A 70,370-nucleotide genomic window follows, 5' to 3' on the forward strand; every position below is an offset into this window, starting at 1 on the left:
GCGGGGGCTTTTATTGCAACTTGATTGAGCCAGAAGGAAGCAGGGAGGCGTCCTGACCTGCTGGCTTCGGAGCTTCAACGCTGTGTATGTTGGCTTGCCAAAAGCTTGCTCGGGAAGCTATCCTGCAGATGGGCTGCAAAGGCCGGCAGATGGCCTGGGGAACTCAGGAGCCAATGGGGGGAAAAAACCCCAAGCTTCTTTCCTTGGACCGGTTAGTCGGGTGAGCTGGGAGGTTCTATCTGAGTCTTGTATTGGCAGTTCTGTGTTGGCAAAAACTTCAGAAGAGAAGGATTTAGGGGTCGTGATTTCTGACAGTCTCAAAATGGGTGAACAGTGCAGTCAGGCGGTAGGGAAAGGGAGTAGAATGCTTGGCTGCATAGCTAGAGGTATAACAAGCAGGAAGAGGGAGATTGTGATCCCCTTATATAGAGCGCTGGTGAGACCACATTTGGAATAATACTGTGTCCAGTTCTGGAGACCTCACCTACAAAAAGATATTGACAAAATTGAACGGGTCCAAAGACGGGCTACAAGAATGGTGGAAGGTCTTAAGCATAAAACGTATCACGAAAGACTTCATGAACTCAATCTGTATAGTCTGGAGGACAGAAGGGAAATGGGGGGCATGATCAAAACATTTAAATATGTTAAAGGGTTAAATAAGGTTCAGGAGGGAAGTGTTTTTAATAGGAAAGTGAACACAAGAACAAGGGGGCACAATCTGAACTTAGTTGGGGGAAAGATCAAAAGCAACGTGAGAAAATATTATTTTACTGAAAGAGTAGTAGATCCTTGGAACAAACTTCCAGCAGACGTGGTTGGTAAATCCACAGTAACTGAATTTAAACATGCGATAAAATACAGGAAATGGTATAAGGGCAGACTCGATGGATCATGAGGTCTTTTTCTGCCGGCAGTCTTCTGTTTCTATGTTGTTGGTTTGAGCTCCGAGGTCGGCAGGATTTGCAAACATTTCGACGTCTTCGGTGCCTTTTGGATTGTGCAGCAGTGGCCTTTTAAGTAGCTTTCTCAGATCTGGTCTGGTTGTGTGAGGGTGACAGTATCAGGTTGCTACCCAGTATGTGCCACACTGCTCCACGTCGCCAATGCGCAGGCACATCCCAACGAGATTTTGCTTCTGCGCATGTGCAGAAAAGCAAAATATTGTGATGGGGCACACACACGCACGGTTTTAGTACCGTATTTTTCGGAGTATAAGAAGCACCGTAATATAAGACACACCTTAGTTTTGGGGGAGGAAAATAGGGGAAAGAATCTGCTTATCAGGTATTCATCTGGGTAGCATCCTTAGTCTGGTCAGCTTCTGTACATTATTTTATCCCCTGGTTAAGGGCTTAAAAAAAATTATTCTGAGAGAATAACAATGAAAGAGCTTGCAAGCCGGTAAATGCTGGGAACATCATAAGCACCTGGTTAGGGCTGGAAAAAATTTACTCAGAGCAAGTTAAAGTAATTAAAAAAAACTGAAAAGACGTAGGGCTTGGAAAACATTCTTCGCAGAGAGTAACAATGAAAGAGTCTGCAAAGTAAGAGCTGGGAAGATCGTTAGCAGCTAGTTAGGGATGGGGGGGGAATCTACATTCAGAGTATAAGACGCACACAAATTATCATTTAGGGAGGAAAAAGGTACGTCCTATACTCCAAAAAATACGGTAATTTATTTTTCTTGCTTCTGTGCATGCACCTCATGTCACTTTTCTTAGTGCTGTTGTAACTTTGAGCAAGTCCCTAAACGAACAATGGTAAGTTGAGGACTTACCTGTGTACCGATCTCGCTTCGGAACAGAGGGAGTTAAATCCATGAGTCTGCCATCACAGGTAACACTCTAGCAAAGTTGAATTTTATTTATTTTTTTAACAAACTGCCAGAGGAACATGCAGACTTGGACAATAATGTAGTTCATAAAGCCCTTCATGGCACCGGACCAGAATATCTCCGGGACCGCCTTCTGCCGCACGAATCCCAGCGACCAGTTAGGTCCCACAGTTGGCCTTCTCCGGGTCCCGTCAACTAAACAATGTCGTTTGGCGGGACCCAGGGGAAGAGCCTTCTCTGTGGCGGCCCCGACCCTTTGGAACCAACTCCCCCCAGATATGAGACTTGCCCCCACCCTCCTTGCCTTTCGTAAGCTCCTTAAAACTCACCTCTGTCGGGGAATTGAGACTTTCCCTCCCCCTAGGCTTATAAAATTTATGCATGGTATGTTAGTATGTATATTTGGTTTCTAAATTGGGGTTTTAAATTAACTTAAATATTAGATTTGTTTACATTGTATTATTATTGCTGTGAGCCGCCCCGAGTCTGCGGAGAGGGGCGGCATACCAATCTGATTAATAAATAAATAAATAATAAATACACCATACATAAATTATATAACCCTGGGGAAGATACTTCAATTCCCCCATGCCTGACGGCAGAGGTGGGTTTTGAAAAGTTTACGAAAGGCAAAGAGGGTGGGGGCAATTCTGATCTCTGGGGGGGAGTTGGTTCCAGAGGGCCGGGGCCGCCACAGAGAAGGCTCTTCCCCTGGGTCCCGCCAGCCAACATTGTCTGGTTGATGGGGCCCGGAGAAGGCCAACTCTGTGGGACCTAACCGGTCGCTGGGATTATATCTTTGCATACCACCGATACGTACATGACAAAACAAACAAATAAAAATTTACTAATGAATTAACAACCTGCAGTGATCCACAGCAACCCGTGGCAAGAACAGTTGCGGAAGAGGGATGAGGGTTCGCCACGGTCTCGCTTAGTGACGGACAGACAGACCGACAGAGACAGACAAACAAACAAACAAACAAACAAACAAACAAACAAATAGTGGGGATTCACCCTGTGTGTCCACTAGTCTGGATGGGATTGTCTTCTTCTGAATAACCACTATTAACACGCCAGGGTAAATTCTGGCCTCTTCCGTTTCAGGTGCATTTAATTTGTGTTTCTCCATCTCAGCAGTTTTAAGACGAATTCTGGGGAGTTGAAGTCTGCACATCTTAAAAGTTGCCGGAGTTGAGGAATATTGAGTTAAACAACTGGAAGAGACGGGAGGCGAGAAGATTTATGTTCTTGTCAATCAACTGAGAACATCAGGTGGTTTGGCCCTGTGGTCCTTCAAGAGATCCACAACACACAAACACACAAAATCACACACACACAATTCAGCCAGGTAAGGGTTCCCCGTCACCACTGCTACCAGAACAGTTCATGTGCTGCTCCATGTCCCCAACGCATGAGCACATATGCCCATGTGAGATTTGATTTCTGCGCATGCACAGGTAGCCAAATCTTGCACAAGGATGCTCGTGCACGTGAGATTTTGCCGATTTTCAGCGTATTTTTTCTTTCGCAAAGAAAAAACACCGAAAATCAGTGAAACATCTCGTGCACGAGCATCGTCATGTGAGATTTGGTTTCCTCCGTATGCGCAGAAAACAAATCTGACACAGGCAGGCACATGTATGAGTCAGAGCTACAGAGCTGCACACGCAGGCACCACCTTCACTACCGGGATGCTGCATTGCGCCGTACTGGCTGCAAACCAATACGGATTCAGCCCAGTATCAAGCCATGGTCTTTTTGATACTGGGCCCTGCAAGTGGCAGGCTAGATGCACACGCAGCTCAATTTGCACTGGGGATGCCTGCACATGTGTATGTGCACCAGCCCATTAGTCTTTATTATTATTATTTATTATTATTTATTAGATTTGTATGCCGCCCCTCTCCGTAGACTCAGGGCGGCTCACAACAATAACAAGAACAATGTAAAAAAACAAATCTAATAATTTAAAAAACACTAAAAACCCCATTATTAAAAGCAAACACACACACAAACATTCCATGTATAAACTGTGTAGGCCTGGGGGAGATGTGTCAATTCCCCCATGCCTGACGGCAGAGATGGGTCTTAAGAACTTTACGAAAGGCAAGGAGGGTGGGGGCAGTTCTAATCTCCGGGGGGAGCTGGTTCCAGAGGGTCGGGGCCACCACAGAGAAGGCTCTTCTCCTGGGTCCCGCTAAACGACATTGTTTAGTCGATGGGACCCGGAGAAGGCCAATTCTGTGGGACCTAACCGGTCGCTGGGATTCGTGCAGCAGAACGCGGTCCCAGAGGTATTCTGGTCCGATGCCATGAAGGGTGAGTGTGAGTTGAGCTGCCCTTGCACCCATGCACATCGGCCTGCCACTCACGCATCCCAGATTCTGAGCAGAGACAGGTTACAAGCGGTGTGCCACAAGGGTCTGTTCTGGGTCCTATTCTTTTTAATGTGTTTGTGAGTGACATAGGGGAAGGTCTGGTAGGGAAGGTTTACCTATTTGCTGATGACTATAAAGTGTGCAATAGGGTTGATATTCCTGGAGGTGTCTGTAATATGGTAAATGATTTAGCTTTACTAGATAAAGGGTCAAAGCAATGGAAACTGCAGTTTAACATTTCCAAATGTAAAATAATGCACTTGGGGAAAAGGAACCCTCAATCTGTGTATTGTATTGGCAGTTCTGTGTTAGCAAAAACTTCAGAAGAAAAGGATTTAGGGGCAGTGATTTCTGACAGTCTCAAAATGGGTGAGCAGGTAGGATAAGCAAGTAGGATGCTTGGCTGCATAGCTAGAAGCATAACAAGCAGGAAGAGGGAGATTGTGATCCCGCTATATAGAGCGCTGGTGAGACCACATTTGGAATACTGTGTTCAGTTCTGGAGACCTCACCTACAAAAAGATATTGACAAAATTGAACGGGTCCAAAGACGGGCTACAAGAATGGTGGAAGGTCTTAAGCATAAAACGTATCAGGAGAGACTTAATGAACTCCATCTGTATAGTCTGGAGGACAGAAGGAAAAGGGGGGACATGATCGAAACATTTAAATATGTTAAATGGTTAAATAAGGTTCAGGAGGGAAGTGTTTTTAATAGGAAAGTGAACACAAGAACAAGGGGACACAATCTGAAGTTAGTTCGGGGAAAGATCAAAAGCAACATAAGAAAATATGATTTTACTGAAAGAGTAGTAGATGCTTGGAACAAACTTCCAGCAGACGTGGTTGGTAAATCCACAGTCACTGAATTTAAACATGCCTGTGATAAACATATATCCATCCTAAGATAAAAATACAGGAAATAGTATAAGGGCAGACTAGATGGACCATGAGGTCTTTTTCTGCCATCAGTCTTCTATGTTTCTATGAGATCTTTTTCTGTCGTCAGTCTTCTATGTTTCTATCCCTTGGCTGGGCCGCCAAAAATACTTGAGAAAAGACATGGTACTGGTATCAGTACATGGTGGGTCACATTCAATTTGAGATTATGGATAAAAGGATGAATTTGGTTAATGAAACTGATTTGCGACAACTGATGGGACGATGAGACAAGGTAAGACGATATATGGCGAGTAGGATCCGAGACCAAGCTACAAGAAATAAATTGGAATCACTTTATAATATCTAAATAGATATTTTGCTCTTGGGTTAAAATTCTTTATACAAGAAACACCCCCCCGATTTGGTGGCGGGGTGTGAATGTTCGTCTGGTGGTGGGCACAAATCACAAAGCACTTGTTTTATGTCGTGTGCGTGTGTTTATATTCGGGGGGAAAAACACCAATCAAAATATTTAAATAAATTTTAAAAAGATTTTTAAAAAAGAGAGAAAAGTCATGCACTTGAGAGAAAGGACACACCGCTTTCTCAACCAACTCCATCTTGGGGAAGAAAGAAAATAAAGCTTTTTGCTTTTCTTTTGCCGGGAAAATTGATCGGTGGCGGTTCTTATCCAGTAGGACATCCCAGGTTTCATTCTGGACTGAAAAATGATTCTCTTCTCACAAGGGGCTGAGAAGGAGGCCTTCTTGCAATCCCACCAGTCTTTTTTTTCCTCCTCCCCAAAATTCAGTCGCTTTTACTGTCGTCGCTGTCTGAGTAAGCCCCCAGAAGGCAAAGGGAAGAGACCCCCGTGTTTGTGCTGGGCGGGGTCACTGTAGAAGCGCTGAGACTGCATTGCTCTCCGCCTCCTAGACAAAGAGGTGACAATTCAAGAGTTTGAAAAGACACTGGGATGAGCCAGGACACGGCACAGAGGTAACACAACCAGCTGGCAGTTCAAACCGGCCCTTTTTAGTGCTCTAAATCACCCCCAGACAACCTCAAGCAGCCTCTGGTCACAATTAAACCATCAAGTGCTGTTTGCGCCAGGCTGCATGACAATAAATCCCAAATTTATCTAGCAAAAGAAGTAATACCTACCCATGCATCCATCCATATTTTATCTATTATTGTATCTAAACCTACTTACTATCTATCTGTTTGTCCATCCGATTGGCCATCATCAATCTTTATAATCTTTTATCCATCTTTTATCTACTGTCGTATCTTTCATCTATCTATCTATCTATCTATCTATCTATCTATCTATCTATCTATCTGTCTCTCTATCATATCTATCTACCTACCTACCTACCTACCTACCTATCATCTATCTATCTATCTATCTATCTATCTATCGTATCTATCTACCTACCTGCCTATCATCTATCTATCTATCTATCTATCTATCTATCTATCTATCTATCTATCTATCATCTATCTATCATCTATCTATCTATCTATCTATCTATCTATCGTATCTATCTACCTACCTATCATTTATCTATCTATCTATCTATCTATCTATCTATCTATCTATCTATCTATCGTATCTATCTACCTACCTACCTATCATCTATCTATCTATCTATCTATCTATCTATCTATCTATCATCTATCTATCATCTATCTATCTATCTATCTATCTATCTATCTATCTATCTATCTATCTATCTATCTATCTATTATACTGGCTAAGGAATTCTGGGAGTAAGTCCACCCATTTAAAAAGTTGTCAAGGGTGAGAAAAATTGGTCTGCAATCCATTTCTCATCCTTTGAAGCATCCCACTTCCTCTTTCATTTCAGAAATATTTCCAGGCTAAAAATTCGAGAGAGAGAGAGATGCCAAAAGAGGCAACACACATGCCTCGTTTATAGATCAATTGGAGCACAGGAAAAAAAATGGAAAACGAACTCTGGAGCACAGCTTAATTCCTGGTGGATTACAAGGCCCATCCACATTGTCCTGTTGGCAATACTCAAGCCTAGCGTTCAGGGATATCCTGGTACTTTTTACAGGATTTTTATTTATTCAGATTGATTGGAGGAAGTCCTCAACTTAGAGCCATTCATTTAGTGGCCGTTCGAAGTCGTGACTGCACTGAAAAGTACAATCCCAATTATTTTACACATTTTGACTAAATAGCTGCTGTTCTGCCCTCTGTTGGAACTGAAGCAGTTCACACCCTACAGGAAGTGCCTTCCTTTGAGGACCTGTAAACTGCACACAGAGTCAAAAAGAGCGCCGTGAAAATATTTACGGACCCCTCACATCCTGGACACAAACTGTTTCAACCTCTACACTCCAAACATCGCTACAGAGCACTGCACACCAAGACAACTAGACACGAGAACAGTTTAATGCTGAGCGCCATCACTCTGCTAAACAAATAATTCCCTTAACACTGTCAAACTATTTACTACTACTATTACTACTAGTTTTTTCTCATCATTCCTATCACCCATTTCCTCCCACTTATGACTGTTAACTTGCTGCTTGTATCCTTAAGATTTTTATTAATATTGATCGTTTCCTGATTGCTTTTTTGACCCCTATGACAATCATTAAGTGTTGTACCACATGATTCCTGACAAATGTCTCTTTTCTTTTATGTACCCTGAGAGCATCTGCACCAAAGACAAATTCCTTGTGTGTCCAATCACACTTGGCCAATAAAAATTCTATTCTATTCTGTTTTTTTTAAATGTTGGTCTCCATCCTTCCTCCCAGAGGCCCCTTGTCTCTTTCTCCCCTGTAGCCGCCTTGTGGTCCTCACCTGTTGCCTCTTGGCTTCGTGATCCATTGGCCGCCCCGGCAGTGGGCTTCTTCTTTGCCGTCACCAATCCCGACAGTTGTGTCGTCACCGAGAGCTTTCCTACACTCCGTTCCCAGCTTTCCAGCTTTGACTTTTTAGGTTGTGGCTCTGAATCCTGACAAGGAAGGAAATGACACACCAAAGGTTACTCCAAAATCCACTGTGCTCAAAGGACCCCTTCCCAGTTGTGACACCCAACAATGTCGGGTTGTAATTCCTGGTTTGTGTGTAGAAGGTCTGGATGTCCACTGAAACCGCCTGAATTTTTCAACTCTATCAGAATAAACAACCATTTGTCAAATTGTATAGGTCAGCGATGGCAAACCTATGGCCCGCATGCCGAAAGCGGCACATAGAGCCATCTCTCTGGGCACACCAGCCGTTGTCCATTGCTCTTTGGGGCAGGGTTTTTTCATTGCTCTAACTTGCTCTGAATAAGTTTCTTTCCAGCCCTAACCAGGTGCCAACAATGTTCCTAGCTCTTATCAGCCTGCAAGCTCTTTCATTGTTACTCTCAGCCAAGAATGTTTTCCAAACCCTAAGTCTTTGCAGGTTTTTCCCCCCACTGGTTTAACTTGCTTCAAATGTTTCTTTCCAGCCCTAACCAGGTGCTAATGATGTTCCCACCTCTTACCTGCTTGCAAGCTCTTTCATTGTTACTCACAGTAAGGAGTGTTTTCCAAACCCTGTCTTTGTAGCTTTTTCCTTAATTGCTCTCCTTGCTCAGACTGTTTCTTTCCAGATGCTAATGATGTTCCCAGCTCTTAGTGGCTTGCAAGCTCTTTCATTGATACTCTCTCACAATAAAAATGTTTTAAACACTTAACCAGGGGATAAAATAATGTGCTGAAGCTGACCAGATTAAAGATGCAAGCTAGATGAACATCTGGTAAGCAGATTCTTTTCCCTATTTTCCTCTCCAAAAACTAAGGTGAGTCTTATACTCCAGTGCGTCTTATACTCCAAAAATGCAGTGCTTTGGAGATCGCCCAGTCCAGCCCCACTGCTCAAGGCAGGAAGAGACCCTGCAAAGAGGGACAGTTTTTCTCCATGATGTCAGCCAACCCCTTGCGTAGGGGGAAGGGGCCAGGAGGACTCTTCTCAAACCTGTTGCAGGATGTCGGTGGGTTTCCCTTTCACAAGTTGTTTCGGACGAGCCAGAGGGAGATCTTCTTCTGAATCGGAGTCTTCCAGCAGCCTTCGGCTTTGGGCTTGATCCAGCATGGATCTGAGTGCGAAAGAAGCGGAGGGAGAGATTTATTTATTTGTTTGTTCGGTTTGTTCTTTTGGATTTATATACCGCCCAACTCCCAAGGGATTGTGGGTGGATCTCAACAAAACACACAGTGTAATATTAAAAACTTAATAAAAACTTAAAAACAATTTAAAACGATTCAAAACCAATAGCTGAAAACAATTAAAACAGTTATAGTCTGGAGGAGAGAAGGGAAAGGGGGGGACGTGATCGAAACATTTAAATATGTGAAAGGGTTAAATAAGGTTCAGGAGGGAAGTGTTTTTAATAGGAAAGTGAGCACAAGAACAAGGGGCCACATTCTGAGGTTAGTTGGGGGAAAGATCAGAAGCAACGTGAGAAAATATTATTTTGCCGAAAGAGTAGTAGATGCTTGGAACAAACTTTCAGCAGATGTGGTTGGTAAATTCACAGTCACTGAATTTAAACATGCCTGGGATAAACACATATCTGAGATAAAATACACGAAATAGCACGAGGGCAGACTAGATGGACCAGGAGGTCTTTTTCTGCCCTCAATCTTCTATATTTCTATGTTTCTAATGTTGTTCCATGGAAGAGCCAAGAAACTGTGATCTGTCTCAACAGACTTCCTATGCTGGATCTCTGCGCAGCAAAAAAACTTCTGCCTATGTTTTGAGTCATGAAAAAGAGGAATGTCTATGGAATGTGGTTTCACAAACTTCCAGTTTGCCCGTTGGGGCATCTTTCTTCACCTACCAGGCTTCAGAAAGGCCTGTGTGCTTGCGCGGGGGGGCAGCGCGGGAATTGGGTGCGCATGCATGGGGGCAGGGGAGGGGTGTGGGCATGTACACATATGCTACTACATTCACACACACCCCTTTTGGCACGTGAACCAAAAGAGGTCCAACCATCAATGTAAGAAGTCAGGAGTAGGCAAAGTTGGCTCTTCTATGACTTGTGGACTTCAACTCCCAGAATTCCTGAGCCAATCATGCTAGATAAGGATTTCTGGGAGTTGAAGTCCACAAGTCTTAAAGTTGCCAAGTTTGAAGACCTCTGAGCTAGGCCATGGGTAGACAAAGTTGGCTCTTCTATGACTTGTGGACTTCAACTCCCAGAATTCCTGAGCCAATCATGCTAGATAAGGAATTCTGGGAGTTGAAGTCCACAAGTCTTAAAGTTGAAGTCCATAAGTCTTAAAGTTGCCAGGTTTGAAGACCTCTGAGCTAGGCCAGGGGTAGACAAAGTTGGCTCTTCTATGACTTGTGGACTTCGACTCCCAGAATTCCTGAGCCAATCATGCTAGATAAGGAATTCTGGGAGTTGAAGTCCACAAGTCTTAAAGTTGAAGTCCATAAGTCTTAAAGTTGCCAGGTTTGAAGACCTCTGAGCTAGGCCAGGGGTAGACAAAGTTGGCTCTTCTATGACTTGTGGACTTCGACTCCCAGAATTCCTGAGCCAATCATGCTAGATAAGGAATTCTGGGAGTTGAAGTCCACAAGTCTTAAAGTTGAAGTCCATAAGTCTTAAAGTTGCCAGGTTTGAAGACCTCTGAGCTAAGCCAGGGGTAGACAAAGTTGGCTCTTCTATGACTTGTGGACTTCGACTCCCAGAATTCCTGAGCCAATCATGCTAGATAAGGAATTCTGGGAGTTGAAGTCCACAGGTCATAGAAGAGCCAACTTTGCCTACCCCTTGATCTAGTCCAACTGTGAAGCCTCTGGATTCTCCCTGGATTGGGAGAGCAGAAGTCCAATGAGTACCAGTTGCTGGTGGATACGAGTGGGAGACAGTCTTCGAGGACACATCAAAGATCCCAACAGAAAAAGAGAGCAAGGGCAGATCCCGGGACAAGATTCCCGAGGCTCACTTCATTTCCTGCTCGTCTTCCTCTATCTCCCGCTGTTTCTGCTGTTCCTCAAACTCTTTGTACTGGTGCAACATGGATTCAAAGTCCACGTTGGCCTGGCGCTGGTTCAGTTCTTTCAGCTCCTGCAAGTTTTCCAAAACTTCCATCTCTAGTTTGGAATCCTTAGTCCTGTTCTCCAAAACCTGGAAAGATTAAAAAAAAAAAAAAAAACAGAAAATGTGTTTATTTATTTATTTATTGGATTTGTATGCCGCCCCTCTCTGTAGACTCGGGGCAGCTAACAACAGTAATAAAAAACATCAAATACAAAGTGTAAAAAAGAAATTTATTATCTAATAATACATATATTGGTTGCGGCACGAATAGTATTTGCACAGAAATGGAAAGAAAATACAATACCAAAAGATACTGAAGTATTTTAAAAAATTATAGAATGTGCAGAATTAGATATGATGACTAAACGTTTAAATAATCAAACTGAAACAAAATATTATAAAATATGGGATAAAGTATACGATTGGTGGAATTTTAAAAATGGTATTAATAATTAACCACAATATAGAATAGTATTACTAATAACTTTCTTCTCTTGTTTTTTCTGTTTGTAGTTAGGATTTTTTACATTTTTGTATTAGTTAGACTTCTACGACAAGAGGAGCAATGGTAGCTCCTTAAATGTTTATTGTTGTATGTCCTTATTTGTCTTTTTTTAAAAATTCAATTAAAAAAATTGGAAAAAATAAAATAAAAAACATCATATAAATCCAATATTAAAACAACTAAAAACCCCTTATTGTAAAACTAAATATACATACAAACAAACATACCATGCGTAAATTGTGAAGGCCTAGGGGGAAAGAGTATCTCAGTTCCCCCATGCCTGACGGCAGAGGTGGGTTTTAAGGAGCTTACAAAAGGCAAGGACGGTGGGGGCAATTCTAATCTCCGGGGGGAGTTGGTACCCGGAGAAGGCCAACTCTGTGGGACCTAACCGGTCGCTGGGATTCATGCGGCAGAAGGCGGTCTCGTAGATACCCTGGTCCAGTGCCATGAAGGGCTTTATAGGTGATGACCAACACTTTGAATTAGTTAGTTACAACTAATAGTTATGATGAGAAGCAAAATCTTTCCAAAGAGGAAGAAAATCTTTCCAAAGAGGAAGAAAAATCTTTCCAAAGAGGAAGAAAAAATCCAGGAAAATCCAGTTGCCTTTGAGAAATCCACATTTGGGGTGAGAACAAGAGACAAAAAAATAAAAGCAAAGTGGGACAATTACTGTATTTTCTACAGTATGAGAGCCACCTTTTCCCCCCTAAAAGAGGTTGAAAATTCAGGTGCATCTTATACTCTGAATATAGCTATTTTCGAAGCTTTTTTTCCTGAGCCCTAACTAGGTGCTAACAATCTTCCCAGCTCTTACCTTGCAGGTTCTTTCATTGTTACTCTCTGCAAAGAATGTTTTCCAAGCTCTGAGTCTTTGCAGGGTTTTTTTCATCGCTCTAAATTGCTCCGAATGTTTCTTTCCAGACCTAACCAGGTGCTAATGATTTTTCCCAGCTCTTACTGGCTTGCAAGCTCTTTCATTGTTACTCTGTCTGAATAAGGTTTTTTTTAAAGTCCTAACTAGGGGATAAAATAATGTGCTGAAGCTGACCAGACTAAGGACGCTGGCCAGATGAATACCTTGTAAGCAGATTCTTTTCCCTATTTTCCTCCCCAAAAACTAAGGTGCTTCTTATACTCCGGTGAGTCTTATACTCTGAAAAATACACTACTTATTTTTGGTGTTTATTTTCCTCTTTTCTCCTGGTCTTGCTCTTTCAGAAAGGAGAATGAGAATCAGTAGTGGCCTATCACCAGGAGACGGTATTAGTACGATATAATTAACCAGTTGGGTTTTACAATATATAAGCTAAGCCAGCAATGTGTGATTAAAGGAATTAGCACACTACTGTTTTAAGAGCTGGTGCTTCAGACAGCAATAAGAGGAAGTCAGCAGCGTCTTTCTTTCTTGGAGCTTAGAGCCTCTTCCTGATATCTCTCTGGTTTTATGCTGGTTTGTTTTACATGACTATTCCATTGTAACAACCACTGTGTAAGGCAGAGGTCTTCAAACCTGGCCGCTTTTAAGACTTGTGGACTTCAACTCCCAGAATTCTCCAGCCAGCACAGCATAGCATAGCTGGCTGGAGAAACATAGAAGATTGATGGCAGAAAAAGACCTCATGGTCCATCTAGTCTGCCCTTATACTATTTCCTGTATTTTTATCTTAGGACGGATCTATGTTTATCCCAGGCATGTTCAAATTCAGTTACTGTGGGTTTACCAACCATGTCTGCTGGAAGTTTGTTCCAAGGATCTACTACTCTTTCAGTGAAATAATATTTTCTCATGTTGCTTTTGATCTTTCCCCCAACTAACTTCAAGATTGTGTCCCCTTGTTCTTGTGTTCACTTTCCTATTAAAAACACTTCCCTCCTGAACCTTATTTAACCCTTTGACATATTTAAATGTTTCGATCATGTCCCCCCTTTTCCTTCTGTCCTCCAGATTATACAGATTGAGTTCATGAAGTCTTTCCTGATACGTTTTATACTTAAGACCTTCCACCATTCTTATAGTCCATCTTCGGACCCGTTCAATTTTGTCAATATCTTTTTGTAGGTGAGGTCTCCAGAACTGAACACAGTATTCCAAATGTGGTCTCACCAGCGCTCTATACAGCGGGATCACAATCTCCCTCTTTCTGCTTGTTATATCTCTAGCTATGCAGCCAAGCATCCTACTTGCTTTTCCTACCACCCGACTACTATTTTACATTTGGAAACATTAAAATGCAGTTTCCATTGCTTTTACCATTTATCTAGTAAAGTTAAATCATTTACCATATTACAGACGCTTCCAGGAATATCAACCCTATTGCACACTTTAGAGTCATCGGCAAATAGGCAAACCTTCCCTACCAAACCTTCCCCTATGTCACTCACAAACATATTAAAAAGAATAGGACCCAGAACAGACCCTTGTGGCACACCGCTTGTAACCTGTCTCTGCTCACAGTACTCGCCATTAACAATAACTCTCTGATGTCTATGCTTCAGGCAGCTTGAAATCCACTGAACTATCCAGGGATTAAGTCCAATCTTCACTAATTTATCTATCAGCTCTTTATGTGGAACCGTATCAAAGGCTTTGCTGAAGTCCAGATAGGCAATACAGTGATCCCCCGCTCGTTGCGAGGGTTCCGTTCCAGGACCCCCCGCAACAAGCGGGTTTTCGCGAAGTAGCGCTGCGGAAGTAAAAACACCATCTGCGCATGTGCAGATGGTGTTTTAAACTTCCGCAGCGCTAGCGAGGAGCCGAAGATTGGGGGGCGGCGCGGCTCTTTTAAAACATCGCCGCCGACATTGGGGGCTCGCTAGCACCCCCCCGAACCCCCAACCCGGGGTTGGGGGGGTGCTAGCAAGCCCCCCATGTCAGCGGCGATGTTTTAAAAGAGCCGCGCCGCCCCCAATCTTCGGCTCCTCAGCGGCGAGCGAGCGAGCGAAGCCAAGCCGGCAGCAATGTCGCCGCCGCTGCAGCCAACGCGCGCTACGATCTTCCGGGCCAGCCAGTCTCAGTCACGGAAGGCAGCCGCTTGGCCCGGGATGCTGGGCCGAGAGGAGCCGGGCTTGATCCGCTGAGCCTGGCTGGCCCGGAAGATCGTAGCGCGCGTTGGCTGCAGCGGCGGCGACATTGCTGCCGGCTTGACTTCGCTCGCCGCTGCAGCCAACGCGCACTACGATCTTCCGGGCCAGCCAGGCTCAGTCACGGAAGGCAGCTGCTTGGCCCGGGATGCTGGGCCGAAAGGAGCCGGGCTTGAAGATCGCAGCGCGCGTTGGCTGCGGTGGCGAGGGCTTGCGATGGAGGGTGGAGGAAGCGGCCATGGGAGGGCGAGCTGCCTCAGGGAGGAGGATCGGGCAGGACCAGGTGGGGGCTGGAATTTCTCCGCCAGGGCGAAGGGCGGGCGAGCGGGTGCTGGGGAGGGCTTCTCGCCCTCCCGCCAGCAAGAGGGGGAGCGAACGGCGTGGGCAGGCGAAGGGCGGGCGAGCGGCAGCGAGGAGTTTGCGTGGGCGGTGGGGAAACTCCTCGCTGATGCCAGCAAGAGGGGGAAGACCCAGGGAAGCCGCCCAGCAGCTGATCTCCCGGTTGCCATCTACGCATGCGTGCCCATAGAAAAAAAGGGCACGCATGCGTAGATGGTATTTTGACTTCCGGGTTGAAAAATCGCGAATTACCCTGTTCGCAATGGTCGGGGACGCAATAACCGGGGGATCACTGTATCCACGGCACCACCTTCATCCAACACCTTTGTGACATAGTCAAAGAAATCAATGAGATTAGTCTGACATGATTTGCCCTCAGTAAAGCCATGCTGGTTTGGGTCCAATAAGTTATTGTTTTTTAGGTGCTGATTTATCCTCTTTTTGAGTAGAGTCTCCATCATTTTAACTACAACTACAGTCTATTTAGGGGGGGGAAAGTACAATAAATTGTTTTCCTTTCCAAGCAAAAGATCAGTTAACCCACCTTCATGGGATTATTCAACTCTTCGTCTTCTCTTTCCTTCTGCAGGCGTTTTTCTTCTTCTTCCAACAGTTTCTCGGCTTGGAAGTTTCGGGTGGCTCCGTGCTCCATGGCATAATCTGTGTTTTCAGGATCTGTCTGTAAAGAGACCAGGACAAAGAGAGAAACGGGTTGAAGGGACCAGTTGAGTCACAACGTTTACACCTGAGAGCAACAAACATCTTGCAAAAACATCCCTATGGGCCGTGCACAGAATAGCAGGCAGCTAGCTTGACTTTGGAGGTAACATGAGGTTACAGGCAATGTACCCTCTAATTTTTTTTCAATGTGGGCGGAAAAGTATAGTGTCTGAGCGACAGTCCCTTTGGGACTGGGCGGCATAGAATAATAAATAAATAAATAAACAAACAAACAAACAAACAAATAAATAAATAAATAAGAAAAAAATCCCTTCTTTTTTATTAAAAGAAATTAATAATTAAAAAAAACCAAAATCCATTACTATTAAAACTAAATCAACCAGCAAAACCAAAAACATAACTATTAATAAAAACAGGTGAGGGCTGGGGGGGTTTTCTCTGTTATTATTTAAGTGCTTTTACCATATGCTTTAAATCAAGAGTCACTTCTCTTTCTGTTTCTCTCTCTTTCCTGTCATTCTCTGCCTCAATCATTTTCTCATTTCTCTTTTCTCTCCTTTTTTCTATTATTTCTCTCTATCTCTTCCTTCCACTCTTCTCTCTCTCTTGTTTTCTCTGTCTCTCTCTTTCTTGCTTTCTTCCTCTCTCTCACTCTCTTCCTTCCTCTCTCATCTCTCTCTCTTTCTCTCTCTCTCCCCCTCTTTCTCTCTCTTCTTCTCACTTTCTCTCTGTTTTCTCTCTCTCTCTTGCTTTCTCTCTCTCTCACTCTTTCTCTCTTGTTTTCTTTCTCACTCTTTCTCTCTCTTGTTCTCTCTCTCTTGCTATCTCTTTGTCCCCCTTTTTCTCTCTCTCTCTTTCTCACTTTCTCTCTATCTTGCTGTCTGTTGCTCTCACTCACTCTCGTTCTCTCTCCGTTCTTTTCAGCGGTGACGCGCGCACGCCCTGCCTGTCTCACCTTTGCCGAGAGCACTTTCGTCCCGGGCTCTCAGCAAGGGGGTTGCAGGAGAGACGGGGCAGGCGTTCTCTCAGCGGAGGCCGGCAAAGGTGATATTCAATGTCGGGGGCGCGCGGGCGGTTGCGCGCGCTCCCTATCCCCCTGCTAGCCCACTCGGAATATTCAAAATAAGAAAAGCCTTTGCCGGCGAAGGTTTTTCTTATTTTGAATATTCCGAGTGGGCTAGCAGGGAGATAGGGAGCGCGCGCAACCGCCCGCGCGCCCCCGACATTGAATATCACCTTCGCCGGCCTCCGCTGAGAGAACGGCTGCCCCCCTTGCTGAGAGCCAGGGACAAAAGTGCTCTCGGCAAAGGTGAGATGGACATGGCGTGCGTTCCGGGTGTGGGAGGAGCTGCGCTGAAAGGCAGGAGGTGGCGGAGGAGCAGAGGGGGCAGATCGGGCGGGCAGTGGGCAGCGCGGAAAGGCCGAGGGGGCCGGAGGCACCGTGGGGAGGCAGGGGCAGCCGCGGCTCCCTTCCCTTCTGCTGCCGGCGCCTCGCCGCCCCCGCCCCCCCGCGGGATGGCAGGGGAATGGGGACTGCGCGCCCATGGAAAAGGGCGCACGGGGGGGTATTTTCGGGCGCGCGGGCGAGCAGCCGACAGGGAACGGTGATTACAGGTGTTCTGCTCAGCTGGATCAATTATCAGAAATAAAGACCCACACACACGTCGGTTCAAAAGCACCCCTGGGCAAACGTATACTAGTAACACAATTTCTGCAATACAAACATAGAAACATAGAAGACTGATGGCAGAAAAAGACCTCATGGTCCATCTAGTCTGCCTTTATACTATTTCCTGTATTTTATCTTAGGATGGATATATGTTTATCCCAGGCATGTTTAAATTCAGTTCCTGTGGATTTACCAACCACGTCTGCTGGAAGTTTGTTCCAAGGATCTACTACTCTTTCAGTAAAATAATATTTTCTCACGTTGCTTCTGATCTTTCCCCCAACTAACTTCAGATTGTGTCCCCTTGTTCTTGTCTTCACTTTCCTATTAAAAACACTTCCCTCCTGAACCTTATTTTATCCTTTAACATATTTAAATGTTTCGATCATGTCCCCCCCTTTCCTTCTGTCCTCCAGACTATACAGATTGAGGTCATTAAGTCTTTCCTGATACGTTTTATGCTTAAGACCTTCCACCATTCTTGTAGCCCGTCTTTGGACCTGTTCAATTTTGTCAATATCTTTTTGTAGGTGAGGTCCCCAGAACTGAACACAGTATTCCAAATGTGGTCTCACCAATGCTCTATATAAGGGGATCACAATCTCCCTCTTCCTGCTTGTTATACCTCTAGCTATGCAGCCAAGCATCCTACTTGCTTTTCCTACCGCCCAACCACACTGCTCACCCATTTTGAGACTGTCAGAAATCACTGCCCCTAAATCCTTCTCTTCTGAAGTTTTTGCTAACACAGAACTGCCAATGCAATACTCAGATTGAGGATTCCTTTTCCCCAAGTGCATTATTTTACATTTGGAAACATTAAACTGCAGTTTCCATTGCTTTGACCATTTATCTAGTATTTGTTACTTATTTAACTACGGTAAGTCTGTGTCTTGGCTTTATCACACATCCAGGCTCTGTTAAAATTCTCTGCTCGGTGTTGTTGAAGGTTTCATAGCTTAGCTAACCGAGACAAGCCAACAGATGTTTTACCTTGAACGTGATTTCCGCCAGGCAGCGTGTGCATTTGATGTAAAACCGAAAGATGGGAAGTCCCAAATAAGATTCATTCTGAACCGTCTCTTTCCGGGCGTTGAATTTTTTGCCCTTGTAAATGTATTCCCCGCACGTCTTGCACCTACAAGATTGAAAAGATCTCATGAAATGCCATTTTTAGTATCCAGTATAGAAAAGAAAATCGAAAGAAAACCGGAACTATTTCTACCGGGAATAACAAACTCATGAAAGATACGAAAGATGTCAAATTTATTTAATTCTGCACATAATACCAGCGGCGAGATTAATTTTTGCACAACAATGGAAAAGTGAAAACATACCAAACTGAAGATGAATTATTAGAAAAAATTATGACCTGTGCATATAATAATTCCTTCAACACTGTCAAACTATTCAATAGGGCTGTGTTAATATTACTATTAGTCTCCCCATTGTTCCTATCACCCATCTTCTTCCACTTATGACAGTAACTTGTTGCTTGTATTCTTATGATTTATATTAATATTGTTTCCTGATTGCTTATTTGTACCCTATGACAATCATTAAGCATTGGACCTCATGATTCTTGACAAATGTATATTTTCTTTTATGTACACTGAGAGCATGTGCACCAAAGACAATAGGGAATTCTATTCTATTCTATACTCTAGTCCAGTGATGGCGAACCTTTTTTTCCTCAAGTGCCAAAAGACCGTACAAGTGTGCTATTGTTCACGCTTGACTGCCCACACCCATAATTCAATGCCTGGGGAGTGCAAAAACAGCTTCCCCCACCCCCCAGAGGCCCTCTGAAGGCCAGAAACAGCCTATTTCCCAACTTCTGGTGGGCCCAGTAGGCTCATGTTTTACCCTCCCCCTGGCTCCAAAGGCTTCCCTGGAGGCTCTCTGGAAGCCAAAAACGCCCTCCCAGAGCCTCTGTGAGAGCCAAAAATCAGCTGGCCGGCATAGATATGCATGTTGGAGCTGAGCTGGGGCAACAGCTGGCGTGCCAGCAGTTTTGGCTCCGCGTGCCACCTGTGGCACCTGTGCCAGAGGTTCGTCATCACTGTTCTATTCTATTCTATTCTAATCTTATCTAACCTAACCTATTCGTTCCAGTATTCTATTCTGTTCTATCCTATTCTGCATTCTGCAGCTTTTACTGAATTGTTTCCCATTTAAAGTTCTTCACCTCAATCTATTTTGTTTATTTATTAGTATTATTTTTATTTATTAGATTTGTATGCCGCCCCTCTCCGCAGACTGGGGCGACTCACAACAATAATAATAACAATATACAATGTAACAAATCTAATATTAAAAGAAAGTATCTAAAAACCCGTCACTTAAAAAAATACAACACAAGCCTACCATAGATAAACTCTATAAGCCTGGGGGAGATGTCTCAATTCTGCTTTTGTATATAGGCAGACCTTGACTCACAACTGAACCCAAAATCTATGTTGCTAAATGGAGCAGTTGTTAAGTGAGCTTTGCCCCAGTTGCTAATTTAATCACTGCAGTTAAGCTAGTAACTGTTCTGCCGGGCTCTCTGATAGGAGCCTCCCGAAAATTCAAGGGTACAAATTCCAGACACACACACGTTTGAAAATTCAAAACAATGCTCTTTATCACAAAATTAAACATAAACCAAGCACTCTTTTTGTATTGCAAAGAGCACTCGCCCCAAAACAACCTGGTAGTCTGTACAATTCCCCTTAAGCAGTCATTAAATACTTAGCTAGCAGCTGTGAAGAAACTTCACACCCCTTCTTCTTCCAACGAAGTGAGACACACACACACATTGCTCTGCTTTGTTTTCCAAGGCGTGAAAAAGCAACAAAGTCCAGCAACACAAGATTCCTGACGAACTCCGATCAGATACTCTTCCACAATGGCCAAACCCACACGCTGCTATTTATAGCAGCAGCCCTAATTACTGGAGCCCCACCCAAACACAGGTGGCCTCCCTTATTTCCTGTAATATGTTCTTACTTGGTCTCTTCTACGCATAATTCTGCACTTGCGTGGGTCCAAAACGTCATCATCTGAATCAAGGGAAGCCAAGGGAGATTGACTGCCCCCATGGGCTGTGGGCCAAACCCTCCTCTGCCGAGTCACTCCCACCTTCTTCTTCGTCCGAGGAAACTAAACTCTGAACTGATTCTGTCGGCAATAACACAGGCCTGTGACATGTTGAATTTTCCCCTGCATCCACCTCCCCATTCCCTGGGGCAGGAGCTGGGCCAGAGCCAACCACAACAGTAACATGGCTGTTAAGGGAATCTAGCTTCCCCATTGACTTTGCTTTGTCAGGAATCACATGAGCTCGGGACACTGCGACCCTTAAAATATGAGTCAGCAGTCAAGTATCGGAATTTTGACCACAAGACCAGAAAGATGTTGCAATGGACGTGTGACAAATAGTCTAAGTCACTTTTCTTGGTTTTGCTGTAACTTCGAATAGTTACTAAATGAACCGTTGTAAGTCGAGGACTACCCTGTGGACAGAATTCTAAAAGAAAAGCTGAAACACTCATGCGCTCAGAGTTAAGACAATCATGATTTACACATCAATTCAAAAACAAGAACTTGCTGCAGTATAGCATGAATGTTAGAATAGGATTATATCATATTATATATATCTGGACCTCTAGCATAAAAATGCTCTGCTTACCCTGGTTCTATTATAGCCAGAATAGGACGGTACTAACTTGCCTAGTCTGTATTACTGGTGAATTACAACAGAGAAACGACTGACCATAAACGTCTCAATAAACATCTCACTGATAAGCAAGTTTACATCACTCCAGACAGGAAGTTATATGATCAAAGGGGGAGATTTACATTGCCTGAAGCAAACACAGGACGAGAGGGTGATTAAGGAAGATTAAGTTGAGATAGGCAGAAGGCTTCAGAGAAATTAGGTGTGAGAAACATTTGCTCTGAGGAAGTGTTTCTAGGAAATTGGTTTGTGATATCTGGGGGAAAGGAAGAACTCAAAGATATGTCATGTTTGAAGTTATGTTATTGGATGTTTGTGTATCACTTGACATGTACGTGTAATTATCCCCATTTTGCTTATGCTCCCAAATAAAAAGAGGTGCATGGCTCCATACTGTGTCACTTCACCCAGAGAGAGAATGTGTCCAAGTCTTCTTTCTAGGATTCGCGTTTGTGAGTGATCCCACACGGCTGGGTTGCTCTTAGCCCCTTTGAAGACATCGTCTTCATCAGGGACTTTGACAGCATCCACAAGAACTAACCACAATTACTCTTTTGTATAGAAGCCAGCTATCTCTTAGTCAAACAGCTTGACGAATCAGACTCAACAATAGCTGGGTTTAACTATCACGGCTTAGTACAATATGCAAACATGGCCAATATGTTTTACTTCCTATCAGGCAGCAGCTTTAACCCCAGAGTCCAGATATCTGCAACATTCTTTTATTTCACTATTTCCAACCTTGGTAGCTTTAATATGGGTAGACTTCAACTCCCAAATCAGACAAGAAAGTGTCCAGAGATACTTTATGAGAAGAGTCTGCCATTCCTTTAACCCCAACGGAAATACCTTACGCCAGTGTTTTTCAACCAGTGTGCCGTGGCACACTAGTGTGCCGCGAGACATGGTCAGGTGTGCCGCGAAGCTCAGAGAGAAAGAAAGAAAGAGAGAGAGAAAGAAAGCAAGAGAGAGAGAAAAAAGAGAGAGAAAGAGAACAAGAGAGAGAGAAAGAAAGAGAGAGAAAGAGAACAAGAGAGAGAAAAAGAAAGCAAGAGAGAGAAAACAAGAGAAAGAAAGAGAGAGAGCAAGAGAGAGAAAGCAAGAAAGCAAGAGAGAGATAGAAAGAGGGAGGGAAGGAGAGAGGGAGAAAGACATAGAGGGAGGTAGGGAGGGAGAGAGAAAAAGAGCAAAAAAGAGAGGAAGGAAGAGAAAGAAAGAGGGATGGAGAGAGAGAGAAAGAAAGAGGAAGGAAGGGAGAGAAAGAGGGAGGGAGAAAGAAATAGAGTGAAGGGGAGGAAGAGAGAGAGAGATAATTTTTTTGTCCAAACTTTTTTTTACCCCCCCCCCCCCCCCGGCTCGATGTGCCCCAGGGTTTCGTAAATGTAAAAAATGTGCCGCGGCTCAAAAAAGGTTGAAAATCACTGCCTTACGCAACCAGACTTGAAATCCTGGGCTTACAAAGCTTAGAACTATGTCGCCTTTGGCACAACCTAATCATAGCTCATAAAATCATCTGCTATAATGACCCACCTGTCATCGACTACTTCAGTTTCAACCACAACAATATACGAGCACACAACAGATACAAACTCAAAGAAAACCGTTCCGAACTCAACTCCAGGAAATAGGACTTTAATATCCGAGTAGTTGATGCATGGAACTCATTACCTGACTCTGTAGTATCATACCTCCGGGACCGCCTTCTACCGCACGAATCCCAGCGACTGGTTAGGTCCCACAGAGTTGGCCTTCTCCGGGTCCCATCGACTAAACAATGTCGTTTGGCGGGACCCAGGAGAAGAGCCTTCTCTGTGGCGGCCCCGACCCTCTGGAACCAGCTCCCCCCGGAGATTAGAACTGCCCCCACCCTCCTTGCCTTTCGTAAAGTTCTTAAGACCCATCTCTGCCATCAGGCATGGGGGAACTGACACATCTCCCCCAGGCCTATACAGTTTATACATGGAATGTTTGTGTGTGTGTTTGCTTTTAATAATGGGGTTTTTAATGTTTTTTAAATTATTAGATTTGTTTTTACATTGTTCTTGTTATTGTTGTGAGCCGGCCCGAGTCTACGGAGAGGGGTGGCATTCAAATCAAAATCAAAATCAAAATCAAAATCAAAATCAAATCAAATCAAATCAAATAAATAAATAAATAAATAAATAAACAAACAAACAAACAAACAAATAAATAAATAAATAAAATAAATAAAATAAATAAAATAAATAAAATAAATAAAATAAAATAAAATAAATAAATAAATAAATAAATAAAATAAATAAATAAATAAAAATCAACACCTAACCCCCAAATCTTTACTCTTAGACTTTCCAATTCTTAAGAGGTCAGTAAGGGGGCATGCATAAGCCCACCAGAGTGCCTACCATCCCTGTCCAATTGTTCCCTCTTAACAGTACCCATCTTATGTAGATAAACAATGTTATATCTATGTACATTACCAATACGTACTTGACAAATAAAATAAATAAATAGTGTTCCCTCGATTTTCACGGGTTCCAACTTCGCGAATAGCCTATACCAAGGTTTTAAAAAATATATTAATTAAAAAATACTTCACTGGTTTTTTTCTATACCACGGTTTTTCTCGCCCGATGACATTATCCATCATCGCCAAACGTTCGTCTGCCATTGCTGATTGGCTGAAATCTCAGCCAATCAGCGTTGTTATCGGAAAAAAAATAATTATTGTTAATAAATATGTTTATATCAGGATCACTGTGTCTTATTCAACGGTGAGTACCAGTAATAATGGTGAGTAAAGAGGTGTTAAGGGAATGGGAAATGGTAATTTAGGGGTTTAAAGTGTTAAGGGATAGGTTGTGATACTGTTCATAGCCAAAAATGGTGTACAGTGATCCCTCGATTTTCGCTATCTCGATCTTCGTGAAACGCTATATCGCGATTTTCCCCACCCGATGACGTCACTCTCTTCCTTCCTTTCTCATCTTTCTTTCTCTCTCTCTTTCTCTATCTTGCTTCTTCCTCTCTCACACTCTCTTCCTCCCTCTCTCATCTCTTTCTTTCCTTCTCTCTCTTTCTCTATCTCTCCCCCTCTTGCTGGCGGGCGGCGGGCGGGCGGGCAAGCGGGGGCATCAGCGAGGAGCCGGGGTTTCCCCTTTGCGTGGGCGGCGGGGAAACCCCGATCTTCGTCTGCTCGCTGCTGCTGCGCTGCCGAGCAGATCAGCTGCTGGGCGGCCGCAGCAGCAGCGAGCAGACGAAGATCGGGGTTTCCCCGCCGCCCACGCAAAGGGGAAAGCCCGATTCGGCTCCTCGCTGCTGCCACCGAGCAGATCAGCTGCTGGGCGGCCACAGCAGCAGCGAGCAGACGAAGATCGGGGTTTCCCCACCGCCCACGCAAACTCCACCATCTGCGCATGCGCGGCCATGGAAAAAGGGCGCGCATGCGCAGATGGTGTTTTTACTTCCGCAACCCTACATCGCGAAAAATCGATTATCGCGAGGGGTCTTGGAACGGAACCCTCACGATAATCGAGGGATCACTGTATTTACTTCCGCATCTCTAACATCGTGGAAATTCGACTTTCACGGGCAGTCTCGGAACACATCCCCTGCGAAAATCGAGGGAACACTGTAAATAGAATTTCTCAGCTTGCCTGGAAAATAAATATAATTTCCTTGCTTTTGCTCTTGAATGTTCTTTTGTAAATCAAAGTTATAAATTATTAACATTAACATTTTTTCACCCTTATGTCCTTTTCTTCAGTATTGGCACATTTTTCCAAGTTTGTCCTTTGTTATTTCCAAGAAAATCACCACACATTTAATACATTTCAGAAACTGAATATTCCCAAGAGAAACAGAACTTAAGCATCTCTTACCGCATGTTAAAGGGAGCCATAAGCCGAACCACATATTGCCTGTCCTTGGGAAGTTTAAGCTTAGGGATTTTAGATGGATCGAAATCTGGAGGGTAGTATTTCTAGAATGCCCAAAAGAAAAAAATAGAATTGAAATTACTTTTTTTGTGTGTTTTTTCTTTACATTTCATTTTAGTCAAAATATTAAAATACATTATTCCATCAGTGAACGGTTCCATCTTGTCCCGGTTGAATGGATGAATGTTTTCATATTGCTATTCACCAGCTAGAGTCAGTAAGGAGTTCGGCAGCCTACAAATCAAATCAAATCAAATCAATCAATCCTCCAAAAGAAAAAAAAATCAAAGTATCCAAACAAGACAAAAGCATTAAAAAGGTGAATTTAAAAAACAACAAAAGGCAAAAGCACATATTAGCCTCCCAATTTTCAATTATTGAAAGGAGACAAAGAAATAATTGATCCTTTATTAATATCAATAGCCTTAATATCAATCCTAGATGGATGGAAACCTAGAAGGCAGTTATTTCTAGAATGCCTCAAAATAAAAAAATAGAATTGAAATTACAAATTTTGGGTTTTTTTCTTTAAATTTTATTTTATTCAAAAGATTAGAACATGAACTCCAAAAGAAAAAAAATCAAATAGACAAAACAAAACAAGACAAAAACATTAAAAATGTGTATTAAAAATACAACAAAAGACAAAAGCACATACTAGCCTCTCAATTTTGAATTAAAAATATTGAAAGGAGAACAAAGAAATAATTGATCGCTTATTAACATCAATAGCTTTAATATCAATCTTAGATGGACCAAAACCTAGAACTCCCCCAAAATAAAAAAATAAATAAAAAATTGAATTGAAATTGCAAATTTTTTGTCTTTTTTTCTTTCCATTTTATTTAAAAGATTGGAAAACCAAAAGAATTCCAAAAGGGGGAAAAATCAGCCAAAAGAAAACAAGATAGTGAATAAAAAAGGCAAAAAAATACATTAAGTCCCAACTTTCAATTTCAAAAAACTTTGAAAAAAAGAGACAAAAAAACTGATTAATATCAACAGCTTAGGCAGGCCCAAGACCCCAGTGGATCCCAGCAGATTTAACAGAGTTGGAAGGAATCTAAAAGTCATCTAGTCTAGGGGTAGGCAAAGTTGGCTCTTCTATGACATGTGGACTTCAACTCCCAGAATTCCTGAGCTAGCATGATTGGCTCAGGAATTCTGGGAGTTGAATAGCCATCTTTGCCTATCCCCTGAAGCAGGAGACCCTGCATCTTTACAACAACCCTGCAATGTAGACCGCCACCCCATCCTAACCGCCCCCCCGGCCCCCAACCGCCCAATCCATATTTTCCCGCCTCTTTCCTTTCACTCACGTTTAGCACTTTCCTTTCCGACATTTTGCCCCTTCGCGGTTGTTCCCAATCGCTGTGAAACTCTCTCCAAACACCGCCACTTCCCGGATTTTCCCACTCGTTCCGCCTCCTTCGCTAATATTGGCTATCGCGCGTCGAATCGGAGCAGAAGGTGCATCCTATTGGTCTGCCGGACGGTTAGTCAAGGATCATCCCAGCCCTAGCCGTCGCTCAGTTTTTGCGTCTTTTAACCAGCGCCCAGCCTGCCTGTTGATGTCGCGTCGTTTGTCCTTCCTTCAAATACTCCGTTGGGGAAAAAAGAGCTGACATCGCTAGTTCCGGGGCTGGATAATGTTGAGTTAGGTTGAATAGAAAAGCCTTTCATAAAGTATTATGCGCATTAAATATTCATTATCTCTGTTAAATATTTAATATTTCGAATTATTGAAGGCTCCTTTTTAATTAAAAAGCGAAATTGCTTAGGGGATGAGGTTTATTAGATGCTTGGTATCGTTTACATAGAAGGACTAAACTCTAAAATAATGTTCGTTGCAAATGCAACCTGCATAATAAGTAATTATTATTATTGCTGCATGCTCAGAGTTTCCTTCTGTCCACTCAAGATGCTGATGAATTTATGTTTTGTCTTTGTATTGCCTTTCCAAACTAGTTCTCCCAAATGGCTTAAGAAATCTTTTGTTACAACTTGAAATTTTAAATGCCAATTAAGAACAGCCACTAAATGACAGCAGGGAAATGAAGACCATTAAACCAATTCTTGTATTTATTTATATTTAATTATTACATTTATATGCTGCTCATTTTGTTGTCCAAAGCCAATTCATTTATTAAATTGGAACTAACAAATTTCTTTGGTGATTTTTATGCAGTCTTCGGAGAGGGGCGGCATACAAATTTAATTATTATTAATAATAATAATAATTTTTTATTATTATTATTAATATTAATATAGGTAAGAGAGCCTCTAAGCAGCCATCTTCATCCTTACCAGAAAAGAAATAAAGCTTTAAAGCCAAAAAGTAGCAAAAAAAAAATGACCTTGAAAATATATAGTTATTTTTTTTTGTTACATCACAAGAGTTTCAGCACCCAATAACTTGTCTGTCCATAGTAGGGGTGGGTTTTACCTGCCTTTGCCACCGGTTTGCATCATGATTCGTGACACTTCGCGCGCAATGTGAACCAATTATGTTTCCAATGGTGGATTCAGACCGAAACACAGCTGAGGAGCAATAAGGGTAAGTAACCCCGGGGGGGCGGACCGAAGGGCTTTTCTCAAAGCACAGAATGAGGAGAAGCCATCAAAACACCGGAAAATCGACCAAAAATTCAGAAAAAAAGATGGTGCGAGGCAGAACTGAATCTGTGATGCCAAAATTATATCACCAGTGGGTCACTAATGGTTCAGGCAATCTGCTCCGAACCGGGAGGAACTCACCGATCGTCCATAGCCATAGAAAAGAACATGAAAGTGAAAAAAAACTTTTGCAAAAGAAAAACTATTTTCTTTGTTCATGGAGACTTGAGAAACAGGTAAAAGTGAAACTGTTATGTGCAATATATTGAATGCTCCCCTACCAGTCCAGGTTTCCGAAAGAGGCTTTTTCTTGAAGGTTAAGGTTTATGGGAAATGATTAGCAATTCAATTGAAAAGGCAAATTTAGAATACAAGAAAACCTATCTTAACTAGCCAGTGCAGAAGTACAGTATTACAAAAACCATGTTCCAAGTATTACAAAGTCCATCCTCTGTGGCTCTCACTCTGGCTTCCAGGGTGCCCCAGATACTGGAAGACTCCAGGTGCTGTATTCACCATTATCCAGGAAGTCTTTTGCGGCTACTTGGATGTGGTAGGTTACACCAGAACTGAGGCCGGTGAGGGTAAAGGAAGTCTGCACGATAGGCCTGGTCTGCAGAAGCAAGTAAAAATACAGACAGTCCTTTACTTACAGCCACTCGTTTAGTGACAATGTTGAAGCAACAACGGCATTGAAAAAAGTGACTTATGGCTGGTTTTCAGATCCTGGCAAACCTATGACTATCTATCTATCTATCTATCTATCTATCTATCTATCTATCTATCTATCTATTTTGTCCAATACACAATTATTATTATTATTTTATTATTATTTATTGGATTTGTATGCCGCCCCTCTCCGCAGATGATGGTTTTAGTGGGTGGGTATCTATATACACATAGTAAAATACATAATGAAGGTTATAGAGGAGATACTCATAGTAAAATATATCTCTAAGAAAGAATAGAAAAGAAGATATAGTAATAGAACATATGAATGAAAGAATAGAAGTACAAATATTATAAAATATACTAAGTGAATAGTTATTGTTATTAATGTACTTAAATAAGCAATTAGATCTTTTTTTAAAGAATATTTTCTTTTTGTTTGTTTGTTTGTTTGTTTGTCATGTTTGTTTGTTCGTTTACTTGTTATGCGTTGATTTAGCATTGTATTAATATAAAACATATTGTATGTAAATGTGTATATATTTGTAATAAAATTTTTAAAAAAAAAGAATGAAAGAATAGAAGAAGAGATATAGGAATAGAAGAAAGGTATAGGAGATATAGGAGAGCAATAGGACAGGGGACGGAAGGCACGCTAGTGCACTTGTACTCGCCCCTTACTGACCTCTTAGGAATCTGGATAGGTCAACCGTAGATAATCTCAGGGTAAAGTGATGGGGGTTTGGGGATGACGCTATGGAGTCCGGTAATGAGTTCCACGCTTCGACAACTCGGTTACTGAAGTCATATTTTTTACAGTCAAATTTGGAGCGGTTAATATTAAGTTTAAATCTGTTGTGTGCTCTTGTGTTGTGGTTGAAGCTGAAGTAGTCGCCGACAGGCGGGACGTTGCAGCATATGATCTTGTGGGCAATACTTAGATCTTGTTTAAGGCGTCTTAGTTCTAAACTTTCTAGGCCCAGGCGACCCATGTCGAGCCCAGCATTTCTGTCCCTAAGCGAGACAGTTTTAAGTGAGTCTTGCCTCATTGTACGGCCGTTCTTGCCACAATTGTTAAATGAATCGCTGCAGTTATTAAGTTAGTCTGCGGAAAGGGGGGGCATACAAATCTAATTAATAATAATAATAATAATAATAATAATAATACCTGGCTGTTAAGAGTATCTGATTTCCTGGTTGACTTTGCCTGTCAGAAGCTCATAAATAGCATTAGCATTAGCCATAGCATTTAGACTTATATACCGCTTCATTGTGCTTTTACAGCTCGCTCTAAGCAGTTTACAAAGTCAGCACATTGGGCATCCAACAATTAGGGTCCTCATTTTACCCACTTTGGAAGGATGGGAGGCTGAGTCAACCTTGAGCCGGTGGTGAGATTTGAACTGCTGGATACAGCTAGCAGTTAGCTGAAGGAGCCTGCAGTGCTGCACTTTGTTTGTTTGTTTGTTTGTTTGTTTGTTTAATTCATTCATTCATTCATTTATTTATTGGATTTGTATGCCGCCCCTCTCCGTAGACTCGGGGCAGCTAACAACAGTGATAAAAAACAGCATGTAACAATCCAATCCAATACTAAAATAACTAAAAAAACCTTATTATAAAACCAAACATACACACAGACATACCATGCGTAAATTGTAAAGGCCTAGGGGGAAAGAATATCTCAGTTCCCCCATGCCTGACAGCAGAGGTGGGTTTTAAGAAGCTTACGAAAGGCAAGGAGGGTGAGGGCAATTCTAATCTCTGGGGGGAGTTGGTTCCAAAGGGTTGGGGCCGCCACAGAGAAGGCTCTTCCCCTGGGTCCCGCCAAATGACATTGTTTAGTTGACAGGACCCGGAGAAGGCCCGATAATCTGGCCCGGTGCCATGAAGGGCTTTATAGGTCATAACCAACACTTTGAATTGTGACCGGAAACTGATCGGCAACCAATGCAGACTGCGGAGTGTTGGTGTAACATGGGCATATTTGGGGAAGCCCATGATTGCTCTCGCAGCTGCATTCTAACCACTGAGCCACCCTGGCTCATGTTCTGTTGAGCTCTCTGGTAGAATAGAAAAGAATATTGGAATATAGAATAGAATATTGGAATGAAGAATAGAATAGAATATTGGAATGAAGAATAGAATAGAATATTGGAATAAAGAATAGAATAGAATATTGGAATATAGAATAGAATATTGGAATGAAGAATAGAATAGAATATTGGAATATAGAGTAGAATAGAATAGAATATTGGAATGAAGAATAGAATAGAATGTTATAGAATAGAATATAATATTGGAATATAGAATAGAATAGAATAACAGCTGGATGGGACCTTGGAGGTCTTCTAGTCCAACTCCCTGCTTAGGCAGGAAACCCTACACCACTTCAGACAAATGGTAATCCAATTAACATAATAATGATGTGGAGTGACTGCCAGCTCCGGAACTCACCGTTCTGTTAAGCCTTGATCCATCCTTTGAATAACGGATGATATATTGCAGGGGGAAATATTCCGGATATAACCAGGAGCTAGGAGCCTTCCATTGCACAATCAATGCTTTCTTCTTCCCTTGGATTGGGGAGACCGTTACATTTTCTGGAGGGTCTGGCTGGACTAAGAAAAATGAAGGGGAGAATTAAACCAACCAGAAAGGCCAATAACAGGTAGTCCGGGACTTAACAACCACCCCAGACACAAATGACTGCATTGTAGGGAACAGAATGGAGAATGGTTTGAAAACTCACTGATCTGATCCAGGAAGACGAGAAAGAAATCACTCGCCGTCCCCAGCGGATTCACAGCTGTCACATTGAGTATGTAGGGGTCAGTGGAGAACATCTGCAGGACGGTCAAGCTGCAACTCTGGCTCCCTGCCACTGGTTGTTTGCACTCATGGACGTCGCCCATTAAGCCTTGCCTGGATCCGCAAGGAAAACTGGGTTCAGACATGCATTGCATATGCAGCAACTTAGGGGTTGTGTGAACGAGTGCAACAATGGGGAGAACTGTGATACCGAGATGGCGGAGTGGTTAGAGTGCAGCACTGCAGGCTACTTCAGCTGCCTACTGGCTGCAGTTTGGCAGTTCAGGTATCGCCGGCTCAAGGTTGACTCAGCCGTCCATCCTTCTCAGGTGGGTAAAATTAGGACCCAGATTGTTGGGGGCAAGAGGCTGATTCTGTAAACTGCTTAGAGAGGGCTATGAAAGCACCATGAAGCAGTACAATGTTCCCTCGATTTTCGCGGGTTTGAACTTCGCTAATAGCCTATACCACGGTTTTTCAAAAAAAATTAATTAAAAAATACTTTGCAGGTTTTTTTCTATACCATGGTTTTTTTCTGCCCGATGACATCAGACGTCATCGCCAAACTAATAATTTTTGCAAATAAAGAACAAAAAAAAATAATTATTGTTAATAAATAATTATGTTATATAAATATCAGGATCACTAAGTGTCTCATTCAAGGGCGAGTACCAGTAATAATGGTGAGTAAATGGTTGTTAAGGGAATGGGAAATGGTAATTTAGGGGTTTAAAGTGTTAAGGGATGGCTTGTGATACTGTCCATAGCCAAAAATGGTGTATTTACTTCCGCATCTCTACTTCGCAGAAATTCGACTTTCGCAGGCGATCTCGGAACGCATCCCCCACGAAAATTGAGGGAACACTGTATATAAGTTTAAGTGCTATTGCTATTGAATCCATAGTCAGTCCAGTTAGTAGAGCTGGAGATAAAACATACAAAGAACAGCTGCAGGAACTGGGTATGTCTTTTTTAAAAAAAATGTATTTATTAGATTTTTTCCATTTTAAAAACAATACATAATCATATTTACAGGTGAATCCACATCATATATACATTTCTATCAACGTTATCTTTTGATTGCTTTTAGATTTCTTGATATTTTATTTCAATGTTTAGTTTGAGTTTCTTTTTTTTTGTCCATTGCTACCATTTTGTCCAGATTTCATAGTAGTCCGAATCTTTTTGATTATTAAGTTCCATTGTCAATCTGTCCATCTCTGCACAGTCATATATTTTCTTGATGATCTTGTTGTCTTCAGGTATTTGCGGGTTTTTCCAGTTCTGTGCAAATACAATCCTTGCCGCTGTTGTTATAGGCAAGCTTAAATATTTTACATTTTTAGAATAAGACCCTCTCATAATGCCCAGTAGAAAAAACTGGTGTATATTCTATTTCTGTGTTTGTTATTTGACACAACCAATTATTTATTTTTTTCCAATATTTTCTTGTCTCTGGGTATGTCTATATACTGGTCGGTGAAGTGAGGGAATTTTTTTACTACCACACTGTGGGCGTGGCTTATTTTGTGGGGGTGGCTTGCCAGCCATGTGACCAGGTGGGAGTGGCTTGACGATCATGTGACTGGGGTGGCTTAAAGGTCATGTGACTGGAGTCTTCGGGGAAGGACGGCATACACATCTAATAAATTATTATTGTTGTTGTTATTATTATTATTATTATTATTATTACCTGTAGCTGGCAAAGAAAGACGTGGGCAGCAGGGGGTCAGTTTCCAAAGTCCAGGAGCAATTGACCACCGGATAGCTGATCGACCTGCAGTGGACTGACGGTTTCTCGGGTGGGTCTGCAAAGCAGAAGTCCAAAAGTTGAGACACACATCTGGGGCCCTTCTTCCTTTACAAGTAGGCCTTGACCTATGACTACAATTGAACCCCAAATTTCTACTGATAAGCAAGATAGTTGTTAAGTGAATTTTGCCTCCAGGAAGGGAGGGAGAGTGGGAGGAAAGGAGGGAAAATGGAGGAAGGAAATATGGGAGGAAGAGAAAAAAGGGAAGGAAGGAAAAAAAGAAAGGGAGGAAGGAAGGAAGGAAAAATGGAGGAAGAAAATAAGGGACGGAGGAAAGAGAAAAAGAAAGGAAAAAACGGAAGGAAGGAAGGAGAGGGAGGCAGGAATAGGAAGGAAAAGGAAGGAGGGAGGCAGGGAGGAAAGCAGATGAATGAGAAGGGGGAGGGAGGGAAGGAAGGAAGGAGAGGGAGGAAGGAATAGGAGGGAGGGAGGGAGGAAAGCAGATGAATGAGAAGGGGGAGAGAGAAGGAAGAAAGGAAGGAATAGGAAGGAAAAGGAGGGAGGGAGGAAAGCAGATGGATGAGAAGGGAGAGGGAAGGAAGGAAGGAGAGGGAGGAAGGAATAGGAGGGAGGGAGGGAGGAAAGCAGATGAATGAGAAGGGGGAGAGAGAAGGAAGAAAGGAAGGAATAGGAAGGAAAAGGAGGGAGGGAGGAAAGCAGATGGATGAGAAGGGAGAGGGAGGGAAGGAAGGAAGGAGAGGGAGGAAGGAATAGGAAGGAGGGAGGGAGGGAAGGAAGCAGATGAATGAGAAGTGGGAGAGAGGAAGGAATAGGGGAAGGAAAAAGAAAGAGGAAGGAAGGAAATTGGATGGATGAGAGAAAGGGCAGGAGAATGGGAGGGAGAGGTGGAAGGGAGGAAGGAAGGGAGGGAGGAAGGAAGGAATTGCAGCATCATAGCCTCAGATGGCTCCATTTGGGCAAGAGAGAGTTTGGGTCTCTTCATTTTCTCACTCACAGCCCAGCTGGAGATGAATCCTTCGCAGGGTCTGCCCAGTGCTGGCATCCTGGCAACTATATTCCCCTTCCTGGGCCAAACTGGCGTTCTGTAAGACGAGGCTGCCGTCATTTTGCACCCCATTCAAAATGGTCTCTGGGGTCATGTGTTTTTTCCAGGCCACCCGGGATCCGCCTTCACGAACGGGGCAAGTCAAAACCACGGTGGGAGACCCAATTCGGGCATAATGATGGTCGATGGGTTCTATGGTGTACAAGAAAGAACAGTGGCGTAGGTTTAAAAAAACCATAACATTCAGCATCTTCGGAGAGGGGCGGCATACAAATCTAATAAATTATTATTATTATTATTATTATTATTATTTGCGTAACAATAGCCGCCCTTATCCTGAACTATGGTTTGCTTAACCATTGGATGAATCCCCATTTGGATTATGGCCTTTCTGAGCCCCCTAAAAGCGGTGTTCTTAAAAGCTGAAAAACTTTTGAAATGTGTGGACTTCAACTCCCAGAATTCGCCAGGGCCCCCCTCTGTCTGAGAGAGAGAGAAAGAAAACGAGAGAGGGGCAAGGAGATCCCACCTAACCACATCCAGGCTGCAGGCCCAGATTGTTTCTGCTCAGATCTCATGCTGAGAAGTACGGGGCATTTCCCCCAAATTACTGTATTTTTCAGAGTATAAGACACACCTTTTCCCTCCCTAAAAGATAATTTGGGTGCATCTTATACTCTGAATGTAGCTTTTTTTCCTCCCCAACCTTAACTAGCTACTATCAATCTTCCCAACTCTTACCTTGCAGGCTCTTTCATTGTTTCTCTCTGCGAAGAATGTTTTCCAAGCCCTAAGTCTTTGCAAGGTTTTTTTCATTGCTCTAACTTACTCCGAATAAGTTTCTTTCCAGCCCTAACCAGGTGCTAACAATTTCCCAGCTCTTACTGGCTTGCAAGCTCTTTCATTGTTAATCTCTGCAAAGAATGTTTTCCAAACCCTGTCTTTGTAGGGTTCTTTTCACCTTAAACATGATCTACGTATTGCCCACAAGATTATATGTTGCAATGTCCTGCCTGTCAACGACTACTTCAGCTTCAGCCACAACAACACAAGAGCACATAACAGATTCAAGCTCAATATTAACTGCTCCAAACTTGACTGTAAAAAATACGACTTTAGTAATAGAGTTGTTGAAGCGTGGAACTCATTACCGGACTCCGTAGTATCATCCCCTAACCCCCTGCATTTTACCCTAGACTGTCACACGGTTGGCCTCTCCAGATTCCTAAGAGGTCACTAAGGGGTGTGATTTTACTGTTGGTAAATCCACAGTAACTGAATTTAAACATGCCTGGGATAAACATATATCCATCCTAAGATAAAAATATAGAAAATAGTATAAGGGCAGACTAGATGGATCATGAGGTCTTTTTCTGCTGTCAGTCTTCTATGTTTCTTCCATGTTTCTAAGTACCCTAGACTAGAGTGCCTTCCGACCCCTATATCTTCTCTTCAATCCCTATATCTTTCTTCTATTCTCTCATTGATTATTTTATCCTGTACTCTCTCTTCTATTCTTTCTCTAATTCTATTTCCTCGAAGGTGTCCTCTATTACCTTCATTGTGTATTATTGTGCTCTTTCATTGTTACTCTCTGCGAAGAATGTTTTCCAAACCCTGTCTTTGCAGGGTTCTTTTTCATTCTCTACTTGCTCCGAATAAGTTTCTTTCCAGCCCTAACCAGGTGCTAACAATGTTCCCAGCTCTTAACAGCATGCAAACTCTTTCATTGTTACTCTCTGCGAAGAATGTTTTCCAAACCCTGTCTTTGTAGGGTTCTTTTTCATTCTCTACTTGCTCCGAATAAGTTTCTTTCCAGCCCTAACCAGGTGCTAACAATGTTCCCAGCTCTTAACAGCATGCAAACTCTTTCATTGTTAATCTCTGCGAAGAATGTTTTCCAAACCCTGTCTTTGTAGGGTTCTTTTTCATTCTCTACTTGCTCCGAATAAGTTTCTTTCCAGCCCTAACCAGGTGCTAACAATGTTCCCAGCTCTTACTGGCTTGAAAGCTCTTTCATTGTTAATCTCTGCAAAGAATGTTTTCCAAACCCTGTCTTTGTAGGGTTCTTTTTCATTCTCTACTTGCTCCGAATAAGTTTCTTTCCAGCCCTAACCAGGTGCTAACAATGTTCCCAGCTCTTACTGGCTTGAAAGCTCTTTCATTGTTAATCTCTGCAAAGAATGTTTTCCAAACCCTGTCTTTGTATGGTTCTTTTTCATTCTCTACTTACTCCGAATAAGTTTCTTTCCAGCCCTAACCAGGTGCTAACAATGTTCCCAGCTCTTACTGGCTTGCAAGCCCTTTTATTGTTACTCTCTCAGAATAAAGATTTTTTTAAAGCCCTAACCAGGGGACACAATAACGTGCTGGCTAAGGATGCTACCCAGATGAATACCTGGTAAGCAGATTCTTCTCCCTATTTTCCTCCCCAAAAACTTAGGTACGTCTTATACTCCGGTGTGTCTTATACTCTGAAAAAATACGGTAATTAAAACATAATAAAGTAAAAATATAAAATAAAAACACAAAGCAAATAATTGAGCTACCCAGAGCCTCTCACAAGTCCTACCTTCACCGGTCCAAGAGGTGCTTGTAGAGACAATAAGCCCGGGCATCAGGAACAGTATCCACTGCATCTTGACCATGAAGAAAAGAGCGGTTGGAAATAACAGTGGTCACCAACGGGTGATGCTTCAGCCTCCTGGTGTGGAGTTGTGGGCGAAGGTTGGAGAGAAGTACTTATTTGGAGTACTGTACTGTGTACAGTTCTGGTCACCGCACTTCTGGAAAGATATAATGGAACTGGAAAAAGTGCAAAAAAGTGCAACAAGAATGATCTAGGAAATGGAGCCCCTCCCTTATGAAACCAGGTTGCAACGCCCTGGTCTCTTCAGCCTTGAAAGATGGCGTTGGAAAGATGTTTTAGAGATGGCATTTGCCACCTAGTAGAATTTCAAAAATGGTCCCTTTCAACTCTAACAATAAATAAATAAAACAATGTAAAATACAAATCTAATATTTAAAAAACTGAAAACCCATAATTTAAAAAACATACACATAGATTTGTTCATTGTACACTGTTTTATTGTTGGTGTGAGCTAGCCCGAGTCTGCGGAGAGGGGTGGCATACAAATCTAATAAAATAATAATAATAATAATAATAATTAAAATATTGTTAGCCAGATGGCAAGATAAGAATTGGTGGTAGCACTATATAATGATATAACACAAATTTACTTATTAATAAGAATTTAAATATTTAGAATTTTCTAATATAGTTTATGTGATAGAATATGACAAGAAGTATATTTTTCAATTTCAGATATATATAGAACCTCTAGTAATTATAGGATAAATTGATACTGGATTAATTAATCTAATATAGAAATAAAAGTTTGAATTAAGATGGGCATAATAGAGAGTTTGATATTTTTTATACTGATGTAATGTAATTCTATTAGTGTAAGGCGGAAAAAAGATTGGGGTTTTTGAGGTTTTTTCATTTGATAATATTATATAAGTTCTATAGAATGGTTTTTAATGGAAGAAAGATAAGACTCCATGGAATGATTAATAGAAAAAGAAAAACTTTATGTATGTTTTATTTTAAGCATGGTTTTAGTGTTTGCACTTATGTATTGTTTTTTATTCTCTGTGGGAGAAAAATAAAATTTGTATTTGGGGGCAAAAAAGAAATCTAATAAAAAACAAACAAACAAACAAATAAATAAGTCCTCGGAGAGGGGTGGCATACAAATCTAATAAATTGTTGTTGTTGTTGTCTAGACATTGTCTAAACAATGTCGTCTGGTGGGACCCAGGGGAAGAGCCTTCTCTGCGGTGGCTCCGACCCTCTGGAACCAGCTCCCCCCAGAGATTAGGATTGCCCCCACCCTCCTTGCCTTTCGTAAACTTCTTAAAACCCACCTCTGCCGTCAGGCATGGGGGAATTGAGACATCTCCCCCTTGCCCATGTAGTTTTGTGTACGATTCGATTGTGTGCTTGTTTTTTATATATTGGGGTTTCTTTTTTGGATTTTTTAACCTAAAACTGTAATTTAGATTGCTAAATATTAGATTTGTTACTATGTACTGTTTTTTACCATTGTTGTGAGCCGTCCTGAGTCTGCAGAGAGGGGCGGCATATAAATCCAATAAATCTAATCTATTATTATTATTATTATTATTATTATTATTATTATTATTATTATTAAATAATAAACTGGCTGACCATCTCAGCCTGCTGAGCCTCCAGGTGCCAGTATCTGGCTTTGTACTCCCTCTGCTTGGAAACCCCATGCTCCCAGTCCTCTATTGGTTTTCTTTGAACTAAAACGTTCATATCAGCCTTTAAAAAAAACCCCTCATTTTCTCTGATTTGGTTTGTGGGTGGCCCTTGGACCCTAAGACCGGCCTTCCAGAGAGGGCTCCTTACCTTAACGTGTGCCTCGGTCCACCATACACACAGAGGGAGGGGCAGCAATGCCCTCCGTCGTAGGAGAAACCGCCCAGTCCCAAAACCGGACGATGGGGAAGGCCAGGATTGCAACAGACCATTTCGACATGCTGACCAGAACGCTGGAAAGTAAACAGCCCTTCAACGCCCTCCTGCCAAAGGGCATTTGGTGTCCGGTTAGTTGCCGTTCTGTTTTAGGTTTTGTGTCACTCGTATGCGGTTTATTTTATTATTTTATTTTTATTTTGTTTATTTATTTTGTCCAATACACAATAAAACACAATGAAGGTAACAGAGGATATAGTAGAGAAGATATAGGAGATATAGGAGAAACTATAGGACAGGGGACGGAAGGCACTGACCTCTTAGGAATCTGGAGAGGTCAAACGTGGATAGTTTAAGGGTAAAGTGTTGGGGGTTAGGGGATGATACTACCGAGTTTTTGGTACTGATGTCTTTATTGTTTTCAAATGCCATCTGAGTTCTCTTGGCACAGCACCCAGTGTGCCGATTACCACTGGGACCTCTAGTACTGGTTTCTGCCAGAGTCGTCGTAAGTTCCATTTTAAGATCCTGATATCGACTACGTTTTTCTTGTTGTTTTTCATCAATTCGGCTGTCAGCTGGTATGGCAACCTCAATGATCCACATTTTTATTTCGTTTCTACAATTGTAAGGTCGGGTAAATTGTGTTTCAAAACCTTGGCAGTTTAAATTTGAAAGTCCCAAAGTATTTTGGCATGTTTGTTTTCAATTACTTTCTCAGGTTTATGATCCCACATGTTCTTTGCCACTGGTGGGTGATAGTTGTGGTACAGGTTATTATTATTATTGTTATTGTTATTATTAGCAGTAGTAGTGGGAATGGGACTTTTTGCCTCCGCCAGTTGGATGAAGCTCTTTCCTCCGCAGCAGCTGATCGGCCGCTGCCTTCACTCCCTCGCCCAAAGGCCCCTAGCTCTTGGCCCCAGCCCTTTGGCCACAAAAATCCAAATTCAGCCACAGCCTTTTGGCCACATGGGACACTTTACCACCATCCAATCAGAACGGTTGTTACAAAATGCTACTTTTGGAAGGAAAGAATGGGACAGTTTGCTCTTTCATACACAAACACACACATTGAATGATAGAGAGGGAAGGGACCTTGGTGGCCATCTAGTCTGACCCCCTTCTCATTCAGGAGACATATAGAATGATAGAGAGGAAAGGGACCTTGGTGGCCATCTAGTCAGACCCACTTTCTCATTCAGGAGACTCACAGAATGATAGAGAGGGAAGGGACCTCGGTGGCCATCTAGTCTGACTTGACCTCCCTTCTCATTCAGGAGACTTACAGAATGATAGAGAGGGAAGGGACCTTGGTAGCCATCTAGTCTGACCGACTTTCTCATTCAGGAGTTTTACAGAATGATAGAGATGGAAGGAGCCACAGTGGCCATCTAGTCTGACACCTTTCTTGGCTAATGATCTCTCCCTGTTTACAGAGAGAGAGAGAGAGAGGTCCGTTCATGCTGTGGGCATCTAGACGATCCCATGCCCTTTTCACTCCCTCCTCTCTCCACGTGGACAGTCCACAAAGTGTGCCTGTGGGAAAGATAGGAGGGCTAATGATCCCTCACTTTGTGGACTGTCCACATGGAGAGAGGAGGGGGTGAAAAGGGCTTGGGATCGTCTAGATGCCCACAGCATGAACGGACCTTTCTCTCTCTCTCTCTGCAAACAGGGAGGGATCATTAGCCCTCCAATCTTCCCACACACACACACTTTGTGGACTGTCCACGTGGAGAGAGGAGGGAGTGAAAAGGGCATGGGATCGTCTAGATGCCCACAGCATGAACGGACCTCTCTCTCTCTCTCTCTGCAAACAGGGAGGGATCATTAGCCCTCCAATCTTCACACACACACACACTTTGTGGACTGTCCACGTGGAGAGAGGAGGGAGTGAAAAGGGCAGGGGATTGTCTAGATGCCCACAGCATGAACAGACCTCTCTCTCTCTCTCTGTAAACAGGGAGAGATCATTAGCCAAGAAAGGTGTCAGACTAGATGGCCACTGAGTTCCCTTTCCTCTCTATCATTCTGTAAGTCTCCTGAATGAGAAGGGGGTCAGACTAGATGGCCACCAAGGTCCCTTCCCTCTCTATCATTCAATGTGTGTGTGTGTTTATGAAAGAGCAAACTGTCCGATTCTTTCCTTCCAAAAGTAGCATTTTGTAACAACCGTTCTGATTGGATGGTGGCGAAGTGTCCCATGTGGCCAAAAGGCTGTGGCTGAATTTGGATTTTTGTGGCCAAAGGGCTGGGGCCAACAGCTAGGGGCTTTTGGGCGAGGGAGTGAAGGCAGCGGCCGATCAGCTGCTGCGGAGGAAAGAGCTTCATCCAACTGGCGGAGGCTAAATGTCCTAAACCCGTAGTAGTAATAGTAGTAGTAGTAGTAATAGTATTGTCGTCGTCGTCGTCATTATTATTATTATTATTATTATTATTATTATTATTTTATTCACAAAAAACAGTAATACACAGCAAATGAGATTGATATGCGGGATTTCCTATCACAATATCACAAGTCGAACACTTCCCAAGCGTCTAGGACTGTGTGATGTATTTCGTACGATGCGCGCAGATCCAACTACGGTGGCCTTTTGCAACTGACAGATTGTGATTTTGTCTGTTTATTGTTATATTTATTTATATTAATTATAATAATTGTTGTTGTATGTGGAGTGTGTACATTGAGAGTTTCTGCACCGGAAAGAAATCCCATGTACGCCACCCCAAGTCCATACAAATCCAATAAATAAATAAATAAATAAATAATAAATCACACTTAGCCAATAAAGAATTCTATACTATAGCGTTCTGTTCTGTGTTCTGTCATGTTATTCTGTTTTGTTCTGTGTTCTGTCCTGTTCCATTCCACTGTTCTGTTCTGTTCCTGTCCACTCCATTATTTTATTCCATTCTGTTCTGTTCCATTCCTTTCCACTCCACTCCATTATTCTATCCTATCCTATGTTTCCAAATGTAAAATAATGCACTTGGGGAAAAGGAATCCTCAATCTGAGTATTGCATTGGCAGTTCTGTGTTAGCAAAAACTTCAGAAGAGAAGGATTTAGGGGCAGTGATTTCTGACAGTCTCAAAATGGGTGAGCAGTGTGGTCGGGCGGTAGGAAAAGCAAGTAGGATGCTTGGCTGCATAGCTAGAGGTATAACAAGCGGGAAGAGGGAGATTGTGATCCCCTTATATAGAGCGCTGGTGAGACCCCATCTGGAATACTATTTTCAGTTCTGGAGACCTCACCTACAAAAAGATATGGATAAATTTGAACAGGTCCAAAGACGGGCTACAAGAATGGTGGAAGGTCTTAGGCATAAAACGTATCAGGAAAGAATTCATGAACTCAATCGGTATAGTCTGGAGGACAGAAGAGAAAGGGGGGGACATGATCGAAACATTTAAATATGTGAAAGGGTTAAATGAGGTTCAGGAGGGAAGTGTTTTTAATAGTGAGCATGAGAACAAGGGGGCACAATCTGAAGTTAGTTGGGGGAAAGGTCAGAAGCAACGTGAGAAAATATTATTTTACTGAAAGAGTAGTAGATCTTTGGAACAAACTTCCAGCAGACGTGGTTGGTAAATCCACAGTAACTGAGTTTAAACATGCCTGGAATAAACATAGATCCATCCTAAGATAAAATACTGAAAATAGTATAAGGGCAGACTAGATGGACCATGAGGTCTTTTTCTGCCGTCAGTCTTCTGTTTCTATCCTATCCAATTACAGTATTCTATTCTGTTCCGTTCCATTCCTCTGCATTCTATTCCATTCTATACCTTTGAGACAATTATGACCGGGATCATGGAGACTCCACAGACATTTTGCCCAAATTAAAATAATTAACCATCAACTGGTGGAACAACTTTCCTCCAGAAATTCTGGGTGCTCCATCACTTGAGGTTTTAAAAAGAGATTGGAAAGCCACTTTTTACTACCACACTGTGGGTGTGGCTTATGCATTTTCTTTCAACTTTCAGTGCAAATTGGGTGCTCTGGGGCAGTGTTTCCCAACCTTGGCAACTTGAAGATATTTGGACTTCAACTCCCAGAATTCCCCAGCCAGCGAATGCTGGCTGGGGAATTCTGGGAGTTGAAGTCCAAATATCTTCAAGTTGCCAAGGTTGGGAAACACTGCTCTGGGGTGAAGCTTCATTTTTGCTACCCCACTGCGTCTCCCCCCCCCCCCGTCCAGGAAGCAGCCCACCCCTGCTTATACGGGACGGTATAGGGTCTCCTGCTTGAGCAGGGGGCTGGACTAGAGGACCTCTGAGATTCCTTCCAGCTCTATGATTCTATAAGATGGTCATGCAAATATCAGGGACAATGCTATTGGCACGATCAGCCTCCTTAGTCTAAAGGAGGATCACTTTTTTAAAAAGGCCAATTGCCAAATATCCAAAGCTTGGCCATGTGACCGCAACATCAGTAAGTGTGATAAATGATCATAAGTGATCTTTTTTTCAGTCCCTTTGAACAGTCACTGGACAAAGGGTTTGTAAGTCAAGGGCTAGCTGTGCTACATATAAACAGAGAGCAGACCCCACACTAAGTAGTACTGATGACGTTACCTAGCTGGGTCACAAAACATCTGCAAGAAAACCACAATTTATGCAAAAAAAGAAGGAAGGAGGGGGGAGAGGGAGAGAGAAAAAAGGGAGAGAGAAAAAGATGGGGAGAGAGGGAGAGACGGAGAGAGCGAGAGAAAAAGAAGGAGAAAAAGACAGAGAGAAGGGGAGAGAGAAAGAAAGGGGGAGAGAGAAGGAGAGAAAAAGGGAGGTAGAAAGAGGGAGAAGAGAGAAAGAGAAGGGAGGGGGAGAGAAAGAGGTAGGAGAGATTAAAAAAGAGGAAGGGGGAAATAGAAAAGGGGAGAACCGGAGATGGAGAGAGGGAGACAAAAAGATGGGGAGGGAGAGAGGGAGACGGAGAGAGGGAGAATAAGGGAGAATAAGAGACAGAGAGGGGGAAGACAGAAAAGAGGAGAGAGAGAAAGGGGAGGGAGAAGGAAAGTGAAAAAAGGGAGGGGAAAATAGAATGGGGGAGAGAGGGAGACGGAGAGAGGGAGAGAAAAGGGGAGGTAGAAAGGGAGAGGGGGGAAAGAGAAAGAGAAGGGGGAGAGGGGAGAGAGAGAAGGGGGAGATAAAAAGAGGGAGGGGAAAATAGAGAGAAAGGGGGGAGAGGGAGAGAAAAAGGGAGGGAGAAAGAAGGAGGGAGAGGAAGAGGGAGGGAGAAAGAGAAGGAGGGAGATAAAGAGAGGGAGGGAGAGAGGGGAGAGAGTGGGGAGAAGAAAAGGGAGGGAGAAAAAGAGGGATGGAGAAAGAGGGGGAGAGAGAGAGAGATGTAGGAATCACTCCAATAGGCACTGGATAAGCTCAAGAGAACATTTATTAAAACTTGTGTACTGCAAACCACTCATTACAGGATCCAAGCAGCTGTTAACAGCAACCAAGCACTCTTCACACTGTAGAGAAACGGATTGGAAACCAGGAGGAAATAAATTTGATTTAAACTTTTAACCCAATCTGAGGCGACCATGCCAGCAAAGGGACAGCTCTGTTGGAAGGGTTGAAAGTCCGAAGGGGAGAAGGTTTGGGGTGAACCGATGCTGGATCTGTTACATAACTGGGTAACAAGCTTGATTGGCTACACCGCAATGGTTATCAACTCCTTTCACCAATCGCATGTAGCCCTGCTCGCCCCACTTCTCGGACCAGCTGGGAAAGAGAAGAAAGGGAGAAAGGGTAAGGTTAATAGGTGGACAGTCGATGGTGCGGTGCAAAAGCTATGGATTTTTGTTAGAAATTATGTTTATATAAAGCAGAGTTTATACAGAGAGTACAATCACTATGTGCTTTACTGCTCAACTGTATAACTTACCAGGAAACAGGAACATCTACTTAGAAAAACAGAGCATACAGTTTATACCATAGAGCCAAACTTGCAAATACAGTGGTACCTCTACCTACAAATGCCTCTACTTAGGAACTTTTCTAGATAAGAACTGGGTGTTCAAGAATTTTTTTGCCTCTTCTCAAGAACCATTTTCCACTTACAAACCTGAGTCTCCAAAACTGTAACCGGAAAAGGCAGGGAGAAGCCTCCGTGGGGCCTCTCCAGGAATCTCCTGGGAGGAAACAGGGCTGGAAAAGGCGGGGAGAAGCCACCATGGGGCCTCTCTAGGAATCTCCTGGGAGGAAACAGGGCCAGAAGAGGCGGGGAGAAGCCTCCATGGGGCCTCTCTAGGAATCTCCTGGGAAGAAACAGGGCCGGAAAAGGTGGGGAGAAGCCTCCGTGGGGCCTCTCTAGGAATCTCCTGGGGGGAAACAGGGCCTCTACCCTCCCTGTGGTTTCCCCAATCGCACACATTATTTGCTTTTACATTGATTCCTATGGGAAAAATTACTGGTCACAGAGCGAATTCAGTTCAGGTACTGTACACTGTACTGCCATCTACTGGCTGAATACTACCATAGTTGCATAAGAATACATTCCAACAGTGAATTCCAACACTCTTGAACCAATCAAGAGGTTCTGCTGCATCCCTTTCTACAACTGGCAACTCCAAATCTCAACTAGCAAATGCTCTGTCCTACACATTGGGAAGAAGAATCTGAACTCCAAATACGAACTGAATAATCAAATTATCACAGATAATCCCCACTCAGTTAAAGACCTCGATATACTAATAACAAAAGATTTAAGTGCCAAAGCCCACTGCAACAACATAGCCAAGAAGGCTTCAAGAGTTGTAAACCTAATCCTACGTAGCTTCTGCTCTGGCAATCTCACACTGCTTACAAGAGATTACAAAACCTTTGCCAGACCCATCCTCGAATACAGCTCATCTGTTTGGAACCCATATCGCATCTCAGACATCAACACCCTTGAAAATGTCCAAAGATACTTCACCAGAAGAGCCCTTCACTCCTCCACTCGTAACAGAATTCCCTACGAGACTAGACTTTCAATCCTGGGCCTACAAAGTTTAGAACTAAGACGCCTTAAACACGATCTAAGTATTGCCCACAAGATCATATGCTACAATGTCCTGCCTGTCGGCTACTAATTCAGCTTAAACCACAACAATACAAGAGCATACAACAGATTTAAACTTAATATTAACTGCTCCAAACTTGACTAAAAAATATGACTTCAGTAACCGAGTTGTCAAAGCGTGGAACTCATTACCGGACTCCATAGTGTCATCCCCAAACCCCCAACACTTTACCCTTAGATTATCTACGGTTGACCTATCCAGATTCCTAAGAGGTCAGTAAGGGGCGAGTACAAGTGCACTAGAGTGCCTTCCGTCCCCTGTCCTATTGCTCTCCTATATCTCCTATACCTTTCTTCTATTCCTATATCTCTTCTTCTATTCTTTCATTGATATGTTCTATTACTATACCTTCTTTTCTATTATTTCTCAGATATATTTTACTATGAGTATCTCCTCTATAACCTTCATCATGTATTTTACTATGTGTATATATATATATATATATTCCCACTAAAACGGCTGGGTGACTTTGGGCCAATCACCAGGAGATGGTGAGTTCTAGTCCCACCTTAGACATGAAAGCCAAATGTCAGACTTGGGTCAATCACCAGGAGATGTTGAGTTCTAGTCCCACCTTAGACATGAAAGCCAAATGTCAGTGGAATTCTTAGGCCTAAGCTGAGCCAATCTTCCCAAGGCTCAGGGACCCTGATCTAACAAATAACCCCTCACACTTTCTTAGCTAAACCAGATGATGAAATAACAGATTTAACTTTGACCCAGCACTGATTTTCGATATCCTCCTTCTTCATCCTGTGCTGTGTCCCCTATAATCACCTGTTCTTTAGGATCCAATACTGCGTGTTCTTGTTACCCTCTTGATCAGCACCGTAGCCCACAGCCAGCATGGCGTGGTTGACGTGATGGGTGCACCAGCTGCTTGCAAAGATACCTGAGCAGAGAAGAACAGAAGAGAGGGGGGTTGGAGAGAGAGATGTCTCTCAGAAAGCACTAGCAGACCCATCCCTCTATTGCCATCAGCCCCTGAAGGAACCATGTGTGTCCAGAAAAAGATTCGGGTTTCTTCCCATGGAAGTTTCAGAGATTTCTGGCGAAATTTCGACGAGGTCCCACTCGTCATCTTCAGGCTGGTGCTTCTGTCCTTGTTCTAGGGCGAACACAGCGAGACCTGAGCTGCCTTCCCTCTATAAATACTGGTGGCTGGGTGCGGTGTGCTGGTTCAGCAGCTGCAAGCTGTGTTGAAACTTCCTGGTGAGTCAGTGGGGTAACACCTGGGGTCGTTGATGTAATTGATGTATGCTGATTAGTTGATGTTTGGGCGAGATATCCTGAGTAGTTGAAGCTTGCAGGCTACTTAGCTGTTTTGTAATGTGTGTCTGGGGTGTAACAATTTTGGTTTGGCTGCGAGTTTGTGGTCTGGTCATGTGTTTATGGTGTTTGTCAGTTTGCTTTGTGTGCATGTCAGAGAGGGCTGCAACAGTTGGGGGCACTGCTGTAGTTTGGCTTGTGGGAGATGGTTGTATTTGGTCTGTAGGGCGGGTGTGGGTTTGGGTCTGGTGGAGGTGATTGGTGGTAGTGTCCTGTGTTGTTCTGGGTCTGGTTTCAGTTTGTATGGCTGGGATACGTTTGTTAAATGAGGGCTGGTTTACAGATGTCTGGTAGGCGGGAGGTATCATCACCCTTGTTAATGTTGTGGGGGTGTTTTTCTATCTCAATGGCTTCCATGATTATTCTTTTGTTGTAGTGTTCTGTTTTGGAAATTAATTTGGTTCTGTCAAAATCAATTTCATGTCCTGTAGTTTTGAAGTGTTGAGTAGTGATGGGCGAACCCAATGGTGTTCGGGTTTGGCAAGTTCGGACAAACTTTACGCAAAATTCGGCCCAAACCGAACCCGAACCCGAACGGGGAATCCCACCAAGAGATTCCGGGGGTGGAGCTTAGACATCACGTATACCGGCAGGTTGCTAAGGATACCAAAAAACATGTTTATTTTTACGTGAAAGCACCAACCTTTGCTTGCAACGCCGCTGCGGTGTCCTTTCATGTAAAAATAACAATGTTTATTTTTACGTGAAGACCTCCCTTTGAACGAGCTGGGGAATCCCTCCCACAAAGAGATTCCAGGGGCAGAGCCTTGACGTCACCGGCAGGTTGCTAAGAACGCCAAGATGATCACTTCCTGGATTCCATGGAATCCAGGAAGTGATCACCTTGGCGTCCTTAGCAACCTGCCGGTGACGTCAAAGCTCCGAACACCGAACGCAACCCCGAACTTTGCCCGAAGTTTCAAAAAATTGCCCGAAGTTTCAAAATTCGGTACAGACCCAAATTGTGCAGGTTCGGTTCGCCCATCACTAGTGTTGAGGTCATCTTTGGTCAGCAAGCCAAATTGGCACCAGTGACTTGGTCATTTGAGCAGGGCAGTTGCTCAATGGAAGCGTCCTGTGCTCACGATGTGACTTTCTTTTGCTTTACAGAACTTCAAAGTGCTTCAAGACACGGACGGCGGGCTCGCCAAGTGGCTCTTTCAAGAGCGTTCTACCTTGTCTGAGACAGTCGCTAAATGAGGACGGCCCTTATTTAGCCCACAAATCTCTCTTGCAGCCATCGGACCCTCTCTACAGATTCCCGATTGTCTTACCTGACTTATAGAAATGGAACTGGAAACTCCGGGCGTCCACGCCTAAGGAGATTGGTCCCATCGTGGCTACAGCTTGCTCCAGAGCGGTCTCGTTCTGTGGCTCAATTCGCACCAAGGACGTGCAGTTGCCCACCCGAGTTTCTGGGTTGTAGTGACAGTTCTCATCCTGCAGAGACAAGATGAGAAGATGCAGGGAAAGTTTAGCAAGCCCCTTTTTCAGTCTCCTAGACCTAGAAGACAGAATCGTAAGGTCGAAGGGGACCTCGGAGGTCCTCTAGTCCAACCCCTTGCTCAGACTCTCAAAGTCTTAGGCCATTCTGGACAAATGGCTCTCCAATCTATTCTTTAAAAGCCTCCAGGGATTGATCACCCACAACTTTGGCTCTTGAGTAGTTGCGTCTCAACCACAACAAACTTGAAGGTGTGTGATCTTCACCTCCATGAATTCTCCAGCCTATTCCACAAAGAATAGAATAGAATAGAATAGAATAGAATATAGAAACATAGAAGACTGACGGCAGAAAAAGACCTCATGGTCCATCTAGTCTGCCATTATACAGTTTTCTGTATTTTATCTTACAATGGATATATGTTTATCCCAGGCATGTTTAAATTCAGCTACTGTGGATTTACCAACCATGTCTTCTGGAAGTTTGTCCCAAGCATCTACTACTCTTTCAGTAAAATAATATTTTCTCACGTTGCTTTTGATCTTTCCCCCAACTAACTTCAGATTGTGCCCCCTTGTTCTTGTGTTCACTTTCCTATTGAAAACACTTCCCTCCTGAACCTTATTAAACCCTTTGACATATTTAAATGTTTCGATCATATCCCCCCTTTTCCTTCTGTCCTCCAGACTATACAGATTGAGTTCATGAAGTCTTTCCTGATACGTTTTATGCTTAATACCTTCCACCATTCTTGTAGCCCGTCTTTGGAGTTTGACTTGGTGACACCTGATGAAGTGGACAAGGCCATTGGAGCTGTGAGTTCTGCCACCTGCTTACTGGATCCGTGTCCCTCTTGGTTGGTTTTGGCCAGCAGGGAGGTGACACGGAGCTGGGCCCAGGAGATTACCAACGCTTCCTTGGGGAGGGGAGTTTTTCCATCACTCTATAAAGAAGCGCTTGTGCGCCCCCTCCTCAAGAAGCCCTCCCTGGACCCAGCCGTACTTAACAACTATCGTCCAGTCTCCAACCTTCCCTTTATGGGGAAGGTTGTCGAGAAGGTGGTGGCACTCCAGCTCCAGCGGTCCTTGGAAGAAGCCGATTATCTAGGTCCCCAGCAGTCGGGTTTCAGGCCCGGCTACAGCACGGAAACTGCTTTGGTCGCGTTGATGGATGATCTCTGGCGGGCCCGGGACAGGGGCTTGTCCTCTGTCCTGGTGCTTCTTGACCTCTCAGCGGCTTTCGATACCATCGACCATGGTATCCTTCTGCGCCGACTGGAGGGGTTGGGAGTGGGAGGCACTGTTCTCCAGTGGTTCTCCTCCTACCTCTCCGGTCGGTCGCAGTCGGTGTTAGTGGGGGGTCAGAGGTCGACCTCTAGGTTTCTCCCTTGTGGGGTACCTCAGGGGTCGGTCCTCTCCCCCCTGCTATTTAATATCTACATGAAACCGCTGGGTGAGATCATCCAAGGGCATGGGGTGAGGTATCATCAATATGCGGATGATACCCAGTTGTACATCTCCACCCCATGTCCAGTCAGCGAAGCAGTGGAAGTGATGTGCCGGTGCCTGGAGGCTGTTGGGGCCTGGATGGGTGTCAACAAACTCAAACTCAATCCAGACAAGACGGAGTGGCTGTGGGTGTTGCCTCCCAAGAACAATTCCATCTGTCCGTCCATTACCCTGGGGGGGGAACTACTGACCCCCTCAGAGAGGGTGCGCAACTTGGGCGTCCTCCTCGACCCACAGCTGACATTGGAACATCATCTTTTGGCTGTGGCGAGGAGGGCGTTTGCCCAGGTTCGCCTGGTGCACCAGTTGCGGCCCTATTTGAACAGGGAGTCATTGCTCACAGTCACTCATGCCCTTATCACCTTGAGGTTCGATTACTGCAACGCTCTCTACATGGGGCTACCTTTGAAAAGTGTTCGGAAACTTCAGATCGTGCAGAACGCAGCCGCGAGAGCTATCGTGGGGCTTCCTAGATTCACCCACGTTTCTACAACACTCCGTGGCTTGCATTGGCTGCCGATCAGTTTCCGGTCACAATTCAAAGTGTTGGTCATGACCTTTAAAGCCCTACATGGCATTGGACCAGAATACCTCCGGAACCGCCTACTACCGCACGAATCCCAGCGGCCGATAAGGTCCCACAGAGTTGGCCTTCTCCGGGTCCCGTCGACTAAACAATGTCGTCTGGCGGGCCCCAGGGGAAGAGCCTTCTCTGTGGCGGCCACGGCCCTCTGGAATCAACTCCCCCCGGAGATTAGAACTGCTCCCACCCTCCTCGTCTTCCGTAAACTACTTAAGACCCATCTATACCGCCAGGCATGGGGGATTTGAGACACCTTTCCCCCAAGCTTATTATAATTTATGTTTGGTATGTATGTGCTGTTTGGTTTTTAATTGATAGGGTTTTTTAGTTTTTTCTTAATATTAGATTTGTGCCTGTACAATATTGTTTTATCGCTTGTTGTGAGCCGCCCCGAGTCTTCGGAGAGGGGCGGCATACAAATCTAATAAATTATTATTATTATTATTATTATTATTATTATTATTATGTTTGCGGTTGATGTTTATAGTTGGTGTTCGAATGAATTTTTAATTGCTTAGCCTTTTATAATGTTTTAAACTAATGGAACTAATTGTATTACTGTATACTGCTTTATTGCTGATGTGTTGGGAGCACCCCAGGTCCATGGAGAGGGGCAGCATACAAGTCCAATTAATAATTAATAAATAAAGAAAGAGAAGAAAGAGAAGAGAGAAGAGAAGAGAAAGAGAAAGAAGAGAAGAGAAAGAAGAGAAAAGAGAGAAGAGACGAAAAGAGAGAAAAGAAGAGAAAGAACAGAGAGAAGAGAAAGAAGAGAAGAGAAAGAAGAGAAGAGAAAGAATAGAAGAGACAAGAATAGAGAGAAGAGAAGAGAAAGAAGAGAAAAGAGAGAAGAGACGAAAAGAGAGAAAAGAAGAGAAAGAACAGAGAGAATAGAAAGAACAGAGAGAAGAGAAAGAAGAGAAGAGACAAGAATAGAGAAAAGAGAAAGAAGAGAAGAGAAAAAAGAAGAGAAGAGAATGAAGAGAAGAGAGAGAAGAGATGAAAAGAGAGAAGAGAAAGAACAGAGAACAGAAGAGAACAGAAGAGAAGAGAAATAAGCAAGAGAAGAGAAAGAAGAGAAGAGACAAGAATAGAGAAGAGAAGAGACAAGAAGAGAAGAAGAGAAAGAACAGAAGAGAAAGAATAGAAGAGAGAGAAGAAGAGAAGAGAAAGAAGAGAAGAGACAAGAATAGAGATGAGAAAAGAAGAGAAAGAACAGAAGAGAAGAGAAAGAAGTGAAGAGAACAGAAGAGAAAGAAGAGAACAGAAGAGAAAGAACAGAAGAGACAAGAATAGAGAAGAGATGAGAAAAGAAGAGAAAGAACAGAAGAGATGAGAAGAGAAGGAAGAGAAGAGAATTCTTTATCGGCCAGGTGTGATTGGACACACAAGGAATTTGTCTTTGGTACATTTGCTCTTGGTGTTCATAAAATATATATGTACACTTGTCAAGAATCATGAGGCCCAACGCTTAATGGTTGTCATAGGGTACAAATAAGCAATCAGGAAACTCCTCCTCCTCTGTTTCTGCCTCTTCCCCCTCCTCCTCTCCCTTCTAGCACTGATGATGTTACGTAGCTGGGTCATGAAACGTCTGCAAGAAAAGAACCAAGCTCAGAGAGCACCAAGGACCCCACACTCTTCTTCCTCCTCCTCCTTCTCCTTCTCTCCCACCCCCTTCTAGCACTGATGTTGTTACCTAGTTGAGTGATGAGATGTTGACAAGCAAAGAACCAAGCTGAGAGAGGACCCAGGACCCAGGACCCCAGAGCTGCAAATATTCTCTCCCCTCCCTATTCCAAGGTCTTGCCTGTGTCCGCCTCGTCCCCCTCTCTCACCTTCTCCCGGTAAGGGTAATCCTGCTCCGAATCGATGCCTCCGTTTTGCCGGACGTACTCAAAGGCGTGGCTGACGTATCCCCCGTGGCAGCCGTGGTTGCCCAGCTTCCAGGAGCAATCCATGAGGTTCTGCTCGCTCAGGGAGACGAGCTTGCCGGTCCTCTTGAAGAGCAGCCCTTCCAGAGCCCCCGTGGCACTGAAGGCCCAGCAGGAGCCACACCGTCCCTGCGAAGGCAGCAAGAGGCTCGGAGGAGCTCCAAGGAGGACCAGGAGCTCACAATTCAAAGTGTTGGTTATGACCTATAAAGCCCTTCATGGCACCGGACCAGATTATCTCCGGGGCCGCTTTCTGCCGCACGAATCCCAGCGACCGCTTAGGTCCCACAGAGTTGGCCTTCTCCGGGTCCCGTCGACTAAACAATGTCGTTTGGCGGGACCCAGGGGAAGAGCCTTCTCTGTGGCGGCCCCGACCCTCTGGAACCAGCTCCCCCCAGATATCAGAGTTGCCCCCACCCTCCTTGCCTTTCGCAAGCTCCTTAAAACCCACCTCTGTCGTCAGGCATGGGGGAATTGAAATTTTCCCTTCCCCCTAGGCTTATAGAATTTATACATGGTATATCTGTATGTATGATTGATTCTTTAAATTGGGGTTTTTTAGATTATTTTTAATATTAGATTTGTTTACATTGTCTTTTTTATTGTTGTTAGCCGCCCCGAGTCTTCGGAGAGGGGCGGCATACAAATCTAATAAATAAATAAAAATAATAAAGCCAGCTGCCTTGGTTCTGTAATTAGGGGACCGGAGGCTAAAACGTATGAAGAACAGTTGTAGGAGCTGGGTATATCTAGTCTAATGAAAAGAAGGACCAGGGGAGACATGATAGCAGTCTTCCAATATCTCAGGAGTTGCCACAAAGAAGAGGGAGTCAAGCTATTCTGCAAAGCACCAGAGGGTAGAACAGGAAGCAATGGGTGGAAACTAAACAAGGAGAGAAGCAACTTGGAACTAAGGAGAATTTTTCCTGCCGGTTAGAACAATTAACCAGTGGAACAGCTTGCCTCCAGAAGTTGTGAATGCTCCAATGCTCCAAAACTCCTTCTGTTTTGAAAGATACGGTCACGGAGGCTGCATTTAAGTAGATATAAGGTGTTGTGATTCAGCCTGAGGCTGCTCAGGGATCAGCTGTGTCCCTGCTAGCTCCATGCCCAGAGGAGGAGGACAGCGAAGAGGAGGGGGCTGAACAGTCGGACGGGGGAGAGGAAAGTCAGGAATGGGATTAAAGAGAACAGCATGAAAGCCTGGGGGGGGGCCCTCTCCCCAGCCAGTAGCTTGGAGTCATTAGGTGATGACGCACAAGCCGTCATTGACATGCGACAGAGACGTTCAGATCAAAGAAAGGAGCAATTAAAGAAGTATTATCAGCACTGAATTAGGAACAGCTGGGCTTGGGTGTGGTCCTCCTTAGCAGGGTTTAAAAGGCAGGCAAGCCCTTGAAGCCATGTGGAGTGTTATCAATTGGAGTTACGGTGTCCTGCTTTGTTCTTGACGTCTCTGTTCCTGGCTTGTGGCCCAGCAGTTTGGAAGACCCGTGGGAGGTGTAGGTCTGCTATCCACAGCCTCGTCTTGGCAGCAAGAATCCTGTATTGCTGCATGGACTTTTGCCTTCGGGGATATATCTGAAGATACAGCGTTTTCCTGTTTGTAAGGACATTTTCTGTTACCTGTGTTTTTCTTGAATTTTATAAACTGCCTTTGCCTTTTACCGGTGTGTCTGGCTTCTCTTTTTGGGTTGGTCTTGGCTTCTGGAGTGACCCAGACAGAACATAAGGTAGACCAGGAATCTCCAACCTTGGCAACTTGTTCTCTTGGTCCATCCCGTATCATTTTAGCAGCAGGAGGAAGAGGAAGTGGAGGACATTTCATAGAGATGCAGAAACAAACATTCCAGCTGGACTACAAAATCCCCAAGACTCACCTGATTTTTTACAGGAGTAACGTAACCCTTCGTACGCCAGTCCACCTCCTTGGGTATCTCCTCCGTGGCTGATGCTTGGAAGTAAATGTTACCAGCCCCTTCGTATTGTTCGGCTGGGTTGGATTGGAAACCGTTCAACATCTGGTTAAACTCCTCATCTGTCTGGAGAATAGAATGAGGAATTTTGTCTCCCGCTTGTGAGGCTTAAACTTTTCAGCAGGAGAGACCGAGACAGCTGTGGGGGAGACCGAGGCAGAGAAGGTGCAAGATGGACTTTGGAGGCACTTGTAAGGTGGTCATTGAAGGGAGGCCGATGTGGAGCCCCTCGAGAGCACCGTTTCTCATTCTTTAAGGTAGGTGGGTTTCAACTCCCAGAATCTCCCAGTCAGCAACTTTAGATGTCAACTCCCAGAATTCCCCAGCCCGCATTTGTTAACTTCAATTCCCAGAATTCTCCACTCAGTTTCTGTGGACCACAACTCCCAGAAACCCTTAGCGCAAGGGTAGGCAAAGTTGGCTCTTCTTTGACATGTGGACTTCAACTCCCAGAATTCCTGAGCTGGCATGATTGGCTCAGGAATTCTGGGAGTTGAAGTCCACAAGTCATAGAAGAGCCAACTTTGCCTACACTTGTCCCAGCCAGGTTTTGTTAATTTCAATTCCCAGAAATCTCCACTCAGCTTCTGTGAACCACAACTCCCAGAATCCCCCAGCCAGTATTTGATAACTTCAATTCTCAGAATTCTCCACTCAGCTTCTGTGGACTACTAGTCCCAGAATTCCCCAGCCAGCTTTTGTTAACTCCAATTCCCAGAATTCTCCACTAAGCTTCTGTGGACTACAACTCCCAGAATCCCCCAGCCAGCATTTGTTAATTACAATTCCCAGAATTCTCCACTCAGCTTTTTGCCAGTAGTTCCAAGATGGTGCATTTAAATACAGTGTTCCCTCGATTTTCGCGGGTTCGAACTTCGCGAATAGCCTATACCACGGTTTAAAAAAAATATTAATTAAAATACACTTCATGGGGTTTTTTTCTATACTGTACCACGGTTTTTCCTGTCCAATGATGTCACACGTCATCACCAAACTAACAATTTTTGCAAATAAATAACAGAAAAATAATTATTGTTAATAAATAATTATGTTTATAAATATCAGGATCACAAAGTGTCTTATTCAATGGTGAGTACCAGTAATAATGGTAAGTAAATGGTTGTTAAGGGAATGGGAAAGGGTAATTTAGGAGTTTAAAGTGTTAAGGGATGGGTTGTGATACTGTTCATAGCCAAAAATTGTGTATTTACTTCCGCATCTCTACTTCGTGGAAATTCGACTTTCGCGGGCGGTCTCGGAACGCATCCCCTGCAAAAATCGAGGGAACACTGTAAATTTGTTCTTTGAGAAAAAGCAAGGTCTCGGAGTTCGATTTGTGATGGGTACCTTACTTAGAGCCTGAGAGACACAACAAACGTGAATTTGGCAAAATCTGGGAGACAATGGAGGGCAGAGCAACCTGGTGTGTTGTGGTCCATGGGGGGGGGTGTTTCGCAAAGATCAGACACAACTGAGCAACTACGCAACCACCACCACCACCCCTTCTAGAGTTTGCCTGGTTACCAGATCCCCCAAGTGGTTCATGGCCAGTTGGAAACTGTGTTGGCCCCGAGCGGCTTCCAGATTGTGCTGTTCAATTCTCCACAGATTCTTCTCCCAGACCGTCCGACGGAAAGCTTCCTCCTCCTGTAACGACACAACGGGCCCGTCACAAATTGAGACACGGAAACGCTTCTCCCGAACCCCAAGAAAAAAACCCCCTGCCATTAGACCTCGGAATAGTAATAACTAAAGATATAAGTGCCAAAGCCCATTGCAACAACATCGCCAAGAAGGCCTCAAGAGTTGTTAATCTAATCCTACGTAGCTTCTGCCCCTGGAAATCTCACACTACTTACCATAGTTTATAAAACTTTCACCAGACCCATCCTAGAATACAGCTCATCTGTTTGGAACCCATATTGCATCTCAGACATTAACACCTTCAAAAATGTCCAAAGATACTTCACCAGAAGAACCCTTCACTCCTCTACCCAAAACGGAATACCCTACAAAACTAGATTTACAATCCTGGGTCTTGAAAGCTTAGAACTACGATGCCTTAAACATGATCTAAATATTGCCCACAAGATCATATTCTGCAACGTCCTGCCTGTCAAAGACTACTTCAGCTTCAACGACAGCAACACAAGAGCACACAAAAAGATTTAAGCTTAATATTAACCGCTCCAAACTTGACTGTAAAAAATACGACTTTAGTAATCGGGTTTATTTACTTTTATTTTTATTTTTTTTTTTATATTTTTATTTTAAGTTTTTCTGTTAGCAAAAACTTCAGAAGAAAAGGATTTAGGGCTAGTGATTTCTGACAGTCTCAAAATGGGTGAACAGTGCAGTCAGGCAGTAGGGAAAGCAAGTAGGATGCTTGGCTGCATAGCTAGAGGTATAACAAGCAGGAAGAGGGAGATTATGATCCCGCTATATAGAGTGCTGGTGAGACCACATTTGGAAGCCTGTGTTCAGTTCTGGAGACCTCACCTACAAAAAGATATTGACAAAATTGAACGGGTCCAAAGACGGGCTACAAGAATGGTGGAAGGTCTTAAGCATAAAACGTATCAGGAAAGACTTCATGAACTCCATCTGTATAGTCTGGAGGACAGAAGGAAAAGGGGGGACATGATCAAAACATTTAAATATGTTAAAGGGTTAAATAAGGTCCAGGAGAGAAGTGTTTTTAATAGGAAAGTGAACTCAAGGACAAGGGGGCACAATCTGAAGTTAGTTGGGGGAAAGATAAAAAGCAACACGAGAAAATATTATTTCACTGAAAGAGTAGTAGATCCTTGGAACAAACTTCCAGCAGACGTAGATAAATCCACAGTAACTGAATTTAAACATGCCTGGGATAAACATATATCCATCCTAAGATAAAATACAGGAAATAGTATAAGGGCAGACTAGATGGACCATGAGGTCTTTTTCTGCCGTCAGACTTCTATGTTTCTATGTTTGTTTATTTATTTACATGTTGGCTGCGGAATTCTGGGAGTTGAATTCCACCCATCTCAAAGTTAAGAATCCTTGATGTAACCTCAAAATACAGCCGAATTAGGTCTTCTGGATACCCTTCCCATCTGGACTACCTCGCAGGGCTGACATAAACTCACCTCCAAGTAGCCCTTGGCGTGAGTTTCTTTCCATCCCTTCCAAGCTCCCTCCAAGGCCAGATTCGTGGGGCTGCAGGACACCTTCAGGAAGACCAGGGTCGCCACGGTGAGCCGAAAAAACGACAACATGTCTCTGTCTTGGTGGAAATGAAGATATCCGGAGGGTCAAGGATGCTCAAAGCTGGGGACTCTGTGTCCCAGTGATTTTATTCACGCCTCAACATGGACGATTTCTCCTAAGGCTGAGTCAACCTTGAGCCAGTGAGACTTGAACTACCAAACTGCTGGCAGCCAGCAGTCTGCAGGAGTAGCCTGCCGTATTGCATTCAAACCACTGCGCCATCACAGCTCTCTTCCTTCAGGGTGGGCTCGGGAAGTGAAGGGCTGCGAAAATTACTACCACACTGTGGGCACGGCTTACTTTGTGGGTGTGGCTTGCCAGCCATGTGACCAAATGGGAGTGGCTTGATGATCATGTGACTGGGGGATACCTTAAAGGTCATGTGACTGGCTTAAAGGTGGCCAATCTGACATCACTCACGTCAAGGGTTAGGGTTAGGGTGCCCGGCCTCTCTTCGCCTCCAACAGATACAATTTCCCTCTTTATTTACTATTACTAAACATCCAAAATATACTATTTAATTCTATGTATATATGCCATATGTGTACGTACATGTTACGCACAGGCACACAAAAATATACATAACCTACTATATAAACTGTATGTGTATGTACACACACACACAGCTCTTCTAAAATTATACACATTTGACCTCATTTACTGCAATAGAAAAAACATATCCAGAACCCAGAAGGGGGGAAAAGTGTGTTTTTCTTTTTTTATGATAACTTTTTATGGGTTTTTTAGTTTGTTATGTTTTAATCTCAGGCAACTATTCGACTTCTTTTACTGTTTTGTATTTATTCTTATATTTGTACCGCTGTTGTAAGCCGCCCTGGGCCTTTCAGGATTGGGCGGCATAGAAATCGAATAAACAAACAAAGAAACAAACAAATAAATAAACAAATACATGGGGCTACCTTTGAAAAGTGTTCAGAAACTTCAGATCGTGCAGAATGCAGCTGTGAGAGCAGTCATGGGCTTCCCCAGGTATGCCCATGTTACACCAACACTCCACAGTCTGCATTGGTTGCCGATCAGTTTCCAGTCACAATTCAAAGTGTTGGTTATGACCTATAAAGCCCTTCATGGCACCGGGCCAGAATATCTCCGAGACCGCCTTCTGCCGCATGAATCCAAGTGACCGATTAGGTCCCACAGAGTGGGCCTTCTCCGGGTCCCGTCAACTAAACAATGTCGGTTGGCGGGCCCCAGGGGAAGAGCCTTCTCTGTGGCGGCCCCGACTCTCTGGAACCAGCTCCCCCCAGAGATTAGAACTGCCCCTACCCTCCTTGCCTTTCGTAAACTCCTCAAAACCCACCTTTGTTGTCAGGCATGGGGGGACTGAGATATTTCCCCCCGGGCCTATATAATTTATGTATGGTATGTTTGTATGTCTGCTTAATAATGGGGTTTTTAAAAGATTTTAAATTATAAACTATTAGATTTGCCATGAACTGTTTTATTGTGTTGTGAGCCACCCCGAGTCTACGGAGAGGGGCGGCATACAAATCTAAATAAATAAATAAATAAGTAAGTAAGTAAGTAAGTAAGTAAGTAAATAAGTAAGTAAGTAAATAAGTAAGTAAATAAGTAAGTAAATAAGTAAATAAATAAGTAAGTAAATAAATAAGTAAATAAGTAAATAAATAAGTAAAAAAATAAAAAAATAAAAATATAAAAAATAAAAATATAAAAATATAAAAATATAAAAATATAAAAATATAAAAATATAAAAATATAAAAATATAAAAATATAAAAATATAAATATAAATATAAATAAATAAATACAAATTCAAAATTTTTCTACCAGTTCTGCGTACCTGACCGTACCCGTAGGAGCCCATCGCTGGGTTTCTCCCAACTGCACTTACCACTTTCCCGTAGAAAAGGCTAGGAGAAGACACCTCTGCTGCCTGCCCAAACCTTCTTGCAACGGCAAAAGGTACAAGATATCTTGAACCTTCTCTTCTCACCACCCCCCAGTTTCCTCTCGCTTGGCCCTGCCTCCTCTTGCTGGGTTTTGCAAAGGGTGAAAGCCGCAACATTTGTGATACGAGCCCAACTTCCATGCAGCCTCCATCGGTAGCCCTCCAGTGCAAGGGAGGATGTGGTTTCCTTGTGGTGAGCTGGAACTCGGAGGTCGATCGCTCGATTGGTCTCGTGAGGTTCCAAAAGAGAAATGGGTGTGAGTGCATGAAAAATAACACAGGTCTACTACAAAAAAATATTTTTTTGTAATCATCGCAATGGACCTTGTACTTTTCTCAATCTTTTGGAGGTTTTTTAAGAAGAGAGTGGACCAAAAAAAGAGAAGAGAGATTTGTCTGAAATGATAGAGGTTTTCCTGCTTGAGCAGGGGGTTGGACTAGATATCCTACAACGTCCCTTCCAACTCTAATAATCTAATCTCCAAGGTCCTTTTCCGCATTGCGTTATCTTAAAAATTGCAGAGGTTGGGAAACATTGGTCTCGAGTCTTGATCAAAGTTGTGTCACAATGACACAACTTCTATGTCACAGGACTCTTAAGTGCTTTCAAAATAACTATGCTGGTTATCAGGGCGTTGACTCCCCAGCTCAAAAGCCATGTCAATAATTCCTGATAACTTTGCTTAGAAGAGCAAAATATTTTAATCAGGCCCCCATCTTCGGTTGTCTGGATTTCTGCAGGCTGGTTTTGGGTTCAAGCCCTGAGTCTTCAGAGAGGGGCGGCATGCAAATCAATCAATCTATCTAGCTATCTACCTACCTACCTACCTATCTATCTCTCTGTTCTGTCGGGCTCTCTGGTAGAATTCTCCCAAAAATTCACAGGTACAAATTTCAGACACACACACGTTTGAAAATTCAAAACAATCTTCTTTATAATGAAAATTCACTTAAATAAAGCCCTCTTTTGGTATAGCAAAGAGCGCTCGTCTCCAAACAAACTGGTAATTTGTACAAGTCCCTTATCAGTTCTGTGATACTTAGCTTGCAGCTGTGAGGCAATTCACAGTCCTTCTTTCACAAAGTGACACACACTTTGCTCTGGTTTAGTTTCAAAGCGGGGAAAAATCAGCACACAAAAAGTCAAAGTCAGTAAAGCAGTCACGAAACACAACGATCAGATAATCCTCCACAATGGCCAAACCCACAGGCTGCTCTTTATATCAGCCTCACTAATTACCACAGCCCCACCCAACCACAGGTGGCCTCATTTTCTTTGATAATAATCTCTCAGTTGTTGTTGCCTATGCATCGCTCTCCGCATGCGTGGCTGTATCATTAACTCTTGTTCTGAATCCAAGGAGGAGCTAGATAATTGATCTCCTGCTGAGCTGTCTGCCACACTCTCCTCCTCCCTGTCACTCATGTCTTCTTGGTCAGACGAGCTTTCATCAGCAGATTCCACCGGGGGCAAAACAGGCCTGCAGTATGTGGATGTCTCCCCCACATCCACAGTCCTTGGGGCAGGAGCAGGGCCAGAGCTAACCACAACACTATCTATCTATCTATCTATCTATCTATCTATCTATCTATCTATCTATCTATCTATCTATCTATCTATCTATCTATTGTTAGAGTTGAAAGGGACCATGAAGGCCATCGAGTCCAACCCCCTGCCCAAGCAGTAACCCTATAGTACACCAGTCAAGTGGCAGTTCAATCTTTTAAAAATGTCCAGAGTGTTGGAGTTCACAACGTCCGCTGGTAGGTTGTTCCATTGGTTGATCTCTCTGACCGTCAGGAAGTTCCTCCTTATCTCCATGTTGAATCTCTCCTTGGTCAGCTTCCAGCCATTGTTCCTCGTCCGGCCCTCTGGTGCCCTGAAGAATAAAATGATCCCCTCCTCTCTGTGATATCCCCTCGTATACCTGTAGACTGCTATCATGTATTATTATTCTTTGTCTATTCTTGAGCAGAGTGCCAGGCCAGTGCAGAAAGTTGGTGATAAAATCAACGGCTTGCCACACTATGTGTAGAAGGCCTGATGTTTATGGGAACTTAGTAGGGGTGATTTTCATGAGGGAACAGATGCAGCCACAAAGCAATTTTGAGAAGTTCAAGGCCATCCTATGTCCACCACCTGGGCGGAAGCAGAAAGAGGACTTACCACGCTGGCACAACCTAAGTGGGCAACATGACAAGTTGTAGATGGGGGGGGGGGCGGGGGCAAGGGATGTGAACTTTTAACTAAGTGGGAAGGTCAGATTTGGGTTCCCCGGTGGAGGTGCCAGGATGGCTCTGGAAATAAATTGGAACCTTTGAGGAATGCCTTGCCTTGGACTCTTGATTTAAATTTAAATGTTTCCTGGAACCTTGGCATGGGGTGCTAGCACAGGGGTCTCCAACTTTGGCAACTTTTATTATTATTATTATTTATTTTTTATTTAGATTTGTATGCCACCCCTCTCCGAAGACTTGTGGACTTCAATTCCCAGAATTCTTCAGCCAGCCATGATCCTGGCATATCATTTACCTCAGAAGCCTTCAAACATGGCAACTTTTAAGATTTGTGGACTTCAATTCCCAGAATTCTTCAGCCAGCCATGATCCTGGCATATCATTTACCTCAGGGGCCATCAAACATAGCAACTTTAAGACTTGCAAACTTCAATTCCCAGAATTCCTCAGCTTTGGCTGAGGAATTCTGGGAGTTGAAGTCCACTAGTCTTAAAAGTTGCCCAGGTTGGAGACCCCTGTGCTAGAAAGATCTTCAAGCGTATTTAGGAAGAGAAAAATGAAAAACAGAACTGGGGAAATATAGATGAGTCAATTTACGACCGTAATCGAGCCTGGGATAACGGTTGAATGTTGTGTGGTCATTATCTGGTCATGGGGACTGTGTCTGATTTATGACTTATTTTGTGGCAGCCATGAAGTGAATCACTGAGGATGCAAAATGGACGCCGCAGTCATTATTTTTTAAAAAATACTTTATTGGTTATTTACATTAAAAAAGAATGGGTATAAACAATGCAACAATACAACATTTACAAAGTGCATAAAATTACATACAGTAATTATTTATGCTTAGGCATCCATAGAAGAGAAAGGAAAAAGGAGAAGAAGAGTGAGAAAACAGGGTAACAACATACATACATATATACATTCAAGACAAAATAAAGCATTGTGCTTTATACATGAGTTATTTTGGTATCAGAACTTAATATTTACACCTGCTAGATTGCAGGCTAATTGTTTCATGCAGCCTATTCATTTATAGCAGTGTTTTTCAACCAGTGTGCCATGAGACATGGTCAGGTGTGCCGCGAAGCTCAGAGAGAGAAAGAAAACAAGAGAGAGAGAGAGAGAAAGAAAGAGAGAGAGAAAGAAAGAAAGAGAAAGAGAGAAAGAGAGAGAGAAAGAAAGAAAGAAAGAGAGAGAGAAAGAAAGAGAGAGAAAGAAAGAAAGCAAGAGAGAGAAAAAGAAAACAAGAGAGAGAAAGAAAGCAAGAGAGAGAGCAAGAGAGAGAAATAAAGCAAGAGAGCAAGAGAGAGAGAGAAAAGAAAGCGAGACAGAGAAAAAGAAATCGAGAGAGAAAGAAAGAAAGAGAAAGAAAGAGAGAGAAAGAAAGAGAGAGAGAGAAAGAGAGGAAGGGAAGGTGGGAGAGAGAAAGACATAAAGGGAGGGAGGGAGAAAGAGAGCAAAAAAGAGAGGAAGGAAGAGAGAAAGAAAGGGATAGAGAGAGAGAGAAAAAAGAAGGGAGAGAAAGAGGGAGGGAGAGAGAAACAGAGCGAAAGGGAGGAAGAGAGAAAAAAATTTTGTCCAAACTTTTTTTAGCCCCCCCCCCCCCCCCCAATGTGCCCCAGGGTTTTGTAAATGTAAAAAATGTGCCATGGCTCAAAAAAGGTTAAAAAATCACTGATTTATAGTATATATATTTTTTCCACTCTTATTTATTATTACATATATATGTTGATTTATCATTAACGTATCCATTTCTATGTAATTGCTTTCATATCCTCTATATTTTTCCATGGTATAATAGTGCCTTATAGTAGTGATATTTCCTCTTAACAATAATTTGGTTTTTCTCTCTTTATTCTTTTCTTTTCTTTTTATTTATCCAGATATACCACCTGTCCCAAGTATTGTGGAATTCCTTAGTATCTTTATCCTGTAGTTCATATGTGAGCTTTGTCATTTCTACTACTTCATATATTTTTGTTATTAAGTTAAGCAATGTCGGGATGGTTTCCTGTTTCCAGGTTTGGGCATATATGATTCTTGCCGCGGTCGTTATGTAAAATGGACGCCGCAGTCATTAAACAAACGCAGCGGTCGTTAAATGCTCCCAGTCTGCAAACGGGGAAAGGAAATGCCGATTCCTGACAGAAAATGTTGTAGATGGTGGTCATGTGAATTTGGAACATCATTTATCAGCTGTGGCGAGGGGGGTGTTTACCCAGGTTCACCTGGTGCACCAATTGTGGCCCTATCTGGACATGGAGTCTCTACTCACAATCACTCATCCCCTTATCACCTTGAGGTTCGACTACTGCAATGCTCTCTACATGGGGCTGCCCTTGAAGAGTGTTCGGAAACTACAAATTGTGCGGAATGCAGCCGCGCGAGCAGTCATGGGATTACCCAGGTATGTCTACATCTCTCTAACACTCTGTGGTCTGCACTGGATGCCAATTGGTTTCCAGTCTCAATTCAAAGTGTTGGTTATGACCTATAAAGCCCTACATGGCATGGGACCATATTACTTGCAGGATCGCCTCCTGCCGCATGAATCCCAGTGACCAGTTAGGTTCCACAGTTGGCCTTCTCCAGGTCCCGTCAAGTATGTCACTTGGTGGAACCTAGAGAAAGAGCCTTCTCTGTGGGGGCCCCCAGCCCTCTGGAATCAGCTACGCCTGGAGATTCGTACTGCCCTCACCCTCCTCGCCTTCCATAAGCGTCTAAAGACTCAAACTCAACCCGGATAAGACGGAGTGGCTGTGGGTTCTGCCTCCCAAGGACAATTCCACCTGTCCATCCATAACCCTGGGGGGGGGGATTATTGACCCTCTCAGAGAGGGTCCGCAACTTGGGCATCCTCCTCGATCCACAGCTCACATTAGAGAAACATCTTTCAGCTGTGGCGAGGGGGGGCGTTTACCCAGGTTCGCCTGGTGCACCAGTTGCGGCCCTATCTGGACCGGGACTCACTGCTCACAGTCACTCATGCCCTCATCACCTCGAGGTTCGACTACTGTAATGCTCTCTACATGGGGCTACCTTTGAAGAGTGTTCGGAAACTTCAGATCGAGCAGTATGCAGCTGCGAGAGCAATCATGGGCTTTCCCAAATATGCCCATGTTACACCAACACTCCGCAATCTGCATTGGTTGTCAATCAGTTTCCGGTCACAATTCAAAGTGTTGGTTATGACCTATAAAGCCTTCATGGCATCAGACCAGAATATCTCTGGGACCGCCTTTTGCCGCACGAATCCCAGTGACCGGTTAGGTCCCACAGAGTTGGCCTTCTCCGGGTCCCATCAACAAAATGTCGTTTGGCGGGACCAAGGAGAAGAGCCTTCTCTGTGGCGGCCCCTACCCTCTGGAACCAGCTCCCCGCAGATATCAGAGTTGCCCCCACCCTCCTTGCCTTTCGCAAGCTCCTTAAAACCCACCTCTGTCGTCAGGCATGGGGGAATTGAAATTTCCCTTCCCCCTAGGCTTATAGAATTTATACATGGTGTGCTTGTATGTATGAGTGGTTATTTAAATTGGGGTTTTTTAGATTATTTTTAATATTAGATTTGTTTACATTCTCTTTATTATTGCTGTGAGCCGCCCCGAGTCTTCGGAGAGGGGCAGCATACAAATCTAATAAATAAATAAATAAACCTATGCCCCCAAGCTTTGTTGACTGAATGGATATGCGTGTATTTTAATTGGTTCCTTAGTTTTTAGGCGTAACTTCTAATTTAAAGTGATTGGATTTTGATGTCTATTGCCTTTTTATATGTTGTAAGCCGCCCTGAGTCCTCGGAGAGGGGTGGCACATAAATCCAAATAATAAACTTTAAAAATGTGAACACAGGATAGTGCAAACGGCAGTAAAGGTGGTGTCAGGTGCCAAGCACTGAAAATTCAATCACGTGGCCATAGGAAGGAGGGGGGGAGGGGCATTGGATCTTCAAAGGCAGGTTGTTAAGTAGCCCTGGGGAGGTCTGTTGTAACTTGACTAAACGACCATTGTTAAGTGGGAACACTACTGGTAGGATGATTAAAACGGCCAAGGAAAGCATCTGGCTTCGAAGTACAGGCAGTCCTCAACTTGTGACCAGGGGTGGGCAGCAGGCAGGACGGGGTGGAACACAGTTCCACCAGTAGAAATGAAGATGTGTGCACAGCTCCAGCTGATTGGCGGCTGTCACTTCCTGGATTACTGGTCTCGGTTTAGCTCTCCTTTTTTTCCCTGCTGCTGCATCTGCGCTCCTTGCTTTTTTCCTCTTTCCTCCTTCCTGGCCTCGGACGAGCTTCCCTCTCTCTCGTCCAGCTCCCCTCCAGCCTCCCACGGCCACCCCCTGCCTGCAGTGCAAGTAGAAGGCGTAAGTGGAAGCAACACTGGCAGCATTTATGCTCCTGGCAGCACCCGTTCGCCTCGCTACCCAACCTAAGGCGGGGAAGGGCCCGACCCAGGAAGGCGAGCGTGGGAAATGCGAAGCAAATTGTCCCCCCAGTGAGTGACACCGGTAAGGTTGTAAGTTGAGGACTTGCCAGTTCAACTTGAACGATGATTGTTCAAGTAACTCCCATTTGGTCATATGACCATTAAGCCACACCCACAAAACACCCAGAATGTGGCAGTAAAAGTTTTGTCTGCCCATGCTTGTGACCATCCATTTAGTAACCGTTCAAGGTCACGGTGGCACTTATGACAATTTTTCACCCCCGTGACCGTTGCACCATCCCACCCCCAATGGCCACGTGATCAAAATTCAGAGGCTTGGCACCTGGTTTGGGTGTTTATGGCAGTTGCGGCCGATTCCTCCCCCCCCCTTGCGACCCTCCGCCTGAACGACTGTGTTGACTAGTTTAACAGCTGCAGTGATTCACTTTAACATATGCGGCAAGGAAAGTTGTTAAGACCGGGCAAGCCTCCCTTGACAAGCGTCTCCCTTAGCGACATAAATTCTGGGCTCAACGATGGACGTAAATCGAGGACTGCCCCTGGTGGTTCTTCTTTCATTCTTGCAAAGACCAGGAAAAAAATAAAGACTGGAAAGACTAGGGCAGTGACGGCAAACCTGTTTCGGTTTTTGTGCCAGAAGAGTGTGCACATGCCCTCTCCCTTTCACTCCTCCTCACTCATGCGCACATCCTGCGCTGCCCGTGAGCATGCGTACAATCTCCCTCCATCCCCACGCACGCACACAGGTCTCACCCAAGCTGCAGAATGTAAAGAACAGCCCAAAGGACAAACCAGAAGTTTAGAAAAAGCACTTCCGGTTTGCCCGTTGTGCTGTTCTTTGCACTCCGGGGCTTCAGAGAAGGTTCCCTGAAGTCTCCAGAGTGCAAAAAACCCAGCATTATGGGGAACCCGGAAGTGTTTTTTCTAAACTTCCGGTTTGTCCTTTGGGCTGTTTTTTGCACTCCGGGACTTCAGGAAGCTTCCCTGAAGGGTCCAGAGCAGCAGTCCCCAAACTACGGCCCGCTGAGGTCTTTTAACCGGCCCGCGGCAGCACACGAGATTTTACCGATCGATATAATGAGAGAGAAAGAGGGAGAAATAGAGAGGGAGAGATAAATGAAGAGGAGAGATAGAAAGGGAAAGGGAGAAATAGAGAGAGGGGGAGAGAGTGTGAGAGATCCAAAGAGGGAGAGTTAAGAGAGTGAGTGAGAGAGAGAAGAGAGAAAGAAAAAGAGAGAGGGACAGAGAGAGAAAAAGAAAGAGAAAGAGGGAGAGATAGAGAGGGAGGGAGAAAGGAAGAGATGGAAAGAGAGAAAGAGAAAATGATGGAGGGAAAGAACGAGGGAGAGGAAAATGAAACAAATGAGAGAAAAGGAAGAGGGAAGAGAGAAGTGGAGAGGAAGGAGGGAGGGAAGGAAGGAGAAATGGAGTTTGTTGATTTAAGTTTAAATTTACTTGTTAATAAAGAAGTATAAATTACTTTATTATTTAATTATTAATTACTTATTCTTCTTTATTTTAAATATTGTATTTGCTCCCATTTTGTTTTTTACTTTAAATAAGGTATGTGCAGTGTGCATAGGGATTTGTTCATAGGGTTTTTTTATAGTCCGGCCCTCCAACAGTCTGAGGGACAGTGAACTGGCCCCCTGTGTAAAAAGTTTGGGGACCCCTGGTCCAGAGTGTGAAACGGCCTTTCCCAAGGCTGAAAATTCGCTGGCTAATGCACGCATGTGCGCTGGGGTTGATATAGGGCAACATCTCGCGTGCCTGCCAACATGGCTCTGCGTGCCACCTGTGACATAGGTTCACCATCACTGGACTGGGGGAAGAAAATCTGTTCCCAAACTGTTCGGCCCATAATAATAATAATTTATTAGATTTGTATGCCACCTGCCTCCAAAGACTCGGGGAGGGGCATACCTTCCATTAACTCAATTCATTCCCCCGACAGGCGATTCTGCGAAATTTAAAAGTCAAAAATGGTAGAAACAGGTTTAAAAAAACCAAAATGAAACCCACGCCAGGCAGAAAGCAACAGTGTGCCTCGTTCCAATAGTTTAATGAGTCACTACATCTTACCACTCATAATTATAAAAGAATAAGAATCCATAAAAATATTTTCTTTTCATAATACGCACTTAAAGATACTGGGGGGGGGGAGTTGGGAAGGGGGGTTGTGTGTGTGTATGTGTGTGGTTCAGATTTGTAATTTTTTTTTCTTCTTTTCGTGGGCAGGTCGACGTTTTCCTTCTTAGTTTTTCCATTTTACCCCACCCAGGGGAAAATCGGAGCAGACGGCCGGGCCGAGTGGGCGGTTGAGAAAAGGGAGGCAGGAACGAGCCCGCTGAGACTTTCTCCAGAGGGGCGATGGCAGACGAAGCGCCCCCCCCAAACCACACACGGGCTCTCTTCCCCGAATTGCCGTTGATGCCGAGTGGGCGCCGTGAGTCGACGGAGGGCAAGAGTGCTACCGCAAAGAACAAACAAGCGACAACCGTTGGAATGGGGTGGGGTGGGGCGGAGAGGAGGAGGGGGGGAAATTAACAGTCGCTGACCGGCAGAGAACTGAAGCCATGCCTAACTTACCGGGGCCCCTCCCTCAATGTGGAGATGGGACAGGAGGGGAGATAACGACACAACCAGAAAGAGAAAAAAAAAGGGGTGGGTGGGAAAAAAAAGAGATTTCCATAAATAATCTCACAAGGCTAAAAGAAAAGCTATTTTTTGTTAAAAAGAAAAAAGGAATAAAAATCCCAAACCAAACTCAGCCACTGGTTCCCGGATAGGCAAACAAGGGTGGCTCGCACCTTTCAAACATGCTTGAGGTGGGTCAGGGATGTGTGGAAAAGTGGGTCGGGGGGGGAGATCCGAGACAGCAGCACCACATGCTTATAAATAGAGCCCCCTTAAAAATCCTCCCCGCCCCCCGAGTTCCTATTCCAGTCAATCCCCCTCTTTCTTTCCCTCTCTCTGTTTCCCTCTTCCTTCCTTGCCCGCTGAGCCCACTTATAAAAGTCGGGGAAAGGGTCTCGTCCCGCATCCGAGGCGGGACGGGGAGGCAGGGAGGGTGTGGGGGAGCCAAGCCAGCAACAAGGTGGAAGGGTTGGCCGGACGGACAGACGGACGGGGAGACACAAACAGAACTCTAGCAGGTAAAGAGAGACAGACAGACAGACAGTCGAAAGGGGCGAGATGGGATGGAAAGGGTGGGTGGGGGTGTAGAAACTGCCCGTCTTTTATTTCCAGCACAAAGAAAGTAGCAGCAAATACTTGGCTGGGAGGGGGGGCGGGGGGGGGGGGAGGTAGGTGGGACAGAATGAAGAGGGGGGGGGAAAAGCCCTAAGAGAGGCTGGAAAAACAAAGGCTAGAGCCGCGCGCCGTCTGGAAAGCGGGAGGGCCTCCCAGCGCAAGGAGAGGTGTGGCGCCCCGCTGCCGCCCGAGACGGCTTTGTGCTCTGCGTTCAAAGGCTGCCCCGTGGCTGGGGAGGGGGGGAAAGCAGCGGGAGGGAGCAGAGCGGCTCGGGAACCACGTTGGCGTCCGCGGAGGAGGATGAGGGGGGCAGCAGGAGGGAGAGGAGCCCCCGTTCCGCCCTCTCAGAGGTATTCTTGAAGAAAGTGCAGCAGCGTGATTTCGTAGTGCTCCCCAGACTCAGGGCAACGAATACTGTGTCGTTCGTTCGGATAGATCTGTCGGGACGAAGGGAGGGAAAGAGAGAAGGGTGTTAGAAGGAGTCGCGCCTTTCGGAACAGCCGCCAGGGAGGAGGGCAGGGGGTCCCCTTGGAGCCAGCTGCAAGGATGGCGGGGACTACTAATTGTTGTCCTTCTCCGGGTCCCGTCGACTAAGCCAGTGTTTCCCAACCAGTGTGCCGAAGGAAGCTCAACTTCTGGTCTCGCAACTTTTTGCTGAGAGTGCAAAGAGCAAAAAGTTGTGAGACCGGAAGCTGAGCTTCCTTCTTTGCGCCTTCCAAGTTTTCCGGCAGCTACAGCACCCCGCCCAGCTGGAGCTTCCCTGGCGGGGGCATCAGATCAACTTTGAGGCCCGGCGGGGAGGGCGGCAGCAGCGGGAGGGCGGTGGCAGCAGCGGCAGAGTGGTTGGCTGCGAGCAAGAACTCCAGGACAGGCACCGACGGCGGCGGCTGGACATGTTGCTGTA

General features: G+C 44.0%; 4 protein-coding genes across 11 annotated transcripts in view; all 4 read right to left on the minus strand.

The window, feature by feature from the left end:
* Nucleotides 1–5,439: 5,439 nt before the first annotated feature.
* YJU2 (YJU2 splicing factor homolog) lies at nt 5,440–26,723 on the minus strand. Its single transcript, XM_070744308.1, has 8 exons — nt 26,401–26,723; nt 25,025–25,125; nt 18,437–18,581; nt 15,638–15,772; nt 11,068–11,249; nt 9,086–9,206; nt 7,940–8,093; nt 5,440–6,029 (listed from the first exon to the last, which is right to left on the minus strand). Exons 1-8 carry the CDS (start codon nt 26,422–26,424, stop codon nt 5,908–5,910), a joined length of 984 nt encoding a protein of 327 aa, XP_070600409.1. The 5' UTR covers nt 26,425–26,723; the 3' UTR covers nt 5,440–5,907.
* A 1,350-nt stretch (nt 26,724–28,073) lies between these two features.
* Nucleotides 28,074–38,474, minus strand: EBI3 (Epstein-Barr virus induced 3). Its single transcript, XM_070744320.1, has 7 exons — nt 38,435–38,474; nt 36,569–36,782; nt 33,946–34,188; nt 32,871–32,985; nt 31,119–31,291; nt 30,824–30,987; nt 28,074–28,310 (listed from the first exon to the last, which is right to left on the minus strand). The coding sequence occupies exons 2-7, from the start codon at nt 36,642–36,644 to the stop codon at nt 28,158–28,160; spliced, it is 924 nt and encodes a 307-aa protein (XP_070600421.1). The 5' UTR covers nt 36,645–36,782; nt 38,435–38,474; the 3' UTR covers nt 28,074–28,157.
* Nucleotides 38,475–43,879: 5,405 nt separating this feature from the next.
* Nucleotides 43,880–59,699, minus strand: LOC139156480 (procathepsin L-like). Of its 2 annotated transcripts, none has more exons than XM_070732130.1 (8): nt 59,471–59,699; nt 57,475–57,611; nt 55,868–55,990; nt 54,248–54,409; nt 52,272–52,496; nt 48,173–48,338; nt 46,347–46,461; nt 43,880–44,226 (listed from the first exon to the last, which is right to left on the minus strand). In XM_070732130.1, exons 2-8 carry the CDS (start codon nt 57,601–57,603, stop codon nt 44,127–44,129), a joined length of 1,020 nt encoding a protein of 339 aa, XP_070588231.1. In that variant the 5' UTR covers nt 57,604–57,611; nt 59,471–59,699; the 3' UTR covers nt 43,880–44,126. The 2 variants fall into 2 exon arrangements, with proteins under 2 accessions (XP_070588231.1, XP_070588238.1); XM_070732137.1 differs by having other exon boundaries at nt 44,035–44,226; nt 57,475–57,607; nt 59,471–59,527.
* An 8,558-nt stretch (nt 59,700–68,257) lies between these two features.
* The window catches only part of DPP9 (dipeptidyl peptidase 9), a 53,539-nt gene continuing 51,426 nt past the window's right edge, over nt 68,258–70,370 (minus strand). For all 7 annotated transcript variants that reach the window (XM_070744334.1, XM_070744385.1, XM_070744343.1 and 4 more), the window contains one exon: nt 68,258–69,903. In XM_070744334.1, the coding sequence (XP_070600435.1) occupies nt 69,811–69,903 (93 nt within the window). In that variant the 3' untranslated portion in view covers nt 68,258–69,810. The remainder of the gene's footprint in view (nt 69,904–70,370) is intronic.

The sequence above is a fragment of the Erythrolamprus reginae genome, chromosome 1 (assembly GCF_031021105.1).
Source record: "Erythrolamprus reginae isolate rEryReg1 chromosome 1, rEryReg1.hap1, whole genome shotgun sequence".
NCBI classification, from domain to species: domain Eukaryota; kingdom Metazoa; phylum Chordata; class Lepidosauria; order Squamata; family Dipsadidae; genus Erythrolamprus; species Erythrolamprus reginae.

Excerpts from the sequence above, each read along its gene's own strand:
- YJU2 (XM_070744308.1), bottom strand. The coding sequence starts at position 26,424 with ATGTCGGAAAGGAAAGTGCTAAAC. Across the intron at positions 18,582-25,024 it reads ATGGCTCCCTTTAACATGCG|GTGCAAGACGTGCGGGGAAT; the intron begins GTAAGAGATGCT and ends TCAATCTTGTAG. Across the intron at positions 8,094-9,085 it reads CCACCGACATCCTGCAACAG|GATTCAGAGCCACAACCTAA; the intron begins GTTTGAGAAGAG and ends CTTCCTTGTCAG.
- EBI3 (XM_070744320.1), bottom strand. The coding sequence starts at position 36,644 with ATGGTCAAGATGCAGTGGATACTGTTCCTGATGCCCGGGCTTATTGTC. Across the intron at positions 31,292-32,870 it reads TCTTTCTTTGCCAGCTACAG|GCAAGGCTTAATGGGCGACG; the intron begins GTAATAATAATA and ends TTGCGGATCCAG. Across the intron at positions 30,988-31,118 it reads CGTCTTCCTGGATCAGATCA|TCCAGCCAGACCCTCCAGAA; the intron begins GTGAGTTTTCAA and ends CATTTTTCTTAG.
- LOC139156480 (XM_070732130.1), bottom strand. The coding sequence starts at position 57,603 with ATGTTGTCGTTTTTTCGGCTCACCGTGGCGACCCTGGTCTTCCTGAAG. Across the intron at positions 54,410-55,867 it reads TGAACCACTTGGGGGATCTG|ACAGATGAGGAGTTTAACCA; the intron begins GTAACCAGGCAA and ends TCTATTCTCCAG. Across the intron at positions 46,462-48,172 it reads GTTCCATTTCTATAAGTCAG|GTATCTTTGCAAGCAGCTGG; the intron begins GTAAGACAATCG and ends TTCTCTGCTCAG.